We start from the raw sequence: 72089 nt of genomic DNA on the forward strand, positions 1-72089 counted from the left end.
ATGTGATGTCCTTAGGTTGGTTAGGTTTAAGTAGTTCTAAGTTCTAGGGGACTGATGACCTCAGATGTTGAGTCCCATAGTGCTCAGACCCATTTGAACCATTTTTTTGAAGTTTGTTGCAGAAATAATGAGCTGCCTCTATAGCCGTCCATATCTGCGAAAGTGTTGCTTGAACAAATGTTCGATTGGATTCATGCCAAGCGATCAGGGTGCCCAGATCATTCTCTCGACTTGTCCAGAGTATTCTTCAAATCGATCACGAACAATTATGGCGCATTAGTAACATGGTATTCTGCAAGTCTTTCCCTCAGATTTTTGTTTAGTGGTCCACTAAGTAATTTCTGTTTCCTCTTGAATCCTTCTTTTGCCATTGCAATTCTTTTCCTAATTTCTGTTGAGCAATACATATAATCCATTATTACAATTCCCAAGTAATTGAAGTTATTCACTTGCTCTATTTCCTCTCCCCCTATTTTCATACGGCATTTTCTCCCCTTTCCCCCTATTACCATGCTTTTCGTTTTCTTCTTGTTAATCTTCATTCCATATTCTTCAAATTTTGTGTTTAGATCATCTAACATTTGTTCCATGTCTGTTGCACTCTCTGCCATCTGAACCATGTCGTCTGCAAATGTTATACACTCCACTCTCCGATACCTTATACAAACTCCTCTCCTTCCATCAAAACTTTCACTTAATAATTTCCTCCAGACATATACTGAACAGTGTTGTTGATAAACAACAACGATGTCTTACACCTCTTCCCAGTTCAATTTCTTCATTCATCACACCTCCTATTATTACTCTTGCTCTCAGGTTCAAACATAAATTTCTAATTGAAATGGCGCGTTACCATCCATAAAAATTCCATCGACGTTTGGAAACATAATGTCTATGAATGGCTGCAGCTGGTTGCCAAGTACCCGGACATAACCATTTGCACTCAATGATTGGCACAATTCGACCAGAAGACCCAGTCCATGCCACGTGAAACCAGCTCACACCATTATGCACAGTGTCTAGTTGAAACTTTGGTCTACAATTTCGTGGAGTCTGCGTCGCACTCGATCTCTACCATCGGCTATTACCAACTGGAATCGGGACTAATTTGACAGTGGACGATTTTCCAGTCGTCGAGGGTCCAACCGATATGGTCGCGAGCCCAGGAGATGCACCGCGGGGTATGTCGTGCTGTTAGCAAAGCCACTCGCGTCGATCACACGACGCCTTACCACACTAAAGCTAAACTTCGCCCCACTGTCCTAACGGACACGTTCGTCCTATGTCCTGTTAGCACCGACAACTGTACGAAAATGAGACAGCTCTCGGTCATTAAGTGAAAGCTGTCGGCACTTCGTTGTCCGTGGTGAGAGGTAATATCTGAAATTTGCTGTTCTCGGCACACTCTTGACACTGTGGACCTCGGAACACTGAATTCCCTAACGATTTTCGAAGCTGAATGTCCCTTGCGTCTAGACCCAAGTACCACTCCAAGTTCAAATTCTGTTAATTCCCGTCGAGTGGGTATAATCAAGTAAGAAACCCTCTCACAGGAATGAGTCGAGTACAAATGACAGCTACACCAATGCACTGCCATTTCACACCGTGTACAAGCGTTACTACCGCCTTCTGTACATGTGCAAATCGGTATCCCTTGACTTTTGTCACCTCTCTATATATATGGGCTTACGGTCTGACAGCGGTTTGGCCCCTTTACTCCTCCTCCTTTGGTTACCGTAGTGCTGGTTAGGAATACCTTCACAACAACCATGCTCGGCACTGAAGGTAGGACACAAGGACAGTCGCATGCATGAGTTATATCGTGTACTGCGGCAACTGAGCAGTTAAATCATAATGATAGCACTTTGGTTAACTCTAAAGCTTAACACCTTCGTAAAAACATGTCCAGTAAGAGTATAGTTATTTCCATTAGATGATCTTTCCACCAGAGAAGAGCGTAATGTTGATAGTAGTGCAATTAGTTTTATTCCTTTCATGCTGCTGTATGCAAAGTGTTGCTTTCACCCATACATCGCTGTTCGTTTGAACATGATAGCAACGGCGATACCAAGCACAATCAGTACTGATACGAAATGCATTACTTCCCCAAAAGCACCTTCTGGCAACATTTCGCGATGAGACCAAATAAATTGTGCACCCAACGAAGTTCGAGGTATTTTCTTTCTTTTCTTTTCTTCCTTTTTCCAAAAAAACGCCCCATCAATGTTTTTGCCACCACAATAACATTGTATTCAATCTATCATCACGTTAATTAGTGAGTTATTATTTGGAGTACCATTTGCTAGCTGCCAGTTATGGCTGTTTAGAAATATAGATATTCTCATGCTTGAGGATAGGTCATTCATTGTAACTAAATTCTGTAATGTTATTTAAGTCTTACTCTATATTTATGCTGTGGTGTGTTTCCTGTTGTTAAGTGTTTCCAAATATGGAATGACTGGTTTTATCCTTCCGGCGAGAGTGGATATGCTGCTTATGCATTGTTTAAGAATTACTGTCCCTGCTATACCTCTAGTACAGAGTTAACAATGGTCTCTTGTATTCATGTTAGGAAATGCCTGCTCCAAGATTTTGATAGTCATATGCATGGGGGCTTAATTAAATAAGTTTGCAAATACTTTTTTAGTTTTTAATAACTGTAAGTCCGATTACGCGAGTCTCGTAAACGGTTGGCCCTGACTATTATTATTACGCAATCTGACTGCTTAGAACAACAACAAAGAATGAAATGAAAATTTTCATTAACACAATTAATTAATTAAGTCCCCAGCAACTATAAAATCTACGAAGCCAACAAAGCACAAGTGTAGCTGTTCTGTATGTGGTAGTGTGACTCAACGTACACATCTGGCACGGTTCTTCTTCAGCAAGACAAGAAATTTTAAATACCATTATACTGACGTGATAAAAGGAAATTAGAAAAACTATAATTATGCAAGAAAACCAGAATTACACTCTAATACAAGAACACAAGCCGGATGCTTTGTTGACTGAACCTGTAATGATGCATTATTTGAAACATGGAAATAATGAAAAAACACGCAATATTTTACCTTCATATATATTGACGAAAAGCACTCTGATCGTTACAGTGTTTCCATTCGAACCATCTGCTGTCTATCCCATCAAACAACTGCATAAAACATGGAACAAGCACTTCTTACTACAACATCTCGACAAGCCTTGCCCACTAGCACATCTCAACACGAACTGTCTTCTACGAGCTCTGCCCACGCACAGACTACCACGAGACCTCGACAGGCACTGGCCTCCACGAGCCCTCAACAGGCACTGTGGAGGCGGCTTAATAATACTCTCTGGCGCAATCTCTGGCGCAGTGGCTCAGTGTAGCCACCTTTCACATAATTGCAGTAGTTCTTGTATTCATCTGTTTTTTTAATGCTAAACGGAAACGAATTTCTTTTCTCCTACATTCATGCGTTTAGTGTTAGAGAAGAGGCACGACCATAAAAATTTTAACTTGTCTGTCTCAAATTCAACAAATACGATTCAAAATGTCTAAGGATACGAATCATAATGCTAAAAAAACTTGTATATGGAAGTTTCTCTAAGTGCGAGTTATGTATTATGTTGCACAATCGTTAGGTGTCTGTAGGAAAATTACAGATGCAGCAAAAAATGAAGAGCAGTTCAAGAATGGTAATTTTATTACAATTGTCTCGTGTTCCATAGTAGTTCCTACGCTGATAAAGTACAGTTCAATTGAATTTCAGCTTGTGGGTGGCGGTTTATTAAAGATACATGTCTAACAGCACGCAAGTCGCTTTACACACGCAAAGTGCCCGTTCAGAGATTTTGGTTGATGAAGTCTATGTGAGCAGACACTCTTGTGTAGACGGATGGAGCGCCTTGGTATCCACACGGGTCTATTCCCCAGGAAACCACGCCGATCACCTCGTTGTTCTGCACCAGTGGACTACCGGGGTCGCCCTGAGTACACAGAACCAAGAGATGAAGAGTGCAGGTGAAAAATTTCAGTATTTCTAGAAAAATTGAGCTCAGCAAATTTTATAGGCACAAACATCAGACATCATATAGCGTCACGATTAAAATAATTCCTATGTTCTGCAGCGAATGTCAATACAGGCCTAACCACATTCTTCGTCATTAGAAGGAAAGTAATCGTAGAATCGTTAGACTGGCATTACAAAATTAGAATAAGGATGACGTACTGTGGAACAAATGAGAAGAAACTCGGAAACTAGTTACTTACATCGCAGACGGAGATTTCATCATAGACAGGACCCGTACAGACCATAGTCTCCGTAAGCGGATTATCGGGCGGAAATTGTTCTCCGATATCCAGATTGTCTATGTCTGCTTTGCATTTTCTGTAGGAAACGATGCTGACGTCGAGTGTCTGCAGAATATCAGGAGTGTCGTCGGTATACGTTTTACCCCAGCCAGTAACGACCGCTTCAGATCCAGCTGCAAAAAAAACGGAAAAGTAAATCGTAACGTCTATAGCATACAGTCAGTAGTTCGTGTACCTTGATCATATTAACGGGAGTTTTTACGTAAGTGAAATAACAACTGCGTACTTCATTACAAACTCTTCTCTAAGGATAATCCTTCACTTTAACCTCCCAGATACATACATATTACTGTTTTAAATATTCCAAACTAAGATCGGAACAGCATAGTTCCTAGAATAACGATTATTATTTTACATACATTCAGGGATTGAATCGGCGCTGGGCAAGCCGATGATTTGGACGTAGTCGTTCAGAGTCAGTGGGGACTCCAACTTGAACACAGCGATGTCGTGTTCAGCTACGTCGGTACCGCTAAAAAAGAAACAATTGTTTCCTGGTTACATCAATTTGTGAAGTGATTTCCTCGAACACTGCTTTATCAGTGTGCGTGTCACAAACAAATATTTATGTTGAAACGAACATGTGAGATTGACAATCAGACCAATTGTATGATTGGATTGAAGAGTTCCTAGATAACAGAACCCAGCATGACATTCTCAATGGAGAGAAGTCTTCCGAAGTAAGAGTGATTTCAGGTGTGCCGCAGGGGAGTGTCGTAGGACCGTTGCTATTCAAAAAATACATGAAATGGTTCAAATGGCTCTGAGCACTATGGGACTCAACTGCTGAGGTCATTAGTCCCCTAGAACTTAGAACTAGTTAAACCTAACTAACCTAAGGACATCACAAACATCCATGCCCGAGACAGGATTCGAACCTGCGACCGTAGCGGTCTGGCGGTTCCAGACTGCAGCGCCTTTAACCGCACGGCCACTTCGGCCGGCAAAAAATACATAAATGACCTTGTGGATGACATCGCAAGTTCACTGAATCTTTTTTCGGATGATGCTGTGGTATATCTAGAGGTTGTAACAATGGAAAATTGTACTGAAATGCAGGAGGGTCTGCATCGAATTGACGCATGGTGCAGGGAATGGCAATTGAATCTCAATGTAGACAAGTATAATGTGCTGCGAATACATAGAAAGAAAGATCCATCATTTAGCTGCAATATAGCAGGTCAGCAACTGGAAGCAGTTAATTCCATAAATTATCTGGGAGTGTGCATTAGGAGTGATTTAAAATGGAATGATCATATAAAGTTGATCGTCGGTAAAGCAGATGTCAGACTGAGATTCATTGGAAGAATCCTAAGGAAATGCAATCCGAAAACAAAGGAAGTGGTTTACAGTACACTTATTCGCCCATTTCTTGAAAAGTGCTGAGCAGTGTGGGATCCGTACCAGATAGGGTTGATAGAAGAGGTAGAGAATATCCAACGGAGAGCAGCGCGCTTCGTTGCAGGATCATTTAGTAATCGCGAAAGCGTTACAGAGATGACAGATAAACTCCAGTGGAAGACTCTACAGGAGAGACGCTCAGTAGCTCGGTACGGGCTTTTGTTGAAATTTCTAGAACGTACCTTCGCCGAGGAGTCAAGCAGTGTATTGTTCCCTCCTACGTGTATCTCGCGAAGAGACTATGAGGATAAAATCAGAGAGATTAGAGCCCACACAGAGGCATACCGACAATCCTTCTTTCCACGAACAATACGAGACTGGAATAGAATTGAGAACCGATAGAGGTACTCAAGATACCCTCCGCCACACACCGTCAGGTGGCTTGCGGAGTATGGATGTAGATGTAGACAATATTGGGCCTTCTAATGTTGATGTAGAAGTATTGACATTCATCACTTATGTTTTCAACACATGACGTATAATATCGCTACTCTAAGTGGAACAATATACACTGGTGTCCAAAATTAAAGAAACGAACGGAAATTTTGCAAGATTGGGTTTATTTTGCCACGAACACTGTATAAAAGGGTGATAATAAAGTAGAAATAAAGTAAAAAATACAGAAGGTAAACAGCTGCTCCACGCATAACCATAGACAATAATGTTCTCCGTGTTTTCCAACTTAAAGGATTTGTACATACATTCCACTGACTGGTAAAAATGCTCAGCATGAGGTGTGATCATATCTGGCAGCAACACAAGTCATGCGGTGAACGATGTAATCAATCTCATGAATCTCATGTTGAAGCAATAACGCCCATTCTTCCTGCAGAGCTGCTAGCAAGTCTTGGGGAGTGGTTGATGGATGCTGACTTGAAGCAACCCGTCTACGCAGTGAATCGCAGCCGTGCTCTATGGGATCAAATCAGAAGAGCGAGCAGGCCACGCCATACAGGCAATACCTTCTGTTTCTAAAAAAACCTCAACCACCTGTGCTCTATGAGGTCGGGCATTATTGTCCATGAATACAAAGTCCGGGCCCACAGCACCTCGCCGCAACTGCAAACGAGATCCCAAGATCTCGTCACGATACCTGCCAGCAGTTAAGCCTTGCCGATTCACCCGTACAATTTCATGAAGAGCTGTTCGTGTGGTCAAGATAATCCCTGCCCACACTATTAGGGACCCAGCTCGATATCGGTGTCTTCCCACAAAGTCTCGGTCCGGAAATCGTGTTCCACGTTCCCTCCAGACGCGAATACGTCGAGAATCACTCTCCAGACCAAGTGACTCACCTGTGAAAAGAACAGTGGCCCACTGTTCAACAGTCCAGGTGGCATGTTGACGACTCCAGTGTAGACCTCTTCTGAGAAGACGCGTCAGAGGTACACTTACAGGAAGTCTCCGACATTGAAGACCACTCTGCCGAAGGCTCCTCTACACCGTTCGGCTCAATACAAGGCGTCCAATGGAGTCTGCGAGGTCAGATCCCAGTTTCTGTGCTGTACTAAGGTGGCACCGCTGTGCCCTTACAGTCAAATAACGTTCCTCTCTTTCTGATACCGTATGTGATCGACCCTGACTTTGGGGTTCAGTTTCCATCTCTACAACATGTCGACACAACCGAGAAACAATAGAACTATTCACATGAAGCCATCACGCCATATCAGTTTATGACTATCCTGCTTTCTTTCTTCCTATGGCTCTCCACTACAGGGATTCTTGTAGGTACCTTCTCTGTGCCATACGTCACTGACTGTGACTGTGTACGACTCGATTGTGAATGTGGGACTACCCGACAAATACTACCCCGTTTGTTAGGCGCCGTGACGTCATCACTGGCGAGGTTGTCTGTTGACGGGAGTGTGATCTGCTGTGCAGAACACGGTCGTACTGGCTTCCGTTGATATGATTATATCGTGACTTACACGCAGGATGGGGAAATAGTGGTTTGTTGCTTTAATGTTGGACATCGGTGTATTTCCCTGCAGTGACCCTAAAATGATGAAGTGGCTATTAAAGCATTGATTTGTATCGACAAATGTATCAAAAGGTAGTTTTCACGATCAATCATTCATAGAATATGAAAATAACGAAATTTTGTCATCGACCTTTTAGAGAAAGTTCCCATGTAGCGTACTCACCCAGGATAGTCAGGATGCACGATCTGCTCCGAGACTCGAATTTCCTGCTCGCTACCTTCGTCAACACTCATGTCGAGTTCTCCGGCCACTGCCTGTGAATGAAATGTTACACCGACAATCAGGTAATAGTTTTATGTCACTTAGTGCAGACAGGCTGCATATTAAATTATTTCAAATGGCTCTGAGCACTATGGGACTTAACTTCTGAAGTCATCACTCCCCTAGAACTTAGAACTACTTAAACCTAACTAACCTAAGGACATCACACACATCCATGCCCGAGGCAGGATTCGAACCTGCGATCCTAGCGGTCGCGCGTTTCCAGACTGAAGCGCCTAGAACCGCTCGGCCACACGGGCCGGCGCTGCGTATTACTAAAGGATGTTTGGTAAGTGTACACTTAACCGCAGCACCTTGTAATCTTTGTCTCCCTTCTATCTGTTTCGCTTCATTGTTATTTAACTCTTCGTTTCAGTACTCTGTCATCACTAAAATAGCCCACTGCCAACAAACAGAAACTAACATACAAGACAGAGTTGGTCGTTGGTGTAAAAACTGGAACACAACTTATCTTACAAATGGATAAAAATTGTGAACCTTTAGATACAGGGTGGTAATTATTGAACTGCATGAAAAAGCCGTAAATTAGTTACAAACTACTGCATGTACACACTTTATTCAACATCTTAACGTCACTAGAGATATTGGGATTTAGGTTATGAGATGTTACATATGCCTGCTATCATTGGCGATGATGTGGCACAGTCGAATATCGATATTCTGCATGACCCTGAAGTGTCGAATCATCGATGCTGTCGCTGACCTCCTGAATGGATGTTTTCAGCTCAGCAATGGTTTGGGGTTATTTCTGTACACCTTGTCTTTAACATAACCCCACAAAAAGGAGTCGTATGTGTTCAGATCCGGAGAATATGGCGGCCAATCGAGGCCCATGCCAGTGGCCTCTGGGTACCCCAGAGACAAGGTGCGGTCCCCAAAGTACTCCTCCAGGACGTTAAACAATCTCCTGCTTCGATGGCGCCGAGCTCCGTCTTGCATAAACCACATATTGTCGAAATCAGGGCCACATTGAATAATGGGGATGAAATCATCCTCCAAAACTTTCACGTACCGTTCGGTAGTGACTTTGTCGTCAAGGAATATAGCAACGATTATTCCGTGAAAGGACATTGCGCAGTTCACAGTCACCCGTTGTGGATGAAAACACGTCTCTATCGTGAAATGCGGTTTTTCAGTCCCTCAAATGCGCCAATTTTGGTAATTGACGAACCCATCCAAATGAATGTGGGCTTCGCCGCTGAACCAAATGCACATGTGCATACTAATCACCATCATGCACCGCGGCCAAACGTGCAGTTTGAACGTCCTAACGTAAACAATTCAGAAGTTAGGAGGATTTTATTTCATGTAGTTCGATTGTTGGCAACCTGTATTTACGCCCAAGTTAATGGAGAGCGTGAAATTGCCCACAAGTACTACCTTCTGTATAAAATCGTAAGTAGTTTATTTTTATTTATTTATTTATTTATTGTTCTGTGGGACCACATTTAGGAGAAGTCTCCATGGTCATGGAACGAGTCAATACATGAAATTATAACACGATTGTAGAAACAGATAAAATGAAGTATAAGAAACATATTCAGGCGACAAGTCGTTAGTTTAAATAAAGAAAATCAAGAATGTAACACTGGAATTTGCTTAATTTTTTAGCTCTTCCAGGAGCTCCTCGACAGAATAGAAGGAGTAAGCCATGAGGAAATTCTTCAGTTTAGACTTAAAAGTGTTTGGGCTACTGCTAAGATTTTTGAGTTCTTTTGGTAGCTTATTGAAAATGGATGCAGCGGAATACTGCACTCCTTTCTGCACAAGAGTCAAGGAAGTGCATTCCACATGCAGATTTGATTTCTGCCTAGTATTAACTGAGTGAAAGCTGCCAACTCTTGAGAATAAGCTAATATTGCTAACAACAAACGACATTAAAGAAAATACATACTGTGAGGGCAATGTCAAAATTCCCAGACTATTGAATAGGGGTCGACAAGAGGTTTTCGAACTTACACTATACATAGCTCGAACAGCCCGTTTTTGAGCCAAAAATACCCTTTTTGAATCAGAAGAATTACCCCAAAAAATAATACCATATTACATAAGCGTTTGAAAATATGCGAAGTATACTACTTTTCGTGTTGAAATGTCACTTATTTCAGATACTGTTCTAATGGTAAATAAAGCGGCATTTAGTTTCTGAACAAGATCCCGAACATGGGCTTTCCACAACAGCTTACTATCTATCCGTACGCCTAGGAACTTGAACTGTTCCATCTCGCTTATAACATGCCCATTCTGTCTGATTAAAATGTCAGTTCTTGTTGAATTGTGGGTTAGAAACTGTAAAAACTGAGTCTTACTGTGATTTAGAATCAAATTATTTTCCACAAGCCACGAACTTATATTATGAACTACATTATTTGATAATGTTTCAATATTACACACAAGATCCTTCACTACCAAGGTGGTGTCATCAGCAAACAGAATTATTTTTGAATCACCTGTAATACTAGAAGGCATATCATTTACATAAATAAGAAACAGCAGTGGCCCCAGCACCGACCCTTGGGGAACGCCCCATTTAACAGTGCCCCATTGGGACTGAAAATCATTACTACTCTCGATATTGCGGAGGATTACCTTCTGCTTTCTGTTCTTAAGGTAGGAGGCGAACCAATTGTAAGTTACTCCAATTACTCCATAATGTTCCAACTTCTGCAGTAATATTTTGTGGTCAACACAGTCAAAAGCCTTCGTTGAATCAAAGAAAACACCTAATGTTCGCAACCTTTTATTTAATCCGTCCAAAACCTCACAGAGAAAAGAGACTATAGCATTTTCAGTTGTTAAGCCATTTCTAAAACCAAACTGTACATTTGACAGCAAATTATGTGAATTTAAATGCTGCAGTAGCCTTGTATATACAACCCTCTCGATAACTTTAGCAAACACCGATGGCATAGAAATAGGTCTATAATTGTCAACATTATCCCTGTCTCCCTTTTTATAAAGTGGCTTCACTACCGAGTACTTTAATCGGTCAGGAAACCGACCACTCCTAAAGGAAAAGTTACAGATATGGCTAAGTACTGAGCTAACATACGTGGAACAATACTTCAGTATTCTGCTAGTTACCCCGTCATATCCATGAGAGTTCTTGGTCTTTAGAGATTTAATTATTAACTCAATCTCCCTCTTGTCAGTATCATGGAGGAGTATTTCAGGTAACAGTCTCGGAACACTTTTTTCTAAGAGCGCTATATGATTCCCTGTTGGGACTAGGTTTCTATTTAGTTCACCTGCTATATTCAGAAAGTGATTATTAAGTACTGTACATATATGCGACTTATCAGTAACACAGACATCCCCACTACGCACTGTTTCTATATTCTCGACCTGTCTCTGCAGACCAGCCACTTCCTTTACGACTGACCATATGGTTTTAATTTTATCCTGAGAGTTAGCTATTCTATCTGCATACCACATACTTTTTGCCTTCCTAATAACTTTTTTAAGCACCTTACAGTACTGTTTGTAATGGGCTGCTGCATTTAGATTTTGACTGTTTCTAACGTTTTGATATAATTGCCACTTTGTTCTACAAGATATTCTTATCCCTTTAGTCAGCCACCCAGGCTGCATGTTTGTGCTAGTACCCTGTTTTGAACGTTCTAACGGAAAGCAACTTTCAAAGAGCACGAGAAAAGTCTTAAGGAAAGCATTATATTTATCGTCTACTGCATCAGCACTATAAACATCTTGCCACTCTTGTTCCTTGATAAGGTTTACAAAAGTCTGTACTGCAACTGGATCAGCTTTCCTAAAAAGTTGGTAACTATATTTAACATGTGTTGCAGCACAAAAATCTTTTAGACTTAAAATTTGTGCATCATGATCTGAAAGGCCATTCACCTTTTTGCTAACAGAATGCCCTTCTAATAATGACGAATGAACAAAAATATTGTCTGTGGTTGTTCTACTGTTCCCTTGCACTCTCGTTGGAAAGAATACGGTTTGCATAAGATTATATGAATTAAGGAGGTCTACCAGCATCCTTTTCCTTGCACAATCACTTATACAATTAATATTGAAGTCACCACATATAACTAACTTTTTGTATTTCCTATAAAGTGAACCAAGAACCTCCTCTAGCTTTAGCAAAAATGTTGTGAAATCGGAGTCTGGGGATCTATAAATAACAACAGTAAGAAGTTTAGCTCCACTAAATTTAACCACACCTGCACAACATTCAAACACCTTTTCAGTGCAGTACTTTGAAACATCAATTGACTCAAATGGGATACCGTTTTTCACATACATGGCTACACCCCCACACCGCAAAGAGCTCCTAGAAAAGCTGCCAGCCAACCTGTATCCTGGTAAAGGAAGCCTCTGAATTATCTCCTTATTTAAGAAGTGTTCAGATATACCAATAATTTCAGAGTCAACATCTATAAGCAGTTCACTAACTTTATCTCTAATACCTTGTATATTTTGATGAAATATACTAATTCCCTCGTTAATTGGATACCCAAGCTTTGTAGAAAGTGGTTTCTTTGTTAGAGACTTCCCTTAAGCAAGAATACCTATCAGCTGACTTCAATCTAAAAAAGGTACAGCTCTAACACCCACAACTACCGGAATTTTCCCATGAGTGGTCCCACCACCCCCACCTATGCTGTCACCTATAAGTTTTGCCAACCTCCCCTTCCCATACCTGTTGAGGTGCAGGCCATGTCTAGTGAAACCCGTCCTACTGATAGACTCCACCGACACCACTGAAATGTGACTCATGCCTTCTGTCATCAGCGCACCCCCAAGTCTCATGTTATTACGCCTGACGGCTGTATTAAGATGAGGCCGATCGTGACGCTGAAACAGTTCCACGAAATGCACATTCGTGTTGCCAGTCTGAGTGGCTATCTTTTCCAGGTCACCATCTATGTCATACTCCTCATCCCTATCAATACTATTACCAGCCCCACCCACAATCACTACCTGATCCTCTTTAGTAAAATCCCTACATAACCCCCCTATGTTAAAAGTCACCTGAGCCAATCCTGCATTAGGCTTCACAATGCTGGTGACCTGGTACTCACTCCCCAAAACTTCCTGCAACTGCTGGCCTACACCTCTACCATGAGAACTACCTAACAGCAGAACCTTCTTCTTTCTCTTAGACTTTGCAACTGTCCTAGCCACCGTAACTGCTGAGGTCTGCTGCATACTTCCTACATCTACAGCTACTAGAGATTCCTCTCCACTAGACTCTGACAGTTGGTCATATCTATTACAAACACCAATAGTAAAACTATCTGAAAATCTCCTTCTCCTAGCAGATCTCTTGCCAACAGCCAGCTCCCATTCCCCAACCCCCTTCTCCCTCCTCATCCTATCTAGCTCCTCCTGTGCGTTTTTCAACTGCACCTGAAGGGCACAGATCTTACGCTCCTGCTCCTCTATCAACTTACTCTTGCTACATAACCTGCAGTTCCAGGAGAGGATCTCACCAGAATGCCCACTGGCTTCCCCACTGCATTCCCCCCAGTGAAAATACTTCGAACAAGCCTCACACCGCAATCCACTACTCTATTTTCTCTGAATAATAAAATAATATTCCATAATTTCTGAACATGGTGTCCATTAGGTCTGTATAAAGCCTTAACAATAGTGAATTTCTGAGGAGAAAACATAATGCGGCTACAGAGTAACGTTCTGTAGTAGACATACTCACGATGTAGTATCCACTGTCAACAGCGCACTGTCCTGCGGTGAGGACGGCGCTCTCAGAGATGATGGAGCCGCCGCAGTTGTAGAACCGGGAACCCGACACAACGAGCTGCAGTGATACCATGTATGGATACTCACCTGCGAAAAAAAGATCCGCGTCACATGAGGTGCAACACCTCTGCTTGAATGCAGAGGATGCGTTGGTCATTTATGTTGTCTCTGTAATTTTTTAAATAGGATTGCAACAATATGGAGTCATTAACTTGCTTGCTAGGTGTTGTGTACATAGTTCCGCGTAGTCAGCGCGTGCACAACTTTCCCACTAGAGCGCGCCCCGCTAAGCACAATAGCTCAGGCGCAGCGCTAGTCCGTCTGTGCACTATGGGATGGCGGTGTCTTAGAGATGGACCGAATTCTGCTTCCGCCGATCCACATATTAATATGTAATGCAGCCAATGAGATTGCTGCTAACGTAGAATCTTTTCACCTCGCGGATCACACTCGCGCAGTGATATCTGAACGCTCGAGGTGTTGTGTCACCGCCAGACACCACACTTGCTAGGTGGTAGCTTTAAATCGGTCGCGGTCCATTAGTACATGTCGAACCCGCGTGTCGCCACTGTCAGTGATCGCAGACAGAGCGCCACCACACGGCAGGTCTCGAGAGACTTACTAGTACTCGCCCCAGTTGTACGGACGACTTAGCTAGCGATGCAACACTGACGAGGTCTCGCTTATTTGCAGAGAAGATAGTTAGAATAGTCTTCAGCTAAGTCAATGGCTACGACCTAGCAAGGCGCCATAGCAATTGATAGTTATCGTATGAAGCATGTCTCATCAAGAACGATGTATACAAATGATGGATTAAAGTTAAGTATTCCAGAAGCTACGTACTTTTCTTTATAGCATTCATTACGTATCCTGTTTCAGACCTCACGCCATCCTGCGTGAGCTTATAGCGTGCATTTCGGCCTTCTCTAGCAATATAACGAGCGTACAGACCTCAGATTAGTCAGTCTGCTATAGTGTGCATTAGTCTATAGTCAAGTTTCAGTCTGCGCCTAATAAGATTACCATATTCCTGTACATAGCCATGAAGATAAATGAATAGACACTTTGTCAAGCATCAGAGATATGTGAGAATAAGATTGACGTACCAAGACCAAAGGAACTGCAGACTGTCCATTGTAAATAACATCCAGAACCAAGTTAGGTTATTTTTATGCTTGTTATTATTTTAATAAATGTGTGTGAAAATTAATCAAGTTCTGTTTAAAGTTGGTCACCGTCAATCTGCTACTCTGACCTAACGGCAGAGGATAAACACGGCACGATAAGACCACGAGACATATTGCTGACACTCGCCTACTTCGTTAGAGCGATAAGTCAAATAATCTGATGGTGTGTGTACCGAAGGTCTTACAGTACGCACACCACACTAGGTCGTCGTGAGACATACTGAGGTAGGGTATCCAACTATTGCTCAGCACAGTGTTTGCAGTGTGTATCTGTTCCTTCTGGTTCGAATCCTGCCTCGGGCATGGATGTGTGTGATGTCCTTAGGTTGGTTAGGTTTGAGTAGTTCTAAGTTCTAGGGGACTGATGACCACAGATGTTAAGTCCCATCGTGCTCAGAGCCATTTGAACCATTTGAACCTTCTGAGTGATTGGCACGAATACTTCAGACCACAAATTGTCCCACAGATGACCCTCCGACGTTGTAATACACCTCAAACTAACCTTGAAAGGAAAAAAAACGACGCATTTGTCAAACTGAACACCCAGTTATAAATAACAACGATTTCACTGCTGCATGCAGTGATGTATTTTTATCTACTGGAAATTTTATTCTCGACACCTAATTTTTGTCTCAATGAGATTAACACAGAAGCTTGAGTGATTTTAAGTGCGGACAATTATTTATAATTTTAGTTACAAGAAGAATAACCCTATGTTTGATACTCTCATTCGAACTCACTATACCGTGGCTTCCAGTAATGATGTGATAATGTGATGGTCACTTGATACATGAGAATTTAAGGCAATAGAATGGTAGATGCAGCACCACAGCTATTCTGAAGTGGCAAATTGTTGGAAAGTGTAACCTTCACTCAGTGGAGAAACTTGCGTCTCTATTCGAAGGAGAAGTAGTGATGGGGAAAATTGCTATCATTGAAAACACACATTTAGCGTGGTGTACCGCCTTCTAGCCACAGAACCGAAATGACATCTTTTGAATAAATCTCCTCCCGATAGGCATCATCTATATTCAAGGGGTGAACCCCTACAATCGCCTCCGCAGCTGATTTTTCAGCGTTTATGGCTAACATGCGGAAGACCCGATTTCGGCTTCGATACTGCCAAGAGGACTGTTACGTGTTCAGAGGACTGTTACGGCTATGCCCTTCCTTACGATACTGAGCTATCTGAATGTGAAGTACAGTCTCCAAGGACTGGTAAGTCGTCAACACGGCAGGGAGAGCGGTATGTCGATCACATGTCCTTCCCTATTGCAGCCTCGTGCCGCAGAATGGCACAGGATGACATGGGGGCCTGCCGACACCCCTTGGGTCTTCAGGACCTGAAAGAAGAGCTCGTATAATTTATTTATGTTCATTTCTTGAGCTTTATGGCGGTGGTGCAACTTTCTTTGTTTGGGTGATTTCTTTAATCGAATCTCTTTAGACTCTTGGTTCATATGACTTTTAGATAGATCGTGTAAATTTATTCAACTGCATCTTTGTAAGTTTATCTTTGTTGCTCTTTCGACTGTGAGGAAATGTACGCCACTGCTAAATACATCACTAAAATTACTTATAACTTGTTGTTCAAAAAGTCTTATTCACTGACGCATTTTGGGCACAGCCCATAATCAGACTTTTCCTTTGTCGTCAGTCTTCTCACTGGTCGGATGCCGCTTGCTACGAATTCATCTTCTGTGGCAACCTCTTCGTCTCAGAGTAGCAGTTGCAACCTACGTCATCAATTATTTGCTGGATGTATTCCAATCTCTTTCTTCCTCTGCAGTATTTGCCCTCAATATCTTCCTCTAGTGCCATGGAATTCATTACCTGATGTTACTAGATGTCTTAACACTTGTCTAATGATCCTGTCCCTTCTCCTTGTCGGTGTTTTCCACATATTCTTCCCTCTTCGATTTTGTGGAGGATCTCATCATTCGTTACCTTATCAGTCCACCTAATTTTTAACATTCGTCTGTAGCACCACATCTCAAATGCTTCGATTATCTTGTGTTCCGCTTTTCCCACAGTCCATATTTCACTACTATACAGTGCTGTACGCCAGACGTACAGTCATGCTCAAAAGTATCCGAACGACCTGAATTCCATTTCGCCTGATTCGCATTCAACCCACATAACACAGCTGTCTAGCAGGTCCTCTAATCGCTCCTTGGTACAGTCGTTTGACTATTGAAAATTGTTCCAACAAGTCACCACTAGAAAACACTACTCTGTATCGCAATAACTCTAGACGTAAAGTAATACTACGATACTACAAATATCGGGGAACACCTTATCACAGGTAAGACTGTCCTTAAGGCTTGTAAGCTCACATTTATTACAATAAATGACATACCTGCAATGTTACCACTCTCATTATTACGTCAGATAGGTAATGCAGGTAGTAAGTTCGTCGTATTCATGATTTCCTCTTCAAAGTAACATACTGTACTTATTATTTAATACAAAATGACATTAAAAATATAAGTTATTTACGAGCAGCTAGTTGAGAATATGTATGAACTTCAAATGACATGACGAACCGTCTCGTTTTGCATATGGATTCAGTCCCAGGTCATGCAGACTAAGCAAAGATTTCGAGACTGACGGAAACTAACAGTAATTCCTGACTAGGCATACAGAGAGTGATATACCACGATTTTAGACAGTATCAATTAGCAAATACCAACTTTAAATTACATAACGCATACATTTTTAACGGACCCTAATTCCTACCCAGCTCGTATTTTCCCTGTTAACGAACTACAGGAGATGGTAAATATTGCTTCTTAACAAGTAACTTATATATAATGCCGTGAGGTAAAGCTTTGGGTTGGACAGGGATTCGAACACAGATCCCAATCGGAATGCGAATCAGACGCATTACGTATTCCAGGCCGTCGCAGCCGCGTCTTTGAAAGGCCAGCTGTGGTCACTTCCCAGCCGGCTGTAGGATCACATCGGTTCGTCTTCTTCGTGCTAGTACTGTAACTGAGGTTTGGCAACACGGAAATGTATATTTGGCAACTCTGTGATAGACGAGTTACTTCCTGGTGTGCACGGAATTAAGCCTCAAAGTTCACTTGATTTTTCCAGTCATTTCCATTGATTAATCTGAGTTATTATCGCTTCAGGTGTAACAAAAGATTGCAAATTTACGGTTTTGAGTCCAGGAAAGTCGTTTCATGTGTAAATCGCAACTATTCCTTTAAATAGCGGTTTGCGAGTTGTAGACACTATTGGCCTCATAAAGGAAAAAAATGATTCAAATGGCTCTGAGCACTATGGGACTTAATATCTATGGTCATCAATACCCTAGAACTTAGAACTACTTAAACCTAACTAACCTAAGGACATCACACAACACCCTGCCATCACGAGGCAGAGAAAATCCCTGACCCCGCTGGGAATCGAACCCGGGAAACCGGGTGCGGGAAGCGAGAACGCTACAGCACGACCACGAGCTGCGGACTCTTGTGAAGGAAATGGGCAACACATACTTCTTCGCTAGCTGTGTGGTGATGTGCTGACCTGTGAAAAAGAGCGTCTGTTCTAGTTCCCGGTTCCAATCTCGCTGAATGTAACGTTTTTATTCCTTCTGTGAAAGAGCTACAAGCAGTCAGATGGAACATCGATAAGGAAATCGCAAGAAAATACTTTCGGCTTATAGTGCAGTGGTGAAAAACTTACAATGCTGCACAACAGGTAACGCCTCGTTCCGCTGCGGACAAGCAAATTTTAGGTCTCTAGGAGTACTTAATTTTATTTATGAAATGCCGCATTTGCATACCTGTTGAGTATGACACAGCATACCAATTAAACACAGACCCAATCGAAATCTAAGTGAGTAGTATTTTACTAATTCGTGCCGATGGAGGCACGCTTGTGTACAGATACTCAGTTTTATCAAAGCAGTCTTTTGTCGTAAGGTTATCGTGGGTAGTTTCATTTCATTTCTTTTAATACAGTGCACAATTTTCGTAAGGTTTCTTTCAGTGTTGTTGAAACAATACTAAACATGAGAGAGAAATTAATCATCAACGATATATGCGAATTCTCTGATGTGATCTATAACAGTCTGACATTGCACATGCAGTTTATTGATTAGATGCATGTAGAAAACTTGTTCTGAGTTAAAGCTGTCAAACAAGGTTTGACGGTTTGAAGAAGACTAAAATGCCACTACCAGACGACAGCTAATGTAAGAAATACTTTTGTGACTATTTTGGCACGATGCGCTCTCCCCACACATAATACAAAAGCTTGGAGATGCATCTGCTGCCTGGTCATCTATTAAACCTGAAAATAACAAAATGTCGCAGGAGTGAGCCCTTTTTCCACATGCGGCTATTTTGTGTTGAGAAGTGAAGGTAATTATGTTACAAGTTCCATTAAATTGGTAACTTCAGCAGACAGCATAATTGCGTTGTAAAAAAATGTAGCAGCGAATGAAATGGAACTCGCGATACCTTACGTACGGTGTGTGACACTTAGCGTGACGCTACTAGCTGTCATCTCCTACAGCACCTCCAGAAGTCAACAACAGTTCCTCCGCAATTTCCGCATTCCACAGTGCTGTGAGATAATGCATATGGCCGGATCTAGACTTCTGAGAGACAGACAGCTATAGCTTTTGTTTTGCACTGCACGATGTTTTCAACAAACAGATGGCGAAACAGAGTAGCTCAAATGGAAAGGAACACTTCCTCTTTAAATTTCTGCATCCTACACTGTTGGCAGTTCTGTGTTGGTGGCAGTTACATGATTTTGTTTCGGTGGTTACAAAATAGAGTCGAATGTATGCACTGGGTAGCCAAGGCAGCTAGTTCACGGCGATTCGGTCAGCCAAGTAAATGAATGTACTGAACATGCTGCGAACCACTACAGGGGGCCTGTATGTCAGAATTCTCATCGAGTGTGCCACAACAGTTGTATGAAAGAAAAATGAATGACGCAGAAGTTGATTTGATGCTCTGTTGGTTTGATAATAAGTTCCTGTGATGATGCTCTGGGTTCGATTCCAACTTCTGCCCATGATTTTTAATAGGGAGAGACAGATTCTATTCTCTTCTGGCTACGCCAAGTGAAGAAGGTATAATGGCATTGTGGTCTGAAATTCACATTAAACATGATATTCCTTCTCTACCAAGTGGTCGTTAGGTTGCACCACAATAAAGTCAGGAGTGGAGAAATGTGGGAACTCTATCACCTGTAACTTTTCTCATACTAGTTATTTATTTATAGTGACGAAACAAACGCTATGTGGGGTCACAGGACACTTATTCTATCATTTATTTGAGCTTCTGTATGTCGATAAAATTGGTTGTGGAATTGGAATGCAGCTCAGACCGCCCTTAACGCGGAATTTGATACCTTCGTGACAATACAGCTCGACTACAATTTGTTGTTTGTTCAAAACTGCAGATTCCTCAACATCTCCACATATTGCACGTGAATGGGTTCGAATGCTCGCCCGGCACTAAAGTTTTCATTACGTATTATCAAGCTCTAGCATGAGAACACCTATCTGCTGATGAATAATAATTTTGATTTTTAATGCATTTTCCTTCGTTGTCAACACTAGCGATATCTGACGTATTTGACTCCCAGTGAGACACAGAACTATTTGAGAGATCACTCTAAGTTCAAGGATGTTATTCCGAGCTGCTGGTGGAGAAAAATTCTGTAGCTGACGTCTCTTTGTGTGTGGTCAACAACGGTATGTGTGGGGTTCGATTCCCAGTCAGCACTGAACTCTTTGTCATATTATCTCTAGTTCAAACATGCTCACATGTCGCTGCTGATGTAACAAACCCACATCTAACGTTCGTTTTCTCTAATAAATAACAGCGCTAGGTTCCGGGTTGGAGTCCTGAGAAGGAAAAAATTAATGTTTCGTCTCGTCATTTCTGTTAAAACATCTAGCTACTGCCGAGAAAATCCGATATGTCACAGTTGATTGTGCTTCGATATCTATCCGATTGGGTTCTGGGTTCGAATCCCTGTCCAACCCAAAGCTTTACATCACGGCATTTCAAGTAAGTTACTTGTGAAGAAGCAAAATTTATCATCTCTCGTAGTTCGTTAACAGGGACAATAGATGCTGGGTAGGAATTCGCGTCCGTTAAAAATGTTTACGTTATGTATTTCAAAGTTGATGTTTGCTAATTGATACTGTCTAAAATCGAGGTATATCACTCTCTACATGCCTAATCAGGAATGACTGTTAGTTTCCGTCAGTCACGAAATCTTTGCTTAGTCTGCACGACCTGGGTTTGAATCCATATGCAGAACGAGACGGTTCGTCGTGTCATTTGAAGTTCATACATATTCTCAACTAGCTGCTCGTGAATAACTTAAATTTTTAATGTCATTTTGCGTTAAATAATAAGTACAGTATGTTACTTTGAAGAGGAAATCATGAATACGACGAACTTACTACGTGCATTACCTATCTGACGTAATAATGAGAGTGGTAACATTGCAGGTATGTCATTTATTGTAATAAATGTGAGCTTACAAGCCTTAAGGACAGTCTTACCTGTGATAAGGTGTTCCCCGATATTTGATTTGTAGTATCGTAGTATTACTTTACATCTAGAGTTATTGCGATACAGAGCAATGTTTTCTAGTGGTGACTTGTTGGAGCCATTTTCGATAGTCAAACGACTGTACCAAGGAGCGATTAGAGGACCTGCTAGACAGCTGCATTATGTGGGTTGCATGCGAATCAGGCGAAATGGAATTCAGGTCGTTCGGATACTTTTGAGCACGGCTGTACATATTCAACAGTAGGGGCGAAAGACTACATCCCTGTCTTACACCCAGTTTAATCCGAGTGCTTCGTTCTTGGTCGTCCACTCTTATTATACGTCTTGACTCTTGTACATATTGTATATTACCCGTCCCTCCCTGCTACGTACCCCTATTTTTCTCAGAATTTCGAACATGTTGCACAATTTTTCATTGCCAAACACTTCTTACTGGTCTATGAACCGTATAAACGTGTCTTGATTTTTATTTAGTCTTTCTTCCACTGTCAACCGCAACGTCAGAATTGCCTCTCTCTTATCCTTAGCTTTCGTAGAGCCAAATTGATCATTAGGATATAGGAAACCCGGTATAGAGTCACATATATCACCCGTCAACATCAGAAATCAGTTCTGTTGTGCACGAAACACATCAGTAAGTAAGAACTTGCGAACAGCATGTGTGCAGTTATTTTAGCAATCCATTCACTAGTGGCGTAAGTCACAAGTAAACGTAACCGTCCAAGGCCTGCTGCGCGACTCCATTCGCACATTGGGTCTACAGACAGTACCACAGAATCCCAAGGTGGAGATCATGAGCTTGTCCTTTCAGCGCGTAAACAACAACAACAATGAAATATGTCTATTAGGTACTACTCACGGTGACGCTCCTAACACGGCATATCAATTACATTTTAAGCGTCGCAAGTAGTCCCATAATACTTGCCTCAGTAGCATGAGGGCCGTTCAGTATGTAAACCAACACTTTTGTACCTCGGCTGTTTTCGGTTGAAAAAATCAGTAATTTCTTGTGGGACGTCGCTTCAGTCCGTATAGTTTTATGAATTTCCGTCAGGTGGCGGCACTATGCGTAGCCTTCAAACTAAAGTCTGTAATGGAGGTGCATTACAAGGAAAGAGCTGCCACTGAATTTCTTTTACCAGAAGGCCAGAGCACGGAAAATATTCATAGCTGCTTGCAGAATGTCTACGGAGATCTGGTAGTGAACGAAAGCATGTGAGTCGTTGGGCTAAGCGTTAGTTACCACCGCAAGAAGGCTGTGCAAATTTATCCCATCTTCCACGTGCCGGCCGGTCGCACACAGCTGTAACTTACGCAGACAACCCTGTTGGTAGAACATCCGCAACTGAGCATTATAGCAGAGGATGAAAATACCGCTTCAGTTGTAAATTACTTTATTTTCACACGACCGGTTTCGGACTGTTATAAGCAGCTACGACACCTAAGGATGGGCTTATAACAGTCCGAAACCGGCCGTGTGAAAATAAAGTAATTTACAACGGAAGCGGTATTTTCAACCTCTACCGTAACTTACGCAGTGTGTTCGCTCCCACAAAAAAATGCAAAAGAAGTTCACCTTCTCCACGACAAGGCCTCACATAAGTCTGTGCACTCGAGAGCAGCTCAAAAATCTTCACTGGTCTGTTCTTCCTCATCTACCCTACAGCCCGTACCTCGAACCTTCCGACTTCCACCTGTTTTGCCCAATGAAGGAGGGATTCCACGCGAAGTAGTAAGTAGATGATGAGGAGGTTTATAATGCAGCAGGAAGTTGGTTCCAGCGACGACCGGTAAAGTGGTACCAGCGGGCATGCAGGCTCTCTCAGTAAGGAGACGTAAGACAGTCTCATTAAACGAAGATTGTGTTGAAAAATGGGAGTTTGTAGCCAATGACTGGGGAATAATATGGTGCAATCGAATTCTGAATAAAAACAATCTTTCAGAAAAAAAATCTATTTTATTACTTTCCGAAAAACCCTCCCAAGTGTGACTCATGTGTGTGACTTAAATTGCATCACTAGATACTGACCAGTGCTAGATACTGACCAGTGTTTTGCAGTTACGAGGGTCACTCCAAAAGAAATGCACACTATTTTTTGTAAAAATACAGTTTTCATTCTGCATGTGTGGAAGTTTTACAGTGTGTAGATACATCCTTCCCGCTTGTTTTCAAACTTAGTTCAACCTGTTCCCGTGAGTGGCGCCGTCACAGCATGTCTTCAAGATGGCTGCTACACTTGACGTTCGTCACAAGCAATGTGCTGTTATAGAATTCCTGTGCTGTGAAAACGAGACAGTGGGAAACATGCCCAAGAGGTTGCAAAAGGTGTATGGAAATGCTGCTGTCGATCGCACTACAGTTAGTCGGTGGGCAAGCAGGTTACGTGATGAAAGCGGGCTCCAACAGGTTGGTCCAGAATTTTACCGTGCGGGTATACATGCGCTGGTTCCAAGATGGCGTAAGGCAGTTGAGAGGGATGGAAATTATGTGGAGAAATGAATATATTGTTCCTAAAGGATGTATCTACACACTGTAAAACTTTCAAACATGTAGAATAAAAGATGGATTAAAAAAAAACAGTGTACTTCTTTCTGGAGTGACCCTCGTAGTATATGGTGGCCAGCAGATGACATTCTAGTGACAAAATCGCTTCGGTAACTCCGGTGGTTTTTTTCTATGTTACAGATTGCAGTTACGTAGTCGGATACACTGTCTGTACTGTATAACGTGCCTCCTGTGCTTCAATTGACGGGTACAACAACGCTTCGTTGTCGCAGGGAGAGTGCCTAAGGAGATGGAAGCTCACCACTTTTGGCGTCGTATCCCCCGACGATGCGACCCCTGGAGACAGCGAAGCGCCGGCTGGGTCCAGTGTGGGGCAGACGACGCACTGGCAGTGTCCCACCTGCAGACAAAGCATCCATCGCTTAGCGAACGTTGCAGACTCTGAATCAACGACCAAACGCAATCTACGTCGTGTTTACAATAACTTACAAATAAACTGGACTGAAATCGCTGCAGGAATCTTAACGGGAAGCGTTCTTGGAACTTAACCGTTGAAGTAAGTTTCAGGAATCGACACAATAGTTATGTCTGTCGTTCATTCCTCGCCACTCCACCCAACGTCCCCTGGCGATCTATCACAGTGGATGAGATAAGCATCGTAGGGAGACGCGTTAGAATGCAAAGGATGAATACGATGGAAAAAATCAGTGAGGAGTGATCCTGTAGGTTGCTAAAACTGAATAACTTTTCAGCTGCTATGATCGATAAAATCATCGTCTCATACAATTACCTGTTTCGCTAATTCTCTGTTTCCATCTTCGGAAACGATGGGACCAAAAATGGTATGATACAGCAACTAACACAACAGCATACATAATCAGATCCTTTATCTTCAATACTTGGAATAACAACTTAAGTAGGTTTACATCATTACACAATCTGCTCCTTTTTACAGTAAGTGATGGTAACAATGAATGTCCCTGTTGGTACCGTGAACTACATTAGAAGCTGAAAAGTCAGTTTTACAATAACAGCTATAGCCACACAGTTTTTGCACCAATTACAACTGCTCTCATTCATTACTACTTTACAACTGACAGATCCTAGCGTAAACACTCTTAGTGACATAAGTTCATCAGATGACGTAGTGGTGGTACAAATCTATATTATCATCTCACATTAGATTAACGTACGGACCCACTATTCCATATAACTACATATGCCTAAATTATTATGATGACATAAAAACCAAGACAGTATTCAACAGTTCAAATAACGTGCAACATTCATAACACATAATGTATATTTAAAACTTTTTATGTCACCTTAGCAAATGATTATTGGTTGTCATATTATTTGTGATCTTGCTTAGAGAAACTGGTAAAGAATTTTTAAGAATTATTAAAACTATTTAAAAAAAGAATTCGGAAATTATATAATAAAATCTATCTACAGACAATGTTTTATAAATGTAGCACATCCTTCTCAAGGCAGTTTTTTTTTAATGTAGAACACTGACTTGGCTTATATACTGATGTCACAAAAGTTATGGAATACCTCCTAATTCCACGTCGGGCCTCCTTTTACCAGTCGTAGTACAGCAATTAGACATGGCATGGACCCGCCGTGGCCAAATCATCCGCTCAAACTGTCCAGAATGTTCTTCAAACCAGTCGCTAACAATTTTGGCCCGGTGACATGGAGCTTAAAAATTCTATCGTTGTTGGGTAACGAGAACCCTTAAATGGTCTCCAAATAGCCGAACACAGCCGTTCCCAGTCAATGATCGGGTCATTTTCACCGGAGGAGCCTGTCCATTCCATGTAAGCACAGCTCACACCATTAAAAACGGGATGCTTAACTGAATCAGTAGCTTTGTAGGCCACACCACTATGCAGCCAACACCAGCCTGCACATTGCGTTGTTGACAACCTGGGTCCACGGCTCCGTGGGGTCTGCGCCACACTCGAACCATACCATCAGCTCCTACCAACTGTAATCGGGATTCATCAGTCGTCGAGGATCCAACCGATATGGTGACAAGGCGCCGCAAGTGATGTCGTGCTGTTAACAAAAGCATTCACGACGGTCGTCTGCCGCTATAGCCCATTAACGACAGATTTCGCCTCACAGTCTTAACGGATACTTTCCTCGTACGACAGACGTCGACATCTGCGATTATTTCACGCAGCGCACTGCAACTCAACGCAAACGCCGCTGTTCTCGGTCGTTAAGTCAAGACCGTCGTTCCACAGCGTTGTAAGTGTTGAGAGGTAATGCCTGAAATGCGATATTCTCGGCACACTCTAGAAACTGTGTACCTCGGAATACTGAAGTTCGTGATGATTCCAGAAGTGACATGTTCCATGCGACTAACTCCAATTACCATTCTGCGTTCAGAGTCCTTTACATCCCATCGTGCGCGCGTAATCAAATAGGAAACTTTTTCACATGGATCACTTGAGTACAAATGACACATTCGGGAGGACGACGGTTCAATCCCACGTCCGGACATCCTAATTTAGGTTTTCCGTGATTTCCCTGAATCGCTCCAGGCAAATGCCGGGATGGTTCCTTTGAAAGGGCACGTCCGACATCCTTCCCATTCCTTCCCTAATGCAATGAGACCGATGACCTAGCTGTTTGGTCTCTTCCCCCAAATCAACCCAACCCAACAAATGACAGTTCCGCCAATGCACTGTTCTTTTATACCTTGTCTATGACACTATCACAATCTGTATACATGCATATCACTATCCCACGACTTTCGTCGCTTCAGTGTATGTACGCGATGAAACAAATCAGTGCCTGATGATCTTGCAGGGTACTGCTAGAGACCTGCTCGAAGACCTCACTGCAGAAACCCTACTCGCGAGATGCCTCTTTCAACACCATAGACCTGATTTACTGTCCGTTTCAACTTTTGATACAAGCTGAGCTCAGCTACTGCCCCACTGACTTTTAATCACATTGTTGTGTACTGCTCAGCTGCAAGTACTCACCCAACACACAGGCAACAAATGCCAAGACGAGGAGCGTCTGTCTCAGCATCCTGAAGAGTACTGGTCTGGACAGCTTGGATGGTTTATCTGCACGCCTGAATCCATGGCTGGCGACCTTGTATTATACTGGCGGACATGATGATTAGCTGATATGATTAGCATCTAAGCTTATCTCTGGTAGTTCATCAGCATCGTAGCAATTAACTGTAATGAGAAAAGTAATGGTTTTGCGATATCGTGTGATAGCTACTTGTCTTGCATGGTGTTAATGACAAGTGGGTTGAAATTTAGCACTCTATAATGTTGCCGAGGCAGCAAAGAATCGGATATTTCACTTCTGCATCGTGCAAGAATGTGAATGTCCTTTTCGGTTCTCCAAACTTTTAACGCTTTTTTGTTGAAACACTATTTTTCAGAGCGTCAAGCACTCTAGAGCTTCGACAGACAGTCGATTCATTAGTTTATTTTTAAATGAAAGTTAATTACATTTAGGGTACCTTAGAGAGCGCTTTCATTACTCATATTTTAAATACTTATTTTAAACATTTTAACTTAGAAAAAAAAGAATTGACATTTTTTTTTCAAAGAGCTGCCATTTTTAGAGATATTTTCCAAAGCACCAACGTGATAGCCCCCAGATTCACTTTAATTTACGAATATGTAGTTTCTATGGCTTTCAGATATAGCCAAGAGTCCCTACAACACATCATGCAAATCATGACGCGCCACGAGCCACATACTTTGACAAGGGGTGCAGCTGCCATTTACAATTTGTTCTAACTTTTCTTCATGCACTAATGTATGAATAATGAAATTGTTAAACCGACAGTGTAATAAAAAAATCCTTGTATGAAAAAAAGAATTCTAAACTTCGCTTATTTTTCGCCCCTTCCGACAAATCGCCCCCCCCCCCCCCCCCCCTTAACGTTCGCCGGATGCGCAGTCCAAGGGGTACATCACGTGCCGCATCCAAACCGTAGGCTCTCATCGAATATCTCTTCTGCACCACGTCACTGGACGTCACCACTGACTTCGGCTTAAAGCTACCAACTACGAGGGACATGAGCGACAACCAATCCAAGGAAATTTCACTATATAGTGATGGAAACAATGCTATCACCAAGCCAAGCACCCAAGAAATATTGTTTTATTGTTCGTAGAGAGTGGAGATGATCTCTTTGTTCATATAGCAAATCACCCTCTATTGTCCTGGCTGCCTGGGTTTCCATATTGTAGGGAAGCAGCCTACTCACGCTGTAGTAAATTCACATCAGTTTCCATTGTGTGCCAGCCAGTGTGCTGTAACTAGCTCTGACATCATAAATGTTGCGCAATACCTTAAAAATCAAGCAAATGACCTAAAACTTTTCTGGCATGTCAGAAGTAATACTAAATTAATGTGTGTTAAATATCAGTTCGATAACTTCAGCCATTTTCGAAATTTGGACGTTTTTCTGAAAAAATCATTGGCGCAACAGAAAAGAGCTAGAGACTTCAAAATTTATATTTAGATTCATCTTTCATAATGATTTAATAAAAACAGTACTTTGGATTTCACAAATTAAGACTTTAGTGGAAATTCATAATTTTCTGGTTTTCGTCTCAAAACTGAAGGAAGCAAGATAGATTAAGTAGGCTAATAAATAAGGCTAGGATGTTTAGATTTAAATAGGTTGGAGGTCCGCTATGACTATGAAGATGTGAAAAGTTTCTTTTGAATACCAATAAAATTATAGCGATAGCGGATCTCAAAAGGGCCAGTTCAGAGCGCATCTACTGCGTGCAGTGTAATTTAATTAATTCTCTCGCCCAAAATATTTAATTTAGCCACGTCAAAATTTTATTATCAATACTTACCTGCGTGCTGAATGCACCTTTAAATTGAGAGCTTCATCGGCCATCAGCAAAAGAAGCTATAAATTATTATGTAACTTGAAGTGGTGCGTTACTAGCCCAGCGGCTAGTCGGGAGAGCCGATTTGATCAGGCGTTCCCTTAGCCGTCCGCACCGCGGCTTTATATATAAGAACGTTGCGTGAGGAAGCAAGGCCCCAGTTCTCTCCAGACGCTGAATGACACGCCATCTGTGTCGGGAGTCGCGTAGCATCGGTATCACTGCTACAAACAGCCTCGGGTGCCGTATTAAGTTACTAGAGATACGCGGAACCATGAAAATATTTCAAGTGAAGGGTTAATTCTGGGATGATTTTCATTATCTAGCTTCAGTTTGCGTATTGTCGTATTTTCACGTGCCGTCGCGGGACAGACATTCTACCAAATATTTAGCGTGGCGTTTGATGAAATATTTTCATCAAATTATGGCGAGCATTCTTTATAACATTTAATTCGGATATTTATAGTCGCATCAGCGCATTAGACTCTGAACTGCTCTGTTAGTTAGGTTGTAGGGATACTTGTGTTTTTTATCAGTGATTTTCAGAATATACTCGACTATTTTGGAAAACCGTTTTTGATTAGAAATCCCGGACAATCTCCTAATTCCTCAGAGCTATAAGCTGCAGCTATAATGGTACTCTCAGATGAAGTGGGCACTAGGATCTCTAATTACTGGTTCCATGTTTTGTTAAATCACTTTCTGGGTGCTAAAAAGTAAATAGAGGGCCAGTGTTGAGAACGGCGAAAGACAGTATTAACAACATTCTAAAAGCCTGAAACGGATTCAACATGCAAGCATTTATACAGCAATTTATTTTTACAAACTTATCCGCCGCCCCACAATATCTTCTAGCGTGCTCCTACACCACTTGGACACTTCAAGCGGTATTTTTTGAATCCGTGTTGACTGTGTGGCAACAGATCGTTCTCTTCGAAGTAATTCGTATTGTTCGAACTCATAATATGTTCCAGAATCCTACTGAAAATCGACGTCAGTAACATCGGTATGTAATTCAATGGATTTCTTATATCTCCTTTCTCGAGCATTGGTTAGACCTCAACAGCTTCTCCGACTTCAGATACGTAACTTTGAACGAGCGACTGGCTGTATTAGTTGTTAAGTATGGAGCTATTGCATCAGTATACTCTCAAACGAACCTAGTTGGTTTACAGTCTGGACCAGAAGACTTGCTTTTATTAAGTGATTGAAGTTGCTTCACTACTCCGAGGATATCCACTTCGAAGTCATGTTGTAACAGCTCTTGATTCGAGTTATGGAATAGGTACTTCGTCATCCTCGGTGAAGAAATTTCAGACAACCGTGTTTGGTAACTGCTAGAATTTTAAAAAAAAGTAAAAGTTTCATAGTTGATGGAGAATGCATGTAGTCAGCATAAATGAGTATGATGTTCCACTGTGATGGACGTTTACCTCCTGGATAATCACTTAAGTATGTCCCCACTTCCTTCTTCCTCCTATCCCCTATCCCACCCCCAGATGTTTAAAGCACTGCTTGCTATATGAGTACGAATTACATTCTTAATAATTTGTGTAAATGCGTGTGGACTGTGTTTAACTAGATGATTTCCCTATGTACCTGATGATACTGAGCTCTGTTTCACGTTATGAAATAATGATGCTATTGTTGTTTTGCGTTGACACTGTGGGATCATGTCCTTACCTTTATCATGTATGTCACGACATCGTTTACATCTGTGACTGACCATTCGGTATGTGTGCATTCCTCTCCCCACGTTTCCTACAATCTTTCACATATCCTTAGATTGCCCGATATTAATCACAACGGAGGGGCTGTTAGCGCATAAGCTTCTTTATAAATTTACGTTTTGCAACATTAATTGATACGTACTTCGCGATTCTGTGCTATGGAGCGAGGTCACACAAGTCTTCTTAGCCGGGACGACGTTCACTCCTTTCCTATTTCCATACTGCCTGCTCATTAGCTGGGTTTGATGCACATTTATTGGTTTGTAACACGGTTATGCGCTTAAAGGTTTTTTAGATACATGCAGTTTACTTAATTGTTCGACACTGGCAATATAAATAGGGTTTATTTGTGAATTATGTATATGGTCTTTATATTCCTTACTCTATATAATCCAAAATTGCTTTCATTGTCATTACTAAGCTTATTTAACCATGTCATACTAATCACTGTTACCTGTACTGTATTTCGGAAATTAGGTATTTTACTATACCCGCTCCTTACTCGATGAATCAAAGTGTATTTAAAAACATGTCATTCGTGTTCCGTATCGATAATATCCTGTGCCGTTTAAAGTCTTTGATATATTTTCGCCATGCATTGGAACAGATGTTTTGTACTACAACCTGCCTGTGGAAGATAAGACGAGATGAAATGATGTGAACTCTCCGTGATTTGTTTATTAATACGTGCTTAAGTTACATTATACGTGATTCTCCGTCATGTATTATGCACGTATGTGTCTATTTAATGCAGATAAATGTATTATCTATAAGCGGCTCCGCATGTGGACTGGTGGACTGATTTACGTGCTACATGTGCTGCGACAAGTTATCTGCGACAAATAATCGGAATGTAAGTACTAGGTTGTCCCCTACGTTAAACTGGCAACGCCGCCATTGGTATTCGGAAGGGTTAAGATACATAAAAGGACTCCATGATTTCAAAATTAAGTATCTCGAAAACAAAGATCGATAGAGGAATGCAGTAAACGGCATGTTTATTGTGAAAGTTGTAAGAAGGTTATACAGCAGTTTGAAATAATAGTTGCAAAAGCTGCTAACAGATGGCGCCGTAATTGCCATACGTAATGCCTAGTATAAATAGTGATCCGAAGCCCAGAGCTATTGAAACGTGAAAGGAGGTTAGCGTACCGAAGGAAGAGATTAAAACCATATACTCCATTGAACAACGCGTTTTTCTGGTGCTAGAGTACCACAGGTTAGAAGAGAGTCCTACGGCAACAAGGCGAAGTTTTCAAGCACGATTTAATGTTCCAAAAGGACCCGATGCGAAAACCATTCGTACGCTCTTCGCACAATATCAATGAACAGGCAGCGTAACGGATGATCTAGTGGGGCATGTTGGCCACAAGCAAACCGCAGTTACGCCTGAAAATATCGCCACAGTTTCTGGAATTATTCAGCGAAATCCAATGTCATCCGTCCGTAGAATTGCATCTGAGACTGGTTTGAAGCGTTCCAGCACACAGAAAATTCTGAGAAAGAGCCTACACATGTTTCCATTCTAAATTCAAACCCACCAGGCCATACCCGTACGAGCTGTGCAACAAAGGGTTGCCTTTGCTAATCAGATGCTCACAATGATCGATAGTGTAGGATTTGATGTTGGCTGCATCTGGTTTACAGATGAAGCACACTTCCACCAGAATGGATACGTGAATAAGCATAACTGGCGATTTTGGGGTTCCGAAAAACCATATTGGTGTGAAGCGAAACCCTTGTATTCTCCTAAAGTTACTGTGTGGGCTGCAGTATGCAGCAGAGGCATTATTGGCCCTTTTTTCATTCGAGAAACGGTCACTGGTGCACGTTACGTTGCAATTTTTGGAACAATTTGTCGCCACACAGCAAGCGTTAGAGGATCGACCAGGTACCGAATGGTTTATGCAAGATGGAGCCCGACCACATCGGACCGAACAAGTGTTCCGCTTTCTTGAGGAATACTTCGGGAATCGAGTCATTGCTTTGGAATATCCCAAATGTACTGGTGCAGGCATGGATTGGCCTCCATATTCGCCGGATTTGACTCCCTGTGACTTTTTTGTGGGGCATAGTGAAAGACATGGTCTACCCGAAGCATCCCGCCACGCTGGACGAGCTTGAATCGGCGATCTCTGTGGCATGTTGTGAATCCATTTCGGTTGAGATACTACGATATGTGATGACGAATTTCATTCTTCGCTTGCGCCACCTCTGTAGTGCCAATGGGGAAAATTTTGAAAACATTGTGATGTGATTGTTTGCAAAGATTGTTTTCATACGATTATTTCACTTATGTATGCTGATATGAGCTGCACAGCGTACAGCGCCATCTGTTAGCAGCTTTTGTAACTCTTATTTCAAACTGCTGTATAAACTTCTTACAGCTTTCACAATAAACATACCGTTTACTGCATTCCTCTATCGATCTTCGTTTTCGAGATATTTAATTTTGAAATCAGGGAGTCCTTTTGTGGACACCCTTGTAAATACAGTTGGTGGTGGCATGTTTGTTGTCGCTAAGAGCAGTTTGTCTTTGCAGGGGCATCTGTTTTTGTGGTTAGTGAAATGTGCTTCAACGACTTTGTTGTGCGAACACTGCTAGCGATAGGCAAATGTTCAGGGTGCGATGCAGTTCCAGTATACATTCGCAAGTCATTACAAATACACTCTAAGAAAGAAAGAGCACACCACGAAGGAGTTATCCGAATGGGACAGATGTCAGTAGATGTGATATACATGTAAAGACAAACGAATGATTACTATTGCAGAAAAAACTTTATGTATCCTACAGGGGAAAGGGCTTCACCAATAAAGCAAGTGAGTAACGCATTGGTCCTGGCCTTTATGCAAGCAGTTATCCGGCTTTGGATTTATTGATAGAGTTGTTGGATGTCCTTCTGAGAGATATGGTGCCAAATTATATCAATGTGGCGCATTAGACCATCAAAATCCCACGGTGGTTGAAGACCACTGCCCATAATATTAAAAAAGGTCTCATTTGTAGAAAGATCCGGTGATCTTGTTGGTGAATGTACTGTTTGGGGAGCAAGGAGACTAAGAGTAAAAGTTCTCGCCGCTTGCGGGAGGGCGTTATCTTGCTGAAATATAAGCGCAGGCAGACTTGCCGTGAAGTACAACAAAACGGGGTGTAGAATATCGTCGACGTACCAATCTGCTGTAAGGGTGCCGCGGCTGACAACGAAAATGGTCTTGCTATGAAATAAAACGGCTCTCCTAATAGTTGGGCAGTATGAGGTGTGACTATCAGGATGGTTATCCCAAAGCTGTCCGGAGCGTCTCCAGACGTCTTCGACCTGGTGTCTCATTGACTGGTGTAGAATTACGTTCAGTGATGAGTCCTGCTTCGAAATGTGACCCAATGTCCTGCGAAGACGTATCCGGAGATCCCGGGAGCGGTGTTGGGATACCAACTTAACTGTCGCCCGCCATAAAGCCCGACAAGCCGGTGTGTGGTCTGTGACGCCATTTCATTTCACCGGATGATACATTTGGTTGTCATCCGTGGTAGTAAGTCGACAATATTCTACGTCCCGTTTTGTTGCTCGCCAAGGCCTTCGTTGCCTGTATGCTGGGTGCGTGCTCACGGGGGAACTGTACATAGTACTGAAATTAACTGAGTATCTCTTTAGTGGAGTAGTAGCTGCTCTGTGATATTTTTTAGAAGCTGAAACGGATAGGTGAATGCGGTACAGAATACTGAATGTCATTTGTCGACCGTCTTCGAGTATGTCTCTAGTGGCTTAAATTTCAGCAAGATAATGCCCGTCAGCACACGGCGAGAATCTCTACTGTTTGTGTTCGTGCTCGCCAAACCCCCACCTTGGCCGGCCAGCAAGGTCGCCGTATCTCTCCCCAGTTGAGAACATTAGGAGAATTGTGGACAGCGCTCTCCAACCAACTTGGGATTTGTACTATCTACTACAATGTCGCAGAAGGAAAATCTAGCATCTCGTAGTCCTGTTCACGACCTCGTTCAAACTCAGTGAGGTGTTGATAAGTGCGTCATTGTAGTATTAAAGGCATTCTTGACCGCTGTCAACTCACCACGTCCATTCTGAAAGGCAACTAATGCTCACGACCGCCCCAGGGTTTAATGAAAGCAAATCTGATTTCCATTCTTACAGCGGCGCTACTAGCACCACACAATGAACCAAACTCCTTACGTCGAAGTCTTGACAAGCAATGCAACGACGTCGCCCTGATTTGTGGCATTCTAAGGCTGCTTCTTACTGCATGACTACGCAAGACGCCATTCCCTTTTGTCTATTATAGAGTATCTGGCCAGACATTCCGTTATTGCCAGTGCACTTACGCCATGTTCGCCGACCTCTCGCTTCGCGAATTTTTCTTGTTTCCGCGAGTGAAAGGGCGGCTGAAGTGAAAGCTTCATAAGGATATCGCGAATATCCAATGGGCTGTGAGAAATGAACTTACAAGATCACAGTTGAAAATTTCACTGCTTGCTTCAAAGAAAGCCAAAAACTTTGGCAATTGTGTACACAGGGCGAGTCAGAAGTCCTTGGAAACCTTCATAAATTGGAAGATTAAAGCGAAAATTGAAATGCGACGATAAGAACATAGGTTTGATGTGGGGCCGCAACTTTTGGAGTGAATGTCATTCATGGCCGCCATCTTGAAATCCGCGATTTAGGATTCAAGTAATTTTTTTTTTAAATGGGAAGGAAGGTGTATTAAACTATCTCTGGAATTTAGTGGTGTAATTTCTTTTAGTCTATCTTGTACAGTTCACAAGTTATTAATGTGGTTGCAGCGACTACAGTTGTGCATTGCACGGGATGGACAACACGTAAAACATGTGTTGTAGCAGTCGGTATGAAGGTAAGTTTCCCAACTTTGAACATTAATAACATCTAAACTGTACAATATAGACAAAAATAATTACACCACTAAACTCCACAGCTCAAGCGAGTGTTATTTTACGTGTCGTACACCCCCTTCCCATTAAAAAAAATACTTGATCCAAAATGGCGGCCATGAATGAAATTCACTCCAAAAGCTGCGGCCCCACATTTATTGAAAAAATCTTATGAGGTGTTTTTACTTAAATTCACTACGGTGACTTATTTTCCGTTTCAACTGTTCCCAACGATAACGGAATATCAAAAACATGTAACCAGGTATCAAAGCTAAAAAATCTGAAAACTTTGCAAACTATTAGTTTTCACAAGAGCATACGAGAAACAGCTCTCACGATAAAAAGTACATATATACAACGAAAGAAAATGAAACTCGTTAGCATGTCATGTTTCGATGACAGGTCGCAGATGCAGACTACGGGATTCGGAGCAACGGACTTAGTTGGCAGGAGGTATGTGTGTCAGTCGTGATCGTCAACTGCTCTGTCCTCGCTGCGTACGTAATCCAGAAAATCTCTCTGTAAAGCCAACAATAGTGTTGCTACATTTTCAGGACCTGTGAGTCATGTCATAAACCACTGGTACGCTTCTTTTTCCGTAAAACTCTTTAATGGCCACATCAACCAGTAGCACCTCACAGCGGAAGAAGTTATTTTACTTACTTGAGTGGAATTGCAGAGCAGTTTTTACGTTTGTGAACAATGTTTATCCAGGAGAATACGTATAATTGCATGACGAGATTAAAATCTATGATGTCAGTGTTACAGAGGAGTTCAGTTCACTAGAACGCATATTTTTCGTTGGGGACTCATAAAATAACAAACCATTGTTCATTATGATTCATCAGTTTGACTATATACTATATAGTATCAGGGAATTCAGAAAACAACATTTATACTTCTTAGATATATATCTGCCAACGACATCACCGTCAGTATACATTGACGTACGAGGATATAGAAAATGTCAGACTGCAACTTTAAAGTTGTAGTCCGTTCTCTCTATGGGAAGTACATCTAAGCCGTCAATTTGTTCAGCGCTGATACAGTCCCTGAAGGTAAGTTAAATCATAATCACAGTTAGTTATTTATTATTTATAGGTGGACTGTTTACCATAATGTCCGAAATATTTATTAATCATTTGGCCTCAACTACCAGACAAGGGAGCAGAACTTTCGTAAGCTGGTTTCAAAGCTATGTACAGTAATTATATGACTTAGGTATTTCTCCAATCATTATAAAAACACTTCTTATATAATTCTGATTATAATATGTGAAGGCTTTCTTGGACATGTAAAACATTAACTACAACGTTGCACCATGAAAGATTTGCTGCATTGGACAAGGTATCACTTCCTTGTAGATACGTCCCAAACATTTCAGTTTCCATTAGGAAAATAAATTCAGCATAAAGACAGAAATATGTAATGAAGGAAAAATATGAGTACTGATTATGAGTTCAAATCTCAATAAAAGTGCAATCGAATCTTCTGAGGAAGTGATGAATCCCATTATAAATATGTTGTTCAGAGTATTGCATCTTGCTTTCAAGATGGAATAAAGGGTAAACAGAGTTTATTCTTTCGTATATATGAGGCACGTGCACGATTAGCGCATACGAAAATTGGACGACAGTAAGTATCCTTTTAGCAAGTACTTGAAATATGGAGAAATCTTAGGGGCAACGTCCCAATAGAGCACAAGTGCGGATTGCAGAAGGACATGGAAGGAATTTAATCTAACGATTTTGTTGGAACCATCAGAGCACATTCTTTATGCGAATTATGGAAATTATAAGGTACCTATATGTGGATGTCTGGATGGAAGTAATGTGGAAATCTTTGAATATAAAGATAATAGAGCATTAAATTAAAAACGATCTCCGGTATCAGGACGTCTCTTGCACACCTCTCACTACTTGAAGGGAGCTAGAACTAAAAAAAAAATTTTATTCACATTTTCGGATTTTTATCTCATTATCAGATTTGCAATTTTTGAATAAAATGACATACATATAACTCATAAACTCACATGCAAGTATTTTATTTTATTTTCTCAAATATAATCTACACCAGTTGAAAATGTTAAAATTTTTGCATGCATTACTTCCAGATCCAATAAAACCGGTAATCTTTTATATAGAAGGCTGTGGATTGCTGTGTTATAAGAGTTAAATTACGTTTTTGTATTGGTAGCACTGTCAAAAACAGTATTGTATCGTTTCGTAGCATAAACAGGCGTTGTATATCAAAGTGCTGACGATTTTCGAGGAAGACGCCAAAACAAACTGTTTTTAAGAAATGTGGGATTCATGGCAATAGTTTTTCGAATAAAGAGAACATTGTTTCGACATGTGGCGTGTGTAGTTACAGACAATGAAATATAGGCAAACTCGTCAGTATCTACAGGAACACCCATTAGTGCTTCGAAGATTAAGATAAAACGTTGTGATACAGTTTTCTGAAAACTGATGTAAATGATACGTTAGGTTATATTCTGATAGATTTACACACTTTCGCTGTAAGATGCTAGGAAATGGAAAATCGAGGTCAACATCAAAATTTCAAATGGAAACACAGGAAAAAATAAATACAGGCGTTGAAGAGAAGTCTGACGACTAAACATACACCCCTGGAAATTGAAATAAGAACACCGTGAATTCATTGTCCCAGGAAGGGGAAACTTTATTGACACATTCCTGGGGTCAGATACATCACATGATCACACTGACAGAACCACAGGCACATAGACACAGGCAACAGAGCATGCACAATGTCGGCACTAGTACAGTGTATATCCACCTTTCGCAGCAATGCAGGCTGCTATTCTCCCATGGAGACGATCGTAGAGATGCTGGATGTAGTCCTGTGGAACGGCTTTCCATGCCATTTCCACCTGGCGCCTCAGTTGGACCAGCGTTCGTGCTGGACGTGCAGACCGCGTGAGACGACGCTTCATCCAGTCCCAAACATGCTCAGTGGGGGACAGATCCGGAGATCTTGCTGGCCAGGGTAGTTGACTTACACCTTCTAGAGCACGTTGGGTGGAACGGGATACATGCGGACGTGCATTGTCCTGTTGGAACAGCAAGTTCCCTTGCCGGTCTAGGAATGGTAGAACAATGGGTTCGATGACGGTTTGGATGTACCGTGCACTATTCAGTGTCCCCTCGACGATCACCAGTGGTGTACGGCCAGTGTAGGAGATCGTTCCCCACACCATGATGCCGGGTGTTGGCCCTGTGTGCCTCGGTCGTATGCAGTCCTGATTGTGGCGCTCACCTGCACGGCGCCAAACACGCATACGACCATCATTGGCACCAAGGCAGAAGCGACTCTCATCGCTGAAGACGACACGTCTCCATTCGTCCCTCCATTCACGCCTGTCGCGACACCACTGGAGGCGGGCTGCACGATGTTGGGGCGTGAGCGGAAGACGGCCTAACGGTGTGCGGGACCGTAGCCCAGCTTCATGGAGACGGTTGCGAATGGTCCTCGCCGATACCCCAGGAGCAACAGTGTCCCTAATTTGCTGGGAAGTGGCGGTGCGGTCCCCTACGGCACTGCGTAGGATCCTACGGTCTTGGTGTGCATCCGTGCGTCGCTGCGGTCCGGTCCCAGGTCGACGGGCACGTGCACCTTCCGCCGACCACTGGCGACAACATCGATGTACTGTGGAGACCTCACGCCCCACGTGTTGAGCAATTCGGCGGTACGTCCACCCGGCCTCCCGCATGCCCACTATACGCCCACGCTCAAAGTCCGTCAACTGCACATACGGTTCACGTCCACGCTGTCGCGGCATGCTACCAGTGTTAAAGACTGCGATGGAGCTCCGTATGCCACGGCAAACTGGCTGACACTGACGGCGGCGGTGCACAAATGCTGTGCACCTAGCGCCATTCGACGGCCAACACCGCGGTTCCTGGTGTGTCCGCTGTGCCGTGCGTGTGATCATTGCTTGTACAGCCCTCTCACAGTGTCCGGAGCAAGTATGGTGGGTCTGACACACCGGTGTCAATGTGTTCTTTTTTCCATTTCCAGGAGTGTATTTCATTGTTTTTCTTATTGGCGACACTTTTATGCTACTAGTAAAGAACGTTTCTGGGCTGCATGCTGCGCTGTGGAGGGTAACGTCAGTGTTAGGCCATTTCTCGTGTATAACAAGAGATGTTTTGACGTTATTTCGTCGAAAGTTTATGTGGTTATCTTCAGTTCCTTTATGTTAATATATTGTGACAGCACTTCCTAACAAAGGGGTATTAGATGTGCTTACGGCACTTTGCAAGGGACGAATGCCCTCGTTCCTCTGCAGAAAAAACCTTCGTAAAGGAACTCGTACCTGCTCTGCTAAACAGACATGGGTCAGATGATCACCATTTGGGAAAAGTATCATCATGTAACGCATATCGATAGGTAGAAAATATACCCAGAGCATTTCTCACGATATCTCAGAAGTATTTCGTCATTAACTGAATGCGTCCCCTACCCCAGGTACTCGGAGAATGTGGCCAGAACTACGAGTACTTACAAGAAGAGAGAGTTTATGGAGACAGATATCAACATCGGACAAACCAGTCACGTTGCAAGCAGATATTCTTGCTATAGGAATCGTCGACTCCACACAATCAATACTAGAGAATTACGAGATAAGTAAAAGTATCGTCCGGGGAATTCTACTTGATACTTAAGTCTGTATCTCCTCTACATTCATCGGACATTAAGAGAACACGCTTTCCAGATAAGAAACGCATTTTGCACTTCATTTCTTAATTAGGAAACTTAACGACTACCGTTCTGTGGACTGGCGAATCTTTTTCTCTAATGAGAAAGTGCCTTTTCAAAATGCTCCTTGATTTCATCGGCAGGACAACCAACTAGTCTGGAGTGTAAATATCTGGTGTGGACACATCCATGATAAAATTGTCGGAATTATTTTTATTATTAAATGGTGAGCAGTATTCAGAATTTATACAACAGGCTCTGACATAGTTGCAAGAGTACTTTCCACTAGCAACACGATAGCTAATATGATTGCAGCACAATGTGATTGGAGCACGTTTTTCATTGGTGTTCATACGTATTTTCAGTGATAGATATCCTGGTCGGTGGTTTGCTAGAGGAGGGTTAGAGGACTTGGTCACCAGGGTCACGAGATTGACCTCGCCTTGATTATATATTTTGGGGACGCAACAAAGGCATAGCTGATCAACAGAGTCCTACACTGAGGCTTTATAAAAAATAGTGATTCCGTAGATTTTGCCGGTTGTGCTCAGGTGCGGAGATACGTTGTGAGCTCAAAACGCGACAGGTGAGCACAACAGCGTTTAGAACAAGCCGAAAAGCATTTTCAGAATCTATTATTATACATAGAAAAAAAATTAATGTGTTATAATTGCTTTTTGAAACTTCCTGGAAGATTCAAACTGTGTGCCCGACCGAGACTCGAACTCGAGACCTTTGCCTTTCGTGGGCAAGTGGTCTACCATGCTCTACTAACTTTTTCTTTTTTTTACGCTCTATCCATCTTTTTTTTATTTTTTAGGATGGTCAGGGCAGGGCGTGGTACACGCCGCACTAGCAGTGGGCTCTCTTCACGGCACTGCCAGTGCGTCGAGGCCCAAACCCCTCCTACCCCTTTGTTCATGTCCCCTGTTGGGTCATAGCACTAAGTGTGCAGAAATCTCAACACAAAACTCCCATTCTACGATGTAAAAAAGACAAAGAAACCTCTTCTCTGAGTAGAAACTGAACACTGATAAAACTTAACAATTCTTCTTGAATCACACAAATACTTTGGAAGCCGAACACGAGTAATTCTGAACAAAATGTTTTGAAAAAACAAGAAGTCTCTTCGTGTAACATAGTAGTTCCGGAAGCAAGGTAATAGTAAACAGCAATAAGAACACAAGTGACTTTTAATTTTCTTCTGTTCGTTCTCGTTCAAGGTGTTGTAGAGGTTCCACATATTTAACCGACACCCATTCTTTCAAAAATGATCTTCAGCATGTTGCCGTAGTGCTTCTTGTGGTTGCGATACGTGCTGATTTTTGCATATTCACACTCCACGTAAACGCGGAATTCTGTCTCGTTGTCCGACCCAAGTTTGTTGATGACATAACTAACATATTTTCCCAGTAACCAGCTAATGGCGTTGGTTTTTAATTTTGGAAAGTACGTGATGTCTGGTCTCAGGAGGAGCGATGGCGTTATATATTCCGTCAAGGATCTGGTGAGAAAGGCGATTTGTTGCCTGATGCAATTCCAGATATTCACATTGCCGCCACAGGTGAATCTGTGGATGAGTGTATCCACCAGGTTGCATTTTCCACAAAGGTGTGTCTGGTTTAAACCGATCCCATATAGTCTCTCGTTGGTGCTGATGACATTATTAACTGTTTTGTACCATGCGGAAATAGCGTCTGTAGATAGCCCGGCATAGTTGATGTTCCGCCATACAGCTTTCCAGTCACAATTTGGGAATTTCGTTTCAATTTTGTTTCTACCCTCATTTAACTTCCTTTCAAGTATGATGTCGCGCGCTGTGATACGTGTGTTGCTTCTCATTTCGTCACTAAGATAACTTGCTTCGAGGAAAAAGTTCCTCACATACTGCAGACGGGTATTAATCCTTCGCACATCAATCAGTGCTTGCAGGCTATGGGGTGTCACAGCCTCAAAGAGCTTAGCGGTTATACATTGTGGAAGTTTGTAACCTCCCCACAAAAATTTACAAGACAGAAATATTATTTATGAATGCCAATGGACATTGCGCTAAGTGTAACCTCTCCACTGAAATTTTAAAGACAGAAATAATAAATGAATAGGAGCCAAACGTCCAAACGTAACCTCCCTGCAATTAAATTTAATGACAATAAAAGTGAGAATCGCGATCTGACTCAAGTATAAGTTCTTCATAAAAAATTAAAGTCCATTCAGTGATAAGAAAATCTCAGTGATAATAATGATTCAATTAAACCGAAATATCGGTCTTTGGCCCTGTGCAAGAAATCAGAATTAAATTCTTACCTCATTGTAACTGCTAGTCAAATTTCTGCTCTCATTCTTGCGCACAGCTTGGAGGAACTGCATTGCAAATAATAATATTCCTCTTTTTTTTTTATAATCTAATTGAAAACTGAAACTTTTGTTTAGGGGAAGTGGAACGAAAAAGTTACTTCAATTAAATGAAAATTTTATGTAAAATTGCTTTTGAAATCAAAGTTATTATTGGGGGCACTTGTTGAAAATTAGTTACAATAATTAAACTTTACATTATCCGTTGATTATCTTAATTAACAGTATACCTCATTCAGCATCTTGACCAGTGTTGTCGCCAGACCACATCACGCAATCCCACTGGACTGCTACCACTGACCGACCGCTCTGCATGATGACTACTAGCGTTCTGCACGCCACTGAACAGAGCTAACTGACCGACGACTACTGACAGAGTACTGCTCGTAACACTCGCGCGGTCAAGCGCATACTCTCTGGTCAGAGACGCTGCAATGCCTCGCCATCGCTGCTACGTTACATACGTGTTTCATAACCCTCCACTGGGGGGGCAAAAATTTGGCAGCGATGGTGAGTCATTTGGACTTGCCAAGCGCGGCAAAATTTTTTTTTAATTAACAAACTTCTACAATTTACAGAATATTTGGATGTAGTACATGAGTTAAATGTTGTGCACACGCACTAAGTACAAAATATATCAGACAAAGACAAAATGTGAGTACAAAACATAGTAACAAATCAGAAAAATGTATATACAAATTATTTGACAGATAACAGAGTGCACATGCACTGAAAAAATTCTTTAGCATATTCAGAACTAATAAACAGACTGGCAGAAAATCGTGTTGATAAGTGACATTAGTGTACTCGCACTGGAGTTGAGAACATATTAGCAATTGACGAAATGTATATACAATTAGTAACAAATGACATAAGTGCATACGCATTGAAGTATTGAATATACAGAATACTACAAATCATATTGAAAAATGAGAAAAGTGCACAGGCACTGAAGTTCAGTAGAAAACATATTAACACCTAACAGAAGTGCACATGCACTGTATTTCAGAATATATCATTAAAATAAAAAATGTATATACAATATAAAAGACAAGAGTGTACATATACTGTACTTCAGAACAAATCAAAAAAATTTCTTTAGCATTTTCGCAATAAATAAACATAATGGTAAAAAATCATGTCCACCAGTGACATAAGTGTACTCACACTGGTGTTCAGCAAATCTAAAAACATGTATAACCCATAAACATAAATGATGTTAACCAAAAAAATTATTTTCCTTATGTGACAAGAATTAGGATAGGAAAGGGAGGATTGCATCATGGTTGTAGCACTTTAGATTGCACACAGCTGTTCTGAAAGTCCATATCTTTCCACAGAATTACAACACCAAGTGACACAATTTGAAGTTCTTTTCCCATCAGAATTTATCAGCGTAGCCAAGACACTGAATTGTCGTAGTAATATTCCATGTTTTCATTTTGGCAGTACATTAGGTACACCAAACAGTGGGACCATAATAACGTCTTCATCGCTCACAGTGGTGGACAGCATGTCGTGTCAACACCACGCTCTTACACGGCACATCAACGTAGAATTAGTGCAAAACCAAATATGGTGCTCCATGATCACTAGGATAAACAGGACAAATGGACATTGCAATAATTCAGGGTAGTTAGCTCATAAGGTGAAGGACATTAAGTCACATAATATTGTCAATTACAGTAGTAGTTTGCGGCATTCATAGCCCAGTTATTGAACATTTCTGTACCATGTATGTAGTATTACAGAAAAATGTTCATTAATTGTATTACATAAAATCAGTAACCTTCTTTTCCTAGTTACAAAGCATTATTAAATAATCGCATTCTTTTCCAGTTACAAAGTATAGCAGAGTTAATTAATTATTTGTCATTCCAATAGTATTAATCATTAGCCTTCTCCTAATTACAAAGCATTATGAAACAATCGCATTCTTTTCCAGTTACAAAATATAGCATAGTTAATTAATTATTTGTCATTCCAATATAGTATTAATCACTAGCCTTTTCCTAATTACAAAGCATTATTAAACAGTCACATTCTTTTCCAGTTACAAAGTATGGCATAGTTAATTAATTATTTGTCATTTCAATATAGTATTAATCATTAGCCTTTTCCTAATTACAAAGCATTATTAAACAGTCACATTCTTTTCCAGTTACAAAGCATAATTAAGAATCATTAGCCTTCTCCTAATTACAAAGCATTATTAAACAGTCACATTCTTTTCCAGTTACAAAGCATAATTAAGAATCATTAGCCTTCTCCTAATTACAAAGCATTATTAAACAGTCGCATTCTTTTCCAGTTACAAAGCATAATTAAGAATCATTAGCCTTCTCCTAATTACAAAGCATTATTAAGCAATCACATTCTTTCCCAATTATAAAGCATAGCATAATTAATTAATCGTTTGTCATTCCAATAGTAATAATCACTAGCTTTATCCTAATTACAAAGCATTATTAAACAATCACATTCATTTCCAATTATAAAGCATAGTTAATTAATCATTTGTCATTTCAATATAGTAAGAATCATTAGCCTTCTAATTACAAAGCATTATGAAACAATCGCATTCATTTCCAGTTACAAAGCATAATTAAGAATCATTAGCCTTCTTCTAATTACAGTTAATTATAGTCATAGCATTAATAATCATGGGCATTTTAAGTAGTCTCATTACAATAAACAGTGGCAGTTCTTAGCCAGTTACAAAGCATTATTTTATATATATATATATTTTTGTCTCATTAAGAAGTCATTACTCAAGTGACATACTATTCAGAGCTAATCAGCATTACTCAGAACTTTCTCAAACTGGTATCACTATTTGGGACTGTTAATACATTTTTTTTTGTTAGCAATGCATTGCGTTGGGATCGATAATTAATTGGTGAGGCATAACACTATTTGCTTTTGACCTATTGCTGCAAATGAGGATAGGTAACGTCATTCGTCATGAGTCAGCTGTAGCAAGGTTATGCAACAAGGCAGTATATGTGATCACATTTATAAATGATAAACACAAATGGGTAAAAAATAAAAATGCAAGTACTAGAACACGTATAATAAGTAACGGGTTTAGTAAGTATCATGAAAAGCTTCTCCTGAAAAAAAAATACAAAATGGATTATTGACCTGAAAGAAGAAACGCACACTATGCTGAAAAGTAGTGAACTTCGAATTAACAGGTAGTGAAATGTGTATAAAAAATGTGTTCCATAGCTGTCCTTTCCAAAACTTTCCGTCATCCTACTATGTAATATAACACCTGCTGTCAAAACAAACTGCAACAAATACTTAAATAACTACATAGCATAAATACATAACTTCAACATTATCCTCATCTGTAAAGAAAACTTCATTATCCATATCATCATAACTTCATTATTTTCATTACCTGTAGAGAAAAACTTCATTATTCATAACAGCATATTCTTCATCATTATTCGTCAGCATTCATTATCATCTGCAAAAATCACTTCATTACTCATTACATAACTATTCCTTATCTCTAGCATATTTCATCACTAAAACTAAGATGTGTAGTTCTGTCTGACAGCCTGCATCAATCACCTTGTATTCTGAAAGAAAAAATTAGTTAAGACTGCTATTCTACGATGAGTATAGTATATTCTTGTTAATGCTTGTTAATCCTGATCCATTTACTCTTCCTCATAAAGTTATTGCATCTTCTTTCGTTTATCCCGTAGGTGAAATTCCCATTTCTGTTGAATTTATTTCTTACACGCATCATTTCTTTCTGAAATTGATGAACAGAGATTAATGTCTTGCATTTAAATCATATACCCACTAAATAATGACTGGTTAATGGTGACACAATTAACCATACAGCATAACATGACAGAAAACGTAATATGTCAAAGACATTGACAGTGTTCAGATGCAAAAATGTACCCAGAATAATACAATGCAGCAGCAAAAAATGTAAAACAGTCACGATCTTGAGATGTCATAGGGCAAAAAGAATGTCAAAGTCGACTGGTGTGTTATATTTTAACTATATCATAGTGCATACAAACAAAACTGGAGTACAATCATATACACAAAAAAAAATGGAAAATGTGCACGGTCTGATGTGTAACGACAAGAAAAGCGACCTGCTAACCTTACCTTGCCGGGCACTTGCCAAGAAAAAATGCGATAATCATCAGTAATTAGTCAAGTGAAATAATTGCATTAATAAATGACATCATAGTGTGTTGAATCATAAAGTGTCTTCATTCAATAAACGGTTTAATGTTTGAGATATGGTGGTTGCCTTTCGATTTTCTAGTTCTCAAAGTATCGACGTGTACAACATTGGGGTGAGGGATGCTGCGAATCCGATATGGACCTGCGTATAGAAGTTCAAATTTACTGCACTTACCTTTTAATTTACTGGATAAATAATGTGTACGTACTAATATTTTCTGTCCAACGTGAAAGTCTCGGCGTCTACGAACCTGTTTTTGCTGTCTTCTCCGGCGCTCTGCGGCACGTTTGATGTTGTTCAGCGCAATGTCAATTATTTCGTGGTGTCTTAGTCGACGACATTTAGGAAAGTTTACTAATTCTTTAATTTTGTTTGGTGGTTCAACGTTTTTCAATATAACAGACGGAGATAGCATAGTGGATTCATTTGGAATGGAATTAATTACATCTTGGAATGAGAGTATGTGTGTATCCCAATCAATATGTCTTCTGTGGCAGTATACTCTACACAGTTTACCAATTTCTTTCATTAATCGTTCACAGGGGTTCGAAGAAGCGTGGTACTTGGATATATAGATCGGAGAAATGTTTCTGGCTCGTAACATGCGTGTCCATACGCTACTACGAAATTGAGATCCATTGTCAGAAATTACTCTCATCACATGCCCTACATGAGATAGAAAATGTTTTACAAATGCCTTCGAAACAGTTTTGGCAGTAGCTTTGCGTAATGGAGTGAAAGCAACAAATTTTGAAGTGAGCTCAACAGCGACAAAGATGTAGCAAAAACCTCTGTTAGTTCTCGGAATAGGACCAAAAATGTCTACAGCTGCCATGTGTCTTAATTTAACAGGTATGATGGGATATAATGGAGGAATATGTGAAGTGGTGTCTGATTTAGCTTTCTGGCAAATTTTACAAGACGCTAAAACTCGTCGTATACGTTTCTCCATGTTGGTAAAATAAGAGTTCTGTCTCAGTATAAGAAAACATTTTCGTGCTCCGTAATGTGCGTAACTTAAATGAGTGTACCAAATTAATTTGTTAACCAGTTCGTCAGGAATGCATAATAACCAATTGTTGCTGTCAGGATGAGAGCGGCGAAACAGAATGTCATTGCGTACAGTGTAGTGGTTCCTAATCGTAACATTTTTCCTATCTTGCCAAAGGTGTTTAATTTCTTTCCACACATTGTCCTTATTTTGCTCTTGCGCTATGTCCTGTAGTGACGATGAAATAAAGTTTTCAAATGCGACTTGCTGAATGTACATGACACTGAAATTTGTTTTGCAGAAGTTGGTTGCTACGTCTTGCTGATTGTTGCTGAGAGAACGCGATAGTGCGTCTGCTATAACATTTTGTGTGCCGGGAATGTGGACAATCGTAAAATTAAATTCCTGTAAATAAAGTTTCCATCTGCTTAATCTATCGTGCGTGAATTTAGCCGAAAGTAAAAATTGTATCGCTCTGTGGTCTGTGTAGACGGTGGTATGTCTGCCATAAAGAAAGTGCCGAAATCTCGTAAAAGCCCATACAACACATAATGTTTCAAGTTCTGTAACAGAATAATTTCGTTCAGCAGGTGACAGAATGCGGCTTGCAAATGCGATGTTTTTAATTACTATTGAACCATCTTCTTCAATTTCCTGGAAAATATGTACGCCTAAAGCGGTGTTAGAACTGTCAGTGGCAATGGAAAAATTTCTGGTAAGATCTGGGTGCGATAAAAGTGGAGCATTCAACAAAGCATGTTTCAGGTTCACAAATTCAGAATGTGCTTGCTTATCCCAAGACCAAATACTGTTTTTACCTGTTAATTGACATAATCTGGGTGTGTCTAAAGCAGAGTGATGAATAAATTTACGAAAAAAGTTAATTAAGCCCAAAAAACTGCGTAGTTGTTTCTTCGTCGTAGGAACAGTAATGTCACGTAGAGCTTGAAGTTTTTCCGGATCAGGTGCAATGCCTTCTGCTGAAATTACGTGTCCAAGAAATTTTATAGAAGTTTTGCCAAAATGCGATTTACTGAGGTTAACTGTAAGTCCTTGTGCATGGAAAGTTTGTAACAGTTGTTCAAGAATCAGATTGTGTTCAGACCAGTTAGCTTCTGCAATAAGAATATCGTCTACATACGTCGTAATTCTGTCCTTAATGCAAACGTGTGTCGGATGTCGTCAAAATTAATAACATTTTCGTGAAGAAGATTCTGCGTGTCAAAATTATTGCTTACGTTACTGTAATATGCAATCTGTGCTGTATCTGGTTAAAATCTATCGTACGTGTTATTATTTACGGGAGGATGCTGTGGCATATCCATTATATGAACTGCTCTGTTATTTCTTACTGACGTATTACGCTATAGATGACACCTATTGTTTGGATCATTCATGATTATTCGTTGTTGCTGATGTTCTTGCTGCTGAAAAGATCGACTGTTATTAAATGTACGCTGAAAATTGTGCTCGTTATTTTTACGTCTGTCATGATAGTAATTTCTATACGGCGCATTGCGATACGAGTTGAAATAGTGTGTTGTCTGTACGTAGTTATTTCTTTGCTGCCATGCGTTGCTATTTGTTGGGGCTGTGACTATACGTGCACGCGGCGAAACATTACAGTTTGGTTGACCTTGTAGACTGCATTGTTGGTTAGGTATGCTAAGCGGTTGACTTTCATGCTATTGTGGTGAAAAACATCTATTGTTACAAAAATGTGTTTCCGATTGCTCAAAATTTTATACATACTGATGATTACGATTTTATCTGTAATTAAAATTACGGCGGTAGTTCTCATCACGGGAGTGCCTACTGAAAATTGTCACATTCGGTAAAATATTTGTCATATCCGGTTTTCATTACTTGTTTCTTAATACTAGGTAGAGCAATAGTTAAAGAGCAGTTTGGATAGATATAAAAGATAGTAGAAGAAAAGGCAGCAGTGCAGAAAACTAAAGATGAAACAGCACTACTACAGCTCGGGACCCTATGCTCGCTACGGCACATATTCATTAAAGCGTAATGAATCCCCTGAGGTCATTTACGCACTGCAAATAAATTTTAGCTTTTGCGTTGCAAGCAATAGCGGTAAAAATCCAAAAGCAAATTGTTGTATCCATGTTAATTCCAATTTCTGCATAATAGATAATGCTGATGAAAATACAAAAATAAATTGTCGCATCTGGTTCAAAGCTAGCTTTTGCATTACAGGTAATAGCGGTGAATGTACAAAGATAAATTGTCGTATACAGTGCAAAGCGTGTACCTGTACGCTGTCATTATTAAGTTCTTTAGATTTTATTACAAATGCAAATTGCTTATTATCAACGCTCTCGTCACTGAATTTGAGAACACGTTCGGGTTTGTGTGTGAATTTGTTTGTCTGTGTCATTTCGTACTTCAAGTTACGTAGCTTTTCAGATTTTAAGTCGCGTGGCTTTTCGGATCTTAAGTCGCGCAGTTGCTGTAAATTGCTCACATTATACACGCTGCGTGAGTCAGACAAATGTTCATAAAGTGGCGTCTGCTGTGTTGAGTAATTATCTGAAATACTTTTCATTTCTGTTACCTCTTGCTGTAAACTCGATAGTTTTCTACGCAAGGTGTTATTAGACGAATCGATCTCATTGACTGTCTGTTGTAAACTTTGAAATTCAGGTGTTTGATTAAATGAAACCGGTGAAGTATCGTCTGATTTATTGTCATTAGTATTTTCGATAACATCAATACGACTGGCCAATTCATCACATTTTTCAGTCAGTATTTTAACCTGATCATCGGTTTTAGAATCAGACGCATTAATCTGTTTTTGCAACTTACGCGTAGTTTCGCTCAGTTTTTTTAACATCAGCTTTGATGACATCGCAATCCTGTGTTAGTTCTAATTGTTCGAATCTATCTGTCACTGTTTGAATATTTACTGTGTGTGTATCTGTTTTTGATTTAAGATCAGAAATTTCATCCCTTAATTCCGCGTTCAATTGTTCTATGGTATTAATTTTGTCGGACACTGTAGTAATATTATTGTCTACATACGTTTTTGCTTTCGCGAACATTTTACGTTTGTCCTCTTGTCTTTGTGCAGTGATTGTTTCCATGACTTGTCGTTTTACTTTGTTTTGATCTTGAATAAATTTGCGGAAACGCGTATCACTGTTTTGTATGTGCTGATTAAAGCGCTCGTTAATCTGAGTGTTCTGCTGTTCGAATTTCGCGTCTATCTTTGCGTCCATTGTGCGCGAAAGTTCTACCGTCATTGCTTTAAACTCATCCCGTAATTGTGTAGCTTTTTCAGAGCATTGTTTAGCGACTCCGCTAATTTCGTCTCTGAGTGTTTCTGTTGCGGCTGTCTGCATTTCCCTTAATTCTTGCGCAACAGACTTAATTTCTTCGCTATTTTTTTGTGAACAAGCCTCAATTTCCACGCGCAACTGTTCCTTAGTGTCATGGCACTGCGCGGCAACGGCTCTAATTTGTTCACTAAGCTGTCTGGAATTGTCGTCTAATTTTTCATTTTGTTGTCTGAGCTGTTCACTAAGTTGTTTGAAATTCTCTTTAAATTGTTTGTTATCTACACTCTGTTGTTTGACTTGTTCATTAAGTTGTTTGAGATCTTTACTACTGTTGTCTTGTTTTTCGTTCTGTTCGTTCCTAAACTGTAGCATTATTGCTATAAATTGATCCAAAGTAACATTACCTACTCCATTATCTATGCTGTTTGATCGTGTACCTGGAATTGTCGCGCTTTGTATGACCATTTGGTCATTCTGCAATTTACAAAAAGGATTATCAGTCGGACATACACTGTCACTCACTATTTCGGAATTAAATAAATCCGTCGTACTTTGTGTATCCTGTTCATTTTCATTACACAAATTTGTCTGTACGTTACTTGAGTTTTCCAAATCGGCTGTGTTAAGCTCGGCAGCGCTCATTACTATAGACCGCTCCGTGCCATCAATTGTCGTCAAGTTAACAGACGAGACAATTGAGTTCGTTTGTACCTCATTAAGATAAAAGCCATCATTAGTGGTTGTAATGCACTGATTGTTAGTGAACGCAGGATTGTCATCATTACACTGCGTGTCACATGTCCTATCGGTAAAGTCGTTTGAGCCGGTAATTTCGTTCGTAATACCTCGCGATACACTATTCACAGTCTTTCGCGGCATTTTTACAATAGTCACAAATATTCACAAAACAAATAAGCACAAATGCAAAAAGGCAACAAACAAATACAACAGAGCAACGAATTGCCGTTGACCTGTAGAAAGAAAGTCACAAGTTAATAAAAGCGTTGCGCCAAATCCTGATTATATCTAAGCAAATAAGAGCAGATATCTGACTGTCGCTCAAAAGACTCTCAACGAAATTCGATCCTGGACTGGGTGTCGCCAAGTGTAACCTCCCCACAAAAATTTACAAGAAAGAAATATTATTTATGAATGCCAATGGACATTGCGCTAAGTGTAACCTCTCCACTGAAATTTTAAAGACAGAAATAATAAATGAATAAGAGCCAAACGTCCAAACGTAACCTCCCTGCAATTAAATTTAATGACAATAAAAGTGAGAATCGCGATCTGACTCAAGTATAAGTTCTTCATAAAAAATTAAAGTCCATTCAGTGATAAGAAAATCTCAGTGATAATAATGATTCAATTAAACCGAAATATCGGTCTTTGGCCCTGTGCAAGAAATCAGAATTAAATTCTTACCTCATTGTAACTGCTAGTCAAATTTCTGCTCTCATTCTTGCGCACGGCTTGGAGGAACTGCATTGCAAATAATAATATTCCTCTTTTTTTTTATAATCTAATTGAAAACTGAAACTTTTGTTTAGGGGAAGTGGAACGAAATAGTTACTTCAATTAAATGAAAATTTTATGTAAAATTGCTTTTGAAATCAAAGTTATTATTGGGGGCACTTGTTGAAAATTAGTTACAATAATTAAACTTTACATTATCCGTTGATTATCTTAATTAACAGTATACCTCATTCAGCATCTTGACCAGTGTTGTCGCCAGACCACATCACGCAATCCCACTGGACTGCTACCACTGACCGACCGCTCTGCATGATGACTACTAGCGTTCTGCACGCCACTGAACAGAGCTAACTGACCGACGACTACTGACAGAGTACTGCTCGTAACACTCGCGCGGTCAAGCGCATACTCTCTGGTCAGAGACGCTGCAATGCCTCGCCATCGCTGCTACGTTACATACGTGTTTCAAGTTCTGTGAGTATATGGAAAGTCCGTTTGAGGAACAGAGCAGACGCTGTATTTCGAATATCCACCAAACAGAGGCCCCCGTTTCTGACATCCAGTATAACTGTAGTCGCACCAAACCTGAATATGTCTCCTCACCATTAATAATTGGTAACAGTGGACATGATCCCTTTCGCTACTAGTTTAGGGATTGGAGAGACCTGCGCAGTGAAATACGCTTTAGACAAAACGCAGGAGTTGATGAAGCTGACTTTTTGCACCAGGTCCATAGTTCGATTGATGTTCTCCATTACAGCACCATGAACTTTCCTTCTAGTTTCCGTCCAGTTAAAAGCAGCCATCCTCATCGGACATGCCATTAAGGCTACTCCCAAAGTTTTATGTTTGTTATCTTGTTTTGCAAAAGTCGGCTCTCAGTTTCTCTCTTACACATACATTCCTACTTCCATCCCTACAAATACTACCCATACTACCGGTGATTCTACTATTTAGTACATATTTTATGCAGTGTACCAAAACTCTACTAGTGACACATCCCTCGACCTCTAGCGCAGCGGTTGCACACGGACGGTACGTAATCGCGCTAGCCCAGTGGACTCGGCCGGTGGCCCAGATGCGGCGTACCGAACACGTAATGGACCAACAGCAGCGCTGGCAGCACCGTTCGTTACCGACTAGCAGGAGCTGTTAATATCCTGACGCCACTGTAGCGCCACCTGCTTTGATGTCACGCATTAATAATAACGACCGCCTATACGCCGGGCGCTCCCAGCGTAGGCAGCAGCCATCTATTCGTGTCTCTTTTGCTACCCCTTCATCTCTCTCTCTCCGTCCCGCTAGTCTCTCTCTTCCTCAGGCACGTTGTTAACATCTATATTAAACACAGAGCACGTATTTTGATGCATAGCATTGCGCTACAGGCGCGCGCGAGTTTGCTACTGCTGCGGTCTATTGCATACCCTGCTCGTACCGCCTGAGTAACTGCAGAGCCCTCTCTGCCAGTACGGTAGTGGGCTTGCAGCCCTATAGTATCCACATCACATCCTTATTTCTTCATTTTTATTAGCAGCAGGCAAATAAATCTATGCAACTCTTGTTCTAATGAAAAATATCCCATTCGACTCAGTTTAATCTAAACTGTGTAACTCTTTTCACGTCTACGTAACTACAGCATCCAACATCCGGCTGACTACTTATGCAGTGCAGTCTTGGTCTCCCTCAACCAATTTTACCCCCATGAAGTATTAAGTACATACAACGAATGAAAATAGGCCGAATCTTAGTAGTTATTCTTTAAGCTTCATAAATAGAATCTCCTCTGTGTAAGTAAGTGTGTAAAATGATACGATTGTATATATAATCGAAAGATTTAACTATATGTTAACGATTAATCTTTGAAAGGGAATGATCTATAATTAATTTTTGATTTCTATGGAACAAGAGAGTGCACTTCCTTCTCTTGTCTTGAGTAAAAAGTGAATGTTACTTACTCTCTCTCTCTCTTCTCAGCTGTCGCAGAAGATTTATTCCCTGTGTCGATCACGTTTCTTTACTTAAACTGAATAATTACGGTGAATTTACGTTCGATGGCTGTCCCTAGACCATCTTTATCATATTTGACTTTTATTAAGCGTTTTTTAAACTAATCTTTCAGGTCGTGTCGGACAGAAGTTGCGGGAATATTGTTTGGTGAGAACTAACGAATCTGACAGCATTCATTCGTCGCCTAATCCATCATTTTAAACCAATAGTCGCGCGGGGTAGCCGGGCGGTCTCAGATGTCTTGTCACAGTTCGCGCGGCTCCTCCTATCGGAGGTTCGTGTCCTCCCTCGGGTATGGGTGTGTGTCTCTTCCTTAGCTTAAGTTAGTTTAATTTAGAATAAGTAGTGCTTAAGCTTAGGGACCGATGACCTCAGCAGTTTGGTCCCATAGTCCTTACCAGAAATTTAGAATTTAAACCTATACGTCCCTGAGATCATTTTACGGGTCTTTTCTATCAGGGATCCTGGCTATGTTTACACCCGACCGGCGTAATGCTTCAGATTGGTCATTAGGTGCCTAACAATGTCAATATGCAACAGCTTCGTTGGTCTGACGCAATGACACAGTTGGAGTGCAAAAATCATCACAACTAAATAACGGAGAAAAACAGTTACGAAAATTTATCTCTTTCGTGGTTTATTCCCCAGAAGTAGAGCCGCCACCGAAGCATTACGTTAAATTACGGTGTTTCACTTTCAGTCACTTTGAATTCGTGTGTGAAGATATTTTAGTTCAAATTCATGTCAATATTTTCACAAGATAAAATTCCCATTAAAACCATATAAGAATCACCATACATCCCCTCCTAATTTACTTCATTAGCACTTTAATGACGCCTTTACGCCACAGTATAAGTCTTACCAACTGATCCCTTTCTTCCAGTCAAGTTATCTGCCGGATTCAATATAGTACTTCGTAATTAATTATTCTGTTTACCCATCTTGTCTAGTGCAGCCCTCTGTTGCACAACGTATCAAAAATTTCTATTCTCTTCTTTCCTTAATTGTTTGTCGTACATAACTCTTCGTCACATTTAAATTTTTATCCAATATTAATAAATTTCTCTTTTCCGAAACAGCTTTTCTTGTTGTTGACAGTCTGCATTAGACCCTTTCTGTATCGATCATGTCATTATTTTCCTACACAAACAGCAAAACTCATCTACAGCTTTTACTACCACGTTTCGTAATCTAATTTCCTCTCCATCATTCAGTTTCATTCGACGACATTCCATTACGTTCATTTATTTTATTATTTTTATATTCATCTTACAATACCTTTCCCGTCCAACTGATCTTACTCATCCAATCCCGTCTATGACGGAATTACAATGTCACAACCAGCCTTCGAAGATTTAATATATCTCTCCACACTTTAATTTGCTTTCTAAATTTCTTCTTGTTTTACTACCTACCAGATATACAGATTAAATGACATACCTCTGCTCGATACCATTTCTCTATCATTCTCTTCGACTATTATAGCTCCAGTCCGATAACAGAACAGGTTGCAGCCTACCTTTCGCTCCAGCACATCCAGGGTTTCAGAAGATGGCTACACAAATTATACAGAAAAATAATACATTTCAGCGGAAAAATTCAAGATCCGCAATCGCGCCATTGCGTAGTTGCAGAGCGTACCACTAGGTGGCAGGTGTGCCTTGGGAATGTGCCATGGGAACAACCAAACCAGGTGTTCTGTATTGCCACATCTAATTAGTTCGCGCCTTCAGATAGGCAACGCAACGAACACGTGGGCTGGTGTCGTTGCGCCCTTCCATGGAGCAGCAGCAGCCACTTGAATGAACTGCATATGCTCTTCTGCACACATTAATGCTTGCCGTATCTCAAACAGTGCCGCATTACGGTGTGAATAAAAAACTTGGAAAGATGCTGTATACTGTGATATGTGTTTATTTTCCGTACGACTTGCAGTTGTCGCCCATTCATCTTCTGAAATCACGGAAGCACGTGTAAACACATATCTATTTCGTCCCTATTACTGTACCTTTATAATTACAAAGACTGTGTTGCAATCAGAATTGTCAAAAGCCTTCCCACGAAAAGTGGTTTGCCTTGCTACTAATTGTGTTATGCCTTTAATGAACGTTTGACTTACACTATAAATTTTTTTACATTTGTCTGGAATCCAAGATGATATTCCCTGAGTTTTACTTCTACCAATCTTCTCATTACTCCATAATTAATTTGTGTTCGTATTTTGCAACCATAGCTTATTATATAGCTAATTCTGTAGCATTCACACGTTTAGCACCTGCCTACTTTGGAATTCGAATTATTACATTCTTCATAAAGTCTGAGGTTGCTTCGACTGTTTCATATGGCCTAGACAACAGCTGGAATAGTTTTGTCATGGCTGGTCATCCCAAGGAACTCAAAAATTCTGAAGGATTATCGTTTGCTCAATGGACTTTGTTTCAACTAAAACCTCTCAGTGACGCGTAAAATTTTTATCATGCTATCATATCTCCCATTTGATCTTCATCTACTTGCTCTTCTGTTTCTCTGATATTGTCTTGAAGTTTGTTGCCCTTATAAAAACCCTCTACACCTTCCACTCTTCCGTTCTTTTCTTTGTTTGGGTTTGCTACTCATATAGTTGCTGCTGTTATCTCAAAAGACCTGTTTAACATTGTATAGCCTTACATTTCTCGTCTAGCCACTCTTTATTTGAGATTTTGCACATTCGATCTCATTTTTACACTTTTATACTCACTTTTGCCTGCTTCAATTGCTACAACTTTATACTTTGTCCCTCTGTAAAATAGAGTAAATGTTTCACACGTAGTCTAAGGTTTTCTACTGGGCCTTTTCCTTTCTTCTCCTTGATTCCTTGCTGACCTCACCATTTCATTTCTCGAAGCCACGCATTGGTGTTCTACCATATCCATTACCTTTGTTTCAGTCTAACCTTATCAAATGCTACCTTTTAAACTCTCAATAACGTCTGGCTGTTTCCACTTACATAAACCCCATCTCCTAAATTTAATTTCTTTTTACAGTTTTTTAGGTTTAAACCTCAGATGATAACAACAAAGTTATGAACAGTGTCCATATCTGCCCCTGGAAATGGTTTGCATTTCAAAATCCGATTTTTAAGCATCTATTTTACTGTTATACAATCTATCTGAAACTTTCTGGTGTCTTCAGATTTCGTCCACGTATACAACCTTTTTTCATGATTCTTAAAGCAAGTATCGTTTTTAAAGGTGACAGACTCAAACTGTCGTCCTTTGAACTGTATCAAGACTTGGTGCGCAATACAAAGTCGACCAGACTGGAAAGTATAAAGTTGTCTGACGTTTCGACCACTATTGCAAGTGGCCTTCCTCAGGGCTTTGTGCTACATTTTGACAATGTAGTGAACAGCGCAGAAGATTTTTATTGGCAGCCAACGTTCCCGAAAGCCTACTCTTACACTCAATAGAAAAGTGACAGGCCTACTTGCGGCTAAATACAACTCCATAGAAAAGAATATCATTCGAGACACTTTTGAAGCTACTGTAAATTAAATATTCACATTCTGACTACAGAAAAAGTTACCTCCTTCAATAGAGTTTGTGTACTTACATTCAGGTTGCAGAAACCCTTACAGGAAGCTTATCAAATGGAAAAGTGTTCCAGAAATTTATGAACCGACAGTATTATTAGAAGACATCACACAACTATTTCATCTCGAATAACAAAGTTTATTAGCAATATGATGACCTTGTTAGGGGCAGCCGTCTTTTTGAACTGTTAGCCGTTATCTACATAAACAAGTTAGTGGAAACAGTTTTCTCAAAAAATTATCTAAAAGTTGTTTCATTCAATGTCACAGTTGCAGAAGAAGACGCTCTGGGTAATCCAATCAGTAACGAAAATAAACTACCTTGACAAGAAATGAATCAGCAGAAATCAGTAACGCCATTTTCGCATTCGTAGGAAGCCAACAACTACTGACGTATGCATAAAAAATAGTTCCAGTTATACAGAAAAACATTAGCTTCAGGGCAACGCTAAGTCGCACTTGTAAGTTACCACTTGAGAAAACGAAGGGACTAAGAGAAATCTACATCATTAAAACAGTAACCAGAATGGTGATCATACCTCTTTCTACAATGACAAACAGTTAGGGTAAATAAGCAGCAAGCAGATATCCCCTCCCAGCAACCAATGGAAACTGTTAAGGCTGCCACAAAAATGCACACATTCCCTTTCTAGCTAGCCTTTCATAAGTTGTTGTTGTTGAGTCTTCAGTCCGAACACTGGTTTGATGCTCCTCTCTGTGTTATTCTAACCTGTGCGAGCCTTTTCATTGAATAATAACTGCTACAACCTATATCCTTCTAAGTCTGCTTGCTGTATGCATCTCCTGTCTTCCTCTAAGACTTTATCCCCCAAGCGTCCCTCCAGTATTAAATTGGTAATCCCTTGATGTCTCAGAATGTGTCCTATCAACTGATCCCTTCTATTGGTCAAGTTGTGCCACAAATTTCTTGTCTCCAGAAGTCTATTCAGTACCTTCTCATAACTACATGTTCTACCCATTTAATCTTCAAAACCCTTCTGTTGCACTGCAATTCGAATGCTTCTATTCTCTTTTGTCTAAACTAGTTATCGACCATTTTCCACTTCCATATGTGGCTACATTCCAGCTCAATATCTTCAGAAAAGACTTCCTAACATTCAAATCTATATTCCACGATAACAAATTTCTCTTCTTCAGAAATGATTTTCCATTGCTAGCCCACATTTTATATCCTCACTACTTCGGCCGTTATCATTTTGCTGCCGGATTGGGAAAACCCATCTACTAATTTTAGTGTGCTGTTTGCTAATGCAGTTCCCTCAGAATCAGCTGATTTAATTCGACTACGTTCCGTAATCCTTATTTCTCTTTTGTTGATGTTCATCTTATATCTTCACAGGCAGAATTACTATGTCCTCGGCAAACCTTAAAGTTTTTACTTCGTCTCCCTCAACTTTTTACAATGTTCTCTCCAATCTTTGAAGTTCTTATTTCTTCTCCCTGAACCTTAATTCCTACTCCAAATTTTTCTTTGATTTCCTTTAAGGCTTGTCCAATGTAGGGATTTAATAACATTTAAAAAAGGCTACAACACTGTCTCACTCCCTCCTCAACCGCTGATTTCTTTTCATGCCCCACAACTCTTATAATTGCCATCTTGTTTCTGTACAAGTTGTGGATAGCCTTTCGCTCGCTACATTTTACCCCAGCTACCTTCACAATTTCAAAGAGAGTATTCCAGTCAATATTGTCAAAAGCTTCCTCTGCGTCTACAAATGTCTTTCATATAAGATAGCCAACACTAATAAATATTTAATAAATAGAGTAAGTACTTTTTGTTTTGTTTTTGGTTTTACAGAGGAGCTTAATGCACTTTGTCTACACAACTAATGTAACTTCACCTCTGACGCTTGCATGACACTCATGAAAAACAGGGGAAACCATCTACATGTACTTCTCGACGCTGATAAAGGCATTGCTGTGTCTAGGAATATTTGCAAACAAAGGCAAATCACCACATAATATTCATGATAAACCGACGGAGATGTCTAACAGTGGTTTTTAAACAAATTCTTAAACTTTCTCTGTTACTACGTGACAGAGAAACAGATAACACCATACTCTCACACAATTACGTGTATTATCTTTCATCTGTAAAATTCCAACGTATTTGAATACTTGAAATATAAGACCCATTATTTTGAACAAAGCTGTATTTCGAATTATGTGGAAGATCGACTTATTTTAACGAATATAACACATAACATTAATTAAACAACCAACCAGAAGGAACTAAGTAAACATATTTCGCAATTTTACGTAATACTATATACACTCCTGGAAATTGAAATAAGAACACCGTGAATTCATTGTCCCAGGAAGCGGAAACTTTATTGACACATTACTGGGGTCAGATACATCACATGATCACACTGACAGAACCACAGGCACATAGACACAGGCAACAGAGCATGCACAATGTCGGCACTAGTACAGTGTATATCCACCTTTCGCAGCAATGCAGGCTGCTATTCTCCCATGGAGACGATCGTAGAGATGCTGGATGCAGTCCTGTGGAACGGCTTGCCATGCCATTTCCACCTGGCGCCTCAGTTGGACCAGCGTTTGTGCTGGACGTGCAGACCGCGTGAGACGACGCTTCATCCAGTCCCAAACATGCTCAATGGGGGACAGATCCGGAGATCTTGCTGGCCAGGGTAGTTGACTTACACCTTCTAGAGCACGTTGGGTGGCACGGGATACATGCGGACGTGCATTGTCCTGTTGGAACAGCAAGTTCCCTTGCCGGTCTAGGAATGGTAGAACGATGGGTTCGATGACGGTTTGGATGTTCCATGCACTATTCAGTGTCCCCTCGACGATCACCAGTGGTGTACGGCCAGTGTAGGAGATCGCTCCCCACACCATGATGCCGGGTGTTGGCCCTGTGTGCCTCGGTCGTATGCAGTCCTGATTGTGGCGCTCACCTGCACGGCGCCAAACACGCATACGACCATCATTGGCACCAAGGCAGAAGCGACTCTCATCGCTGAAGACGACACGTCTGCATTCGTCCCTCCATTCACGCCTGTCGCGACACCACTGGAGGCGGGCTGCACGATGTTGGGGCGTGAGCGGAAGACGGCCTAACGGTGTGCGGGACCGTAGCCCTGCTTCATGGAGACGGTTGCGAATGGTCCTCGCCGATACCCCAGGAGCAACAGTGTCCCTAATTTGCTGGGAAGTGGCGGTGCGGTCCCCTACGGCACTGCGTAGGATCCTACGGTCTTGGCGTGCATCCGTGCGTCGCTGCGGTCCGGTCCCAGGTCGACGGGCACGTGCACCTTCCGCCGACCACTGGCGACAACATCGATGTACTGTGGAGACCTCACGCCCCACGTGTTGAGCAATTCGGCGGTACGTCCACCCGGCCTCCCGCATGCCCACTATACGCCCTCGCTCGAAGTCCGTCAACTGCACATACGGTTCACGTCTACGCTGTCGCGGCATGCTACCAGTGTTAAAGACTGCGATGGAGCTCCGTATGCCACGGCAAACTGGCTGACACTGACGGCGGCGGTGCACAAATGCTGCGCAGCTAGCGCCATTCGACGGCCAACACCGCGGTTCCTGGTGTGTCCGCTGTGCCGTGCGTGTGATCATTGCTTGTACAGCCCTCTCGCAGTGTCCGGAGCAAGTATGGTGGGTCTGACACACCCGTGTCAATGTGTTCTTTTTTCCATTTCCAGGAGTGTATTTCAGGACCACTCTAGTTAGAACGACAAATACATTAATATATCGCTCATATTTTATATCAGAATATGCTGGTAATATTTCTCAGATTTGTTTACTTAGCCCCTGTGACCGATTTCTGCTATACTTTTCCTTGATCGTCTACGTAACGATACTAGCGTTATCTCTTCCTCTCTACATAACATGCCTAATGTACAAAATGAATGTCTTTATTTTATAGCGTCTCTATGTGGAATGAGCACACATCAAGCCATGTGGTATTAATTTTATATCATTCTCTCGAAAAATTCGTGGCTGTCATCGTATGACAAAAAGGTGGGAATTTAAGGATAAACTGAAAGAACCAGGGTTGTAGAGCGTTTCAGGGAGAGCATAAGGGAACAATTGACAAGAATGGGGGAAAGACATACAGTACAAGAAGAATGGGTAGCTTTGAGGGATGAAGTAGTGAAGGCAGCAGAGGATCGAGTAGGTAAAAAGATGAGGGCTAGGAGAAATCCTTGGGTAACCGACGAAATGATGAATTTAATTGATGAAAGGAGAAAATATAAAAATGCAGTAAATGAAGCAGACAAAAAGAAATACAAACGTCTCAAAAATGAGATCGACAGTAAGTGCAAAATGGTTAAGCAGGGATGGCTAGAGGACAAATGTGAGGATGTAGAGGCTCATCTCACTAGGGGTTAGATAGATACTGCCTACAGGAAAATTAAAGAGACCTTTGAAGAAAAGAGAACCACTTGTATGAATATCAAGAGCTCAGATGGAAACCCAGTTCTAAGCAAAGAAGGGGTAGCAGAAAGGTGGAAGGAGTATATAGAGGGTCTATACAAGGGCGATGTACTTGAGGACAATAGTTTGGAAATGGAAGAGGCTGTAGATGAAGATGAAATCGGAGATATGATACGGCGTGAAGAGTTCGACAGAGCACTGAAAGAACTGAGTCGAAACAAAGCCCCGGGAGTAGACAACATTCCATTAGAACTACTGATGGCCTTGGGAGAGCCAGTCCTGACAAAACTCTACCATCTGGTTAGCAAGATGTATGAGACAGGCGAAATACCCTCACACTTCAAGAAGAATATAATAATTCCAATCCCAAAGAAAGCAGGTGTTGACAGATATGAAAATTACCGAACTATCAGTTTAATAAGTCACGGCTGCAAAATAATAACACGAATTTTTTACAGACGAATGGAAAAACTAATAGAAGCCGACCTCGGGGAAGATCAGTTTGGATTCTATAAAAATATCGGAACACGTGAGACAATACTGACCCTACGACTTATCTTAGAAGCTAGATTAAGGAAAGGCAAACCTATGTTTCTAGCATTTGTAGACTTAGAGAAAGCTTTTGACAATGTTGAGTGGAACACTCTCTTTCAAATTCTAAAGGTGGCAGGGGTAAATTACAGGGAGCGAAAGGCTATTTACAATTTGTACAGAAACCAGATGGCAGTTATAAGAAACGAGGGACATGAAAGGGAAGCAGTGGTTGGGAAGGGAGTGAGACAGGGTTGTAGTCTCTCCCCGATGTTATTCAATCTGTATATTGAGCAAGCAGTGAAGGAAACAAAAGAAAAATTCGGAGTAGGTATTCAAATCCATGGAGAAGAAATAAAAACTTTGAGGTTCGCCGATGACATTGTAATTCTGTCAGAGACAGCAAAGGACTTGGAAGAGCAGTTGAACGGAATGGATAGTGTCTTGAAAGGAGGATATAAGATGAACACCAACGAAAGCAAAACGAGGATAATGGAATGTAGTCGAATTAAGTCGGGTGATGCTGAGGGAATTAGATTAGGAAATGAGACACTTAAAATAGTAAAGGAGTTTTGCTATTTGGGGAGGAAAATAACTGATGACGGTCGAACTAGAGAGGATATAAAATGTAGACTGGCAATGGCAAGGAAAGCATTTCTGAAGAAGAGAAATTTGTTAACATCGTGTACAGATTTAAACGTCAGGAAGTCGTTTCTGAAAATATTTGTATGGAGTGTAGCCATGTATGGAAGTGAAAGATGGATGATGAATATTTTTGACAAGAAGAGAATAGAATCTTTCGAAATGTGGTGCTACAGAAGAATGCTGAAGATTAGATGGGTAGATCACATAACTAATGAGGAAGTGTTGAATAGGATTGGGGAGAAGAGATGTTTCTGGCACAGCTTGACTAGAAGAAGGGATCGGTTGGTAGGACATGTTCTGAGGCATCAAGGGATCACCAGTTTAGTATTGGAGGGTAGCGTGGAGGGTAAAAATCGTAGGGGGAGACCAAGAGACGAATACACTAAGCAGATTCAGAAGGATGTAGGTTGCAGTAGATACTGGGAGATGAAGAGGCTTGCACAGGATAGAGTAGCATGGAGAGCTGCATCAAACCAGTCTCAGGACTGAAGACCACAACAACAACATCGTATGACAGAGCAGCACTGGGTGAATTAACGACATATTTGGCGTCACATGGGAAGTGCACGTCTTCGGAAATAACTGGGATAATTTGAATGTAAATACATAACAAATACATTCATTTTGCTGCTTTTCACTTCCATTTCAAAAGTTTCTCAACTAAAAATTGTTTTTCACTGTAGGGCAATGTCTATACTCATAATGTAAACGCAGATCTCTCTGAAGACGAACGGAATGTTCCAAACTGGTAACGGTGAAAAGTAACAAGTTCTTTTGGAAATATTATTTATTTCAGTATTAGTAGCTGCTTTAAAACATATTTTGAGAATAAATAATGCCTATAATCTTTCATTTTCCTTATTTTACACCACTAAGGTTCGCAGTTTATGATATGCAGCAACAGAAGGAGCAGTTAACTGTGAAATGATAGCTCTTTATTTGTCGGAAGTTTCACGTTATCTCCTCCCAGTGCATACAACTTCGAGTACTTTCCCCGTATCTGTACAAACAATTAATGCTTCACAAAATCAGACACCCGCGCTGTGGTGATTACTAGTCATGCCGCAGGTTATTGTAGCTCTGAAGCTATGGAGACTTGCAAGATAGAAACAAAATATTATATTTCAAGATTTTAAACATGGCTGCAGCAGCAACTATTAAAATTCTTCACAACAAATTCTATCCTGCAACTGTTTTTGGCTGCCATCCTTTATTGTGAAAAATATTATATAACTTTGCAGCAGGCAAATCATTTAGTCGATGAAGTTATTGGATGGAACAGAAGTAGTCCTGATCCATTGCTGATTGTTACTTCATGGATAACTTTCGGAGAATGTGTGTAAGATATGTGGGGTTTCTTACTACGTTGAGTTGATGAAGTTATTGGATGCAACATAGATAGTCCTGATTCATTGCTGATTGTTACTTCATGGATAACTTTTGAAGAATGTGTTTCGGATATGTGGGGTTTCTTACTACGTTCATCATATGTGCAGAGGGATTTGTAATGGAATTTATGTTTCGCCAAGCGTTCTTTGTACATAAACGCTTTAGTTTCATTGCAGTGAGTGGTGAACATGAGAGTGAAAGTCGAAACACCTCTTTTCACTTAAGATAAAGAACTGATGGCTAGTGGCACTGTTACAGCATTCTGCCTTCACCTGCAGGTACCATTACCTACTCTATTTAAAGTCTCAGATGCAATTTCTTTCAAATTTCACACTATGTGAAGCTGGGCTTGGTGCTGTTTATCTACAGTTACTTCAGTTGAAGATAGTCTTACAGCAATTCTTCGTCGCAGTGATTGTGTTTCGAACATACGCATTAATGGTTAGTGTTCCATGAGAGAGTAAACCAAAATATTTCCTCGGCACGGTAAATAACACTAAATTTTAAAGAAAATTAAGAAAAGAATTGAAGGCTTAGTGCATGGAGATCAGGTGGTATGTGGCAGCAGTCCGCCACACTCCCTCTACTGGACCTCGCCTATCGATACCGCTGCCCGGCACACTCTGCTGTTTAACTGGTTGCTGGCACAACGGATGATACCACTGCGACTCACACTGACTTCTTCGCATTTATACTTGACTCACCATAGGGGACCACTTTCTCAGTACCTGTTCCAGCGTTTGTAGTCCTTACCAAATAAGAGACAACAACGTCGATCGAAGCCACAAATATATTGCTAGAAAGATGCGAGACTGGTACGACAAACGTGAAGAAACAGACTGAGACACGTTAAATGCGAAACTTCGGCAGAAAGGCGACCTTTCCCTTGAGATACACAACTGTGTAAATTTAGAAACATATTAGAGGAAAATAGAACGAAAATTCTAATGCCTCCGTTTAATATTTCGGGTTTATGTTCGAATGTAATGACTTTTCTGGAGATTAGAAATCTACTCTGTAGGAATCAACATGGGTGCTTAAAAAGACGAATGTGTGAAACCCAGCTCGCGCTATTCGTCCACGAGACTCAGAGGGCCATAGACACGGGTTCACAGGTAGATGCCGTGTTTCTTGACTTCCACTAGGCGTTCGATACAATTCCCCACAGCCCCACAGTCGTTTAATGGACAAAGTAAGAGCATATGGACTATCAGACCAATTGTGTGATTGGATTGAAGAGTTCCTACATAACAGAAAGTAGCATGTCATTCTCGATGGAGAGAAGTCTTCCGAAGTAAGAGTGATTTCAGGCGTGCCGGAGGGGAGTGTCATAGGACCGTTGCTATTGACAATATATATAAATGACCTTGTGGATAACATTGGAGGTTCACTGAGGCTTTCTGCGGATTTTGCTTTCGTATATCGCGAGATTGTAACAATGGAAAATTGTACTGAAATGCAGGAGGATCTGCAACGAATTGACGCATGGTGCAGGGAATGTCAATTGAATCTCAATGTAGACAAGTGTAGTGTGCTGTGAATACATAGAAAGAATGATCCTTTCTCATTTAGCTACAATATAGCAGATCAGCAACTGGAAGCAGTTAATTCCATAAATTATCTGGGAGTAGGAATTAGGAGTGATTTAAAATGGAATGATCATATAAAGTTGATCGTCAGTAAAGCAGGTGCCAGACTGAGATTCACTGGAAGAATCAAAAGGAAATGCAATCCGAAAGCAAAGGAAGTAGGTTACAGTACACTTGTTCGCCCACTGCTTGAATATTGCTCACCAGTGTGGGATCCGTACCAGATAGGGTTGATAGAAGAGATAGAGAAGATCCAACGGAGAGCAGCTCGCTTCGTTACAGGATCATTTAGTAATCGCGAAAGCGTTACGAAGATGATAAACTCCAGTGGAAGACTCTGCAGGAGAGACGCTCAGTAGCTCGGTACGGGCTTTTGTTGAAGTTTCGAGAACATACCTTCACCGAGGAGTCGAGCAGTATATTGTTCCCTCATAAGTACATCTCGCAAAGTGACCATGAGGATAAAATCACAGAGATTAGAGCCCACACAGAAGCATACCGACAATCTTTCTTTCCACGAACAATACGAGACTGGAATGGAAGGGAGAGCCGATAGTGGTACTCAGAGTACCCTCCGCCACACACCGTCAGGTGGCTTGCGGAGTATGGATCAAAATGTAGATTTTTCGAGAACAGGAAACAAAATAGCTTTATTTAGTTCCACATTCAACGTTGAAATTCTCTCAGACAGTTTAGTGACCACAAGAGAGCATTAGTGTTGCTTGTGTTCAGTGTTGTTACCAGACTCGGTAGGTTACTGATGGGGCATGAACAACGTCAGATGTTGAGCGCTAACTCAAGAAAACTTCGCGGACCTAGATCGCGAAATAAACATTTGTAACTGATGAGCGGTTTCAACACAGCCATGCTATCATCAGTGGATCTTATGCTTTAAAATATTACAACGTATTGTACTTCAGTGTTGTAAGTCGCTTCAAATCATATATACACTTCCTGCTATCATGAACAGCATTACAAATCGCCATGTAATGATCTTCATGAGAGCGGCAAATGACTTGTAACAATTATGGACAGTGTGTTGTAATATTCTAAAGCATAACAGCCGATGATGGCAGCACAGCTGTGTCGAAACCGGTCGTCACATAGGATACATTTTTGGTGATGCGCTTCGCTTGTGAATTTGTCTTCAATTACCATACGTTGCAGATCGCCGCGAAACTGACAACGTCAGACGTAAAGTGATCACTGTAAAGGAAACGGAGATGCCTCGTAGAGATGCCCCGTACTCGTGTGAGACAGCATTATCAGCGCCTCACACTGTTTGTAAGAGGCCTCATTGCCGATCTCCATTTTCCCGGCTGCTCGCGTCGTGCTATATTTGTGAGGCATTCACATGTTCCAGTGGTCTGGACAATATGGAAACGCGAGAGCAGGCATAGCCATTGTCAACATTCCATCGACCACGTCTTACCACCACATGGGCGGATCGCCCTATAACTCAACAAGAACATCAAACCCTTCACTTCGGCACCCGCCGTTCTAGAACAACTAATGGACGCCCTGCAACATTCTCTGTCTTTCCACCCCACTCGTGGGAGACTGGCATCAACTGGACTAGGATTTACCGTCCCATACGTAGGTTGCCGTTAACACCACAGCACCACCTGTTGCTTTCCGAATGCATCGGTGACCGGGAAGCCTGGAATGCGGAGACTGGCGTCGCATTGTGTTCAGAGATGAATCGAGGTCTGTGCCACAACGGATGCCCATCGTCGGTGAATATGGCGGCAATCTGGACAGAAGTCCCACATATCCAGTGTTTTGGAAGGGCCACAGCGATGATACTCCTCGACTTTCAAATGGTTCAAATGGTTCTAAGCACTATGAGACAACAACTGAGGTCATCAGTCCCCTAGACTTAGAACTACTTAAACCTAACTAACCTAAGGACATCACACACATCCATGTCCGAGACAGGATTCGAACCTGCTACGGTAGCAGCAGCATGGTTCCGGACTGAAGCGCCTAGGACCGCTCGGCCACAGCTTCCAGCACACCTGGCCTCATGGAATGGGAAGATGTCAGGTATGACTTCAGATAACGGCTGGTTGAGACTGAGGAAACTCTCGCTACACAACTCTATATCACGTACATCCTGCAGCATCATGTCACCTGTCATGTAAATGTATAGTAGTGCCATTTTTCAACAGGATAATACTCTTCCACACATAGTACGTGCCTATATGAACTAGGTGTTTATGTTGAGATACTTCTGTGACTTATAAGATCCCCATATTAGTACCCACTATGACTTGTGTGGGAGCAATGCGGACGTCAACTCCATCCCAAAGCCAGACTCCGGAACGTTATGGTCCAGTTACAAGAGTTTGAAGCACCAGGAGAGGCTACAACGGCTTCATGACACAGTTCGTAGTCGAATCAGTGCATGCATCCAAGCTACAGTGGAACAACGTCATACTGTTAAGCAGGCTGACACAAGTTATTTGTAAATTTGAATCACTTCTGTAATCATTAAAACAACATCACATATCCTCTAAGCCCCTGAAGTTTCATTTTATTTCCTCATCCCTTCCTGGATACTTCACGGACATCAGCTCGATGCCTCACTTTTTACTGCCATGCAGTGTACTTTTGTCATAACCATCAACATCAACAAGCCCAAGGACTAAACTTTGAAGATTGTTCCGTTTCCAAGAACCTAAAAATTATTCTTTCCATCTTTCCTGTATTCTTCCTGAAAAGCGCCACCCTACGACTTCGTAAGTATACGAGTGTTATTCGGAAAGTAAGGAACGATCGGTAGCGAAATGGAAACCACGGTGAAAATTCAATGAAGTTTTGCACAGGTGTATTGGGCAGTGTCTCTAGTATGCCCTTCGATCGCATTCCGTCGTTCTTTCTAGTTCTGAGCACACAGGCAGCACATAAATATACCTAGAACAATAGTGTTTCCCGCCAAGTACGAGGGCCTGGTGAGAAATTTCGCCTAAAGCTATGCAGACAACATTACATAAATGTCATGCATTTTCTTTTTCAAGACGATTCTCAGTCGCATTCTGCAGGGGCAATGAAGATGGTCCTGCATAGTTTTCAATGTTTGATTACCCGCAATACAGCCTGTAATGGTCTCCCTCTGAGTTTCATTTCTGCTCACATGAACCGCTGGCTGTGAAGACAACATTTTGGCACAGACAACGAGCTGTAGACCAGCCTAGAGAATTGGCCGAAATCGCTGGCGGCTGCCTTCTATGACGAGGGTATTGGAATGTTGGTTCAACGCTACGACAAACGTCTTTGTCGGATCGGCGACTATGGAGATAGGTATCTGGAAGTTGCAGCTGACTGTTGCCACTAAATCAGTTTTGATTTTCACTGTGGTTTCCATTTCGCGACATGTCGTTCATTACTTTCCGAATAGCCCTCGTAATTATATTTGGGTATCAATCAACAGCCGTTCTTTCAATATGGTATAGCGTTTTTATCGCATGTGTTTCAATTTCTTCTAGTGTGACTAATCTAAGTTTAATACATTCGTTTTGGCTACAATCTATAAAGTCGAAAGAGGAAATCTCATTTCTGCTGTCTGTGTTCTTCGTTTTTGTTTCTATAGAAGGGTCCAGTGTCTCCTCGATAAAGGATTGTAGGGTCATTATCACTGAATCAAAACTGGCTGTGGTCACCAAGGAATGAACAGCTACTGTTCTTGTTTGATCGCTTCAAGTATTAGGATTATTTGCCAAAGAAAGCTAGGACGCATTCTGAGTATCTGCGCTAGCAGAATAGAAATGCGTACAACAAGTCCGAAAATTTATTGGAGTGACCAAAACGAAGCAATTACACAATATCCAAAAGGACAACCGACTCCATCCCAACTGCAGATCGACACAAATACAAAATGATAATAATAATAATAATAATAATAATAATAATAATAATAAAAGACCCGTAACTTCACGCGAACTCAAAGTTCTACAACGTCAAGAGGTTCGTCGACTATACCAAGAGATCGGCCAGCTAGAAGAGTCGTATGGCCGTGGCTGCCGGGCCCGCAGCTCTGTATCCTTCCGAGCGGTGCGTGGAACTGCCTTTCGCCGGCAGTGTGCCGCCTTATAAAGCCCTTTGGCGGATGAATCTGCCGGAACTATTTGCGATTACGTGCCTGGCGTAGCATAGTAGTTCCTAGGCTAGCTGCGACCTCTGGTGAAGCTGATCTGCAGGCTCCGCGAATGGGTAGCGGTCCGTGGAGGCCGCTGGTGGAGCCTTGGTAGTATGTTATGTTGTGACCGCCGCTAAGATTTTCTTTGACAACAAAGACGACGTAGGTTTTTCTAGTGAACATACACCCTGTGACGCAAACATCCCGTGATGGCTGGACGTGAAGTGGGATGCCGATTCAGTAGGCGCTACAATGGCCGAAGTGTGCGGCCACAGGTACTTTCTATCCCCTACCCTGCCACAACAGTTTATCGCGCATCTAATCATCTCTCTGAGAGTAACGTAAGGTAGAAAAAACTTTTTCCCCCTTTCTTGATAAGTGAGAATATTCCTCAGAGGTATTTCAATAATATTGAAGGATACCGTACCTTGTAAGGTCGAAGCAGGATGCCATATATATAGTTGATTCGCCTGGCTCTGCACTATCCCATTAGTGTAGAAATTATCTTCCTATACTTTGTATTATACAGACAGAAATGACATTTCGCTTACATAACTATAAACCAATTACCATAAATATCTCGTCACAGCAAATCATATTTACCATTATTTATTAGTTTTATGTGGTATCTCTTTGAATTGTGTTATGACCTGGCGTGGGCCTTATGTACCAACAGTCTTGCTGCATTGTTAACACCGGTTCCCGTCATATCACCGAAGTGAAGCGCTGTCGGGTTGGGCTAGCACTTGCATGGGTGACCATCCGGACTGCCGACCGCTGTTGGCAAGAGGGATGCACTCAACCCTTGTGAAGCAAACTGAGGAACTACTTAATTGATAAGTAGCGGCTTCGGTCTCGTAAACTGATATACGGCGGGGAGAGCGGCGTGCAGACCACATGCCCCTCCATATCCGCATTCAGTGATGCCTGTGTGCTGAGGATGACACGGCAGCCGACCGGTACTGTTGGGCCTTCATGGCCTATTCGTGCGGTGTTGAGGTTTTCTTTTTTTTTCTTTTTGCATCTTCTATTGTTCGTTGCTACAGTATACGCCGGAAACCACGCAATCCCACAGGACAGACAACCTCTTAAACGTACATTAGTACTACTACCAGAATGGTCACATACTCTTAACTGATTCACGCAGCAGCTGTGCGCTATAGAGCGTATGCAAAACCATTTATTTT

The 72089-nt window shown here is 41.2% G+C and overlaps 1 protein-coding gene across 1 annotated transcript; it reads right to left on the reverse strand.

The window, feature by feature from the left end:
* Nucleotides 1-3828: 3828 nt before the first annotated feature.
* Nucleotides 3829-24418, reverse strand: LOC126455796 (lectizyme-like). The gene is made up of 3 exons (XM_050091556.1): nt 24301-24418; nt 13706-13839; nt 3829-3972 (listed from the first exon to the last, which is right to left on the reverse strand). The coding sequence occupies exons 1-3, from the start codon at nt 24416-24418 to the stop codon at nt 3829-3831; spliced, it is 396 nt and encodes a 131-aa protein (XP_049947513.1).
* Between the last annotated feature and the right edge of the window lie 47671 nt (nt 24419-72089).

This window comes from Schistocerca serialis, chromosome 2 (assembly GCF_023864345.2).
Source record: "Schistocerca serialis cubense isolate TAMUIC-IGC-003099 chromosome 2, iqSchSeri2.2, whole genome shotgun sequence".
Classification (NCBI taxonomy): Eukaryota; Metazoa; Arthropoda; class Insecta; order Orthoptera; family Acrididae; genus Schistocerca; species Schistocerca serialis.

Excerpts from the sequence above, each read along its gene's own strand:
- LOC126455796 (XM_050091556.1), bottom strand. The coding sequence starts at position 24,418 with ATGGATGCTTTGTCTGCAGGTGGGACACTGCCAGTGCGTCGTCTGCCC. Across the intron at positions 13,840-24,300 it reads GGGATACGACGCCAAAAGTG|GTGAGTATCCATACATGGTA; the intron begins GTGAGCTTCCAT and ends TTTTTTTCGCAG. Across the intron at positions 3,973-13,705 it reads TTGACAGTGGATACTACATC|GGCGACCCCGGTAGTCCACT; the intron begins GTGAGTATGTCT and ends CTGTGTACTCAG.